Source organism: Pollicipes pollicipes, unplaced genomic scaffold (genome assembly GCF_011947565.3).
Source record: "Pollicipes pollicipes isolate AB1234 unplaced genomic scaffold, Ppol_2.1 Scaffold_7262;HRSCAF=8765_pilon_pilon_pilon, whole genome shotgun sequence".
NCBI lineage: Eukaryota > Metazoa > Arthropoda > Thecostraca > Pollicipedomorpha > Pollicipedidae > Pollicipes > Pollicipes pollicipes.
Genome location: NW_023597055.1, coordinates 931,140 through 995,653, shown reverse-complemented (window position 1 = coordinate 995,653; position 64,514 = coordinate 931,140). Strand labels below are relative to the sequence as shown.

The 64,514-nt window shown below is 54.8% G+C and overlaps 3 protein-coding genes across 5 annotated transcripts in view; 1 reads left to right on the top strand and 2 right to left on the bottom strand.

Annotated features, from left to right (window-relative positions):
* LOC119114020 (CCR4-NOT transcription complex subunit 3-like) overlaps positions 1-731 on the bottom strand; it is a 4,648-nt gene extending 3,917 nt beyond the window's left edge. The window contains exon 1 of the mRNA XM_037238251.1: positions 649-731. Coding sequence (XP_037094146.1) covers positions 649-731 — 83 coding nt within the window. The remainder of the gene's footprint in view (positions 1-648) is intronic.
* A 13,542-nt stretch (positions 732-14,273) lies between these two features.
* LOC119113924 (methionine-R-sulfoxide reductase B1-A-like) lies at positions 14,274-19,961 on the top strand. 3 transcript variants are annotated; one of them, XM_037238152.1, is made up of 5 exons: positions 14,274-14,337; positions 15,193-15,270; positions 16,314-16,477; positions 18,671-18,785; positions 19,300-19,961. In XM_037238152.1, exons 2-5 carry the CDS (start codon positions 15,216-15,218, stop codon positions 19,344-19,346), a joined length of 381 nt encoding a protein of 126 aa, XP_037094047.1. In that variant the 5' UTR covers positions 14,274-14,337; positions 15,193-15,215; the 3' UTR covers positions 19,347-19,961. The 3 variants fall into 3 exon arrangements, with proteins under 3 accessions (XP_037094047.1, XP_037094049.1, XP_037094048.1); XM_037238154.1 differs by lacking the exon at positions 14,274-14,337 and adding an exon at positions 14,597-14,624; XM_037238153.1 differs by lacking the exon at positions 14,274-14,337 and adding an exon at positions 14,778-14,889.
* Positions 19,962-23,126: 3,165 nt separating this feature from the next.
* On the bottom strand, positions 23,127-42,466 carry Not3 (CCR4-associated factor Not3). Its single transcript, XM_037238250.1, has 16 exons — positions 42,336-42,466; positions 36,255-36,487; positions 35,545-35,700; positions 34,459-34,632; positions 33,571-33,696; positions 31,849-32,006; positions 31,171-31,286; positions 29,643-29,795; positions 29,192-29,229; positions 28,868-28,939; positions 28,206-28,290; positions 27,285-27,388; positions 26,873-26,968; positions 25,352-25,436; positions 23,773-23,897; positions 23,127-23,361 (listed from the first exon to the last, which is right to left on the bottom strand). Exons 1-16 carry the CDS (start codon positions 42,358-42,360, stop codon positions 23,263-23,265), a joined length of 1,845 nt encoding a protein of 614 aa, XP_037094145.1. The 5' UTR covers positions 42,361-42,466; the 3' UTR covers positions 23,127-23,262.
* Positions 42,467-64,514: the final 22,048 nt, after the last annotated feature.

Below are 64,514 nucleotides of genomic sequence, written 5' to 3'. Positions count from 1 at the left end.
AGGACAGTCGTTGTGTCGGGAAGGCTCGCCCGAGCTATGGACTTTTTTGTGAAGCACCTGCGGCCGGCACTCCTCACGAAGGGGCAGAGTGAGGAGAGGCTTCTGCCGAGGCTAAATATGTACCGCTCGGCGTCTCTGCGCTTCCACATCCCGGCCATTGAGCACATCGCGTGCCATGAGCTGGCGCGTGGGAACCGTGGCCGCAGATCCCACGTTCAGCTCACCCATGAGCTTGAGGCGGCCGGCGCCCTGAAAGGGACAACAAGTAAGGAGGCCGCCAAGATGCGCTGTCATGGCTACGAAACGGCTGTGCGGTTTTATGATAAGACCGCAACGGCTACAACCGCGCACAAGACATACCGCGCGATCCACGAGTCAGCAAAAGCCTACCTTGACATCAGTGGCAGCACTGACTCCTCCGAAGAAGAACAGGACCAGCCAGAGCAGGGGCAGCCAGATGTGGCCGAAGTGCCAGGCGACGATGATGTCACGGCCATGACCTGCGACACTGCGTACAATCCAGCCTCGCCGCCTGCCACCGAGGCCACCCAGGAGTCCGCGCCAGGCACCGAGCAAGACGGCTCGGACAAGATCTTCGGTGTCGAGGAGGCAACGGGGCTCTTAATCGACCGATCAATCAAGCCCTACTGGATGGCGCGTAAAGCGCAGTACCGCGCCCATGCGCGCTCGGGCACGCAGTGGACGGTGGCGGAGCTGGCCAGCGTGGACATGGCCCTCGACGCTGGAATTGGCAAGCTCATCGCCGGCCAGTCCACCGTGCCCAGAGTGGCCGCCCTTCCTCAGAGGCCCACGCAGGGGTGGTGACGTGGACCGGACGTCGCGCCAATTACGGCGCCGGCTAAGCCACGAGCCATCCGCCCAGGCTGGACAGCCGCCCGCCGCCCCAGGCTGGCCAGCCCGCCGCCTCCAAGGCTGATCCAAAGCGACCGCCCCCGGCTGAGCCAAGCTGCTCCTGCGGGCCGCCAAAGAACCGACGGCGCGGTCGCGGACGAGAGAGGCGGCGCGCGGGCGCGGTGCCCGGGCGGTGAGGGCAAGGACGTGAGAAGACGGGCGTGGCGCTGCGGGACGCGAACGACCTGTCCGACGAAGTGTCCTCCGGCCATCTCACGGGTCGGTGAAGATGGAAGGAGCGGTTTTTATCGCCCCTCTGGAAAACGTGCCCAAGCCAGAGTTCCTGAAGGCCATCACGCTTTTCAACTAATATGACCCCTTACCGACGGCCAGATGGGGACGATCAAAAGAGCCACCAAAAAAGATCGCGGACACCCACCAAAATCTACCAAGCACCCATGGTAAATCGCCCCCCCCTACCCCAAATTATGCTGTGCTAAGATGTCCATTAACCCACGTATCCAACATCAGTGAAAACAGCTGAAGCACGAAGAATCGGACCTCTCTCACACGTTTATGGACATTCTCAACCCACCGGGCATTCAAACAAAACCGCGCGAAGCGGGAATTGACCAACGGCGTAGACAGTCTAATGTCTTGCTTATTTGGAACCGCCCACAGAAAAAGAAATCAAGGCATCTAACTGAAAATGTGCAAATTATCAGTGCAAGGAGATGGCAATGGCCCACACATTTAAGGGACCCTTCAAGTTATAAATTCCATTCGAGTCGCAACCAATCAGAATCGACGTGAGCTCTTTTCCCTCAAGACCGCTGTGAAAAGAATGCAGATCGCTTACCCGGGTCTGTTAAATACGTCCAGGAACACGAGCAAAATCTTCTCCCTCATATTACATATCAACTTCCTGGCAGAACACGTCCACCGGGTGACGCGAAGCGTCCACCGCCTACATACCGAACTAGAAACGTTAACAACCAAACTAGCCCTGGCCCAAGCCGGTATATGACATACAAGTATCATCCCTACCCAAGAATTTGGACGAATCCTGAAGAAAATAGTAAAAAAAGCTTGACACATAACTTTGCCCTGTCATTCTCACAAACAGACGTTAGTAACTATGTCAGAGCAGCCAAGACCAAACTAGTCAAAAACAGAGACACTTATGTCCTGTTTTACGTCCCACTTCTACACGCTCAACACGTCTTCGATGTGTATCGATTCTTCCCATCCAAGTACCCCATCAGACCCGCAACATATCTCTCGGGTACTACCCAAACGAACCTCATTTTCTGATCGTTTCATAAATCAGACAACATTATACGCAACCTTCAGAAAACGGACATGAAAAACTGTATTTTGGCTCGCCTCCCCTTTTTGCAAGCTGCGTGAGTCCGCACATTCCAGCTGCGTGAGTCCGCACATTCCAGCTGCGTGAGTCCGCACATTCCCTAGCATCCTCCACATCCTGAGTTGTTGCCCCGTTCCGCCAGGACCCGGCGTCAATCACAACTTAACGCGACCCAGTCGTCCAAGCCACAAACAATGCCCCTGAGGCCTATTATCTGACACACGGCCAATGGTTACTGGCGTCACGTCAACCAATCACCATCACAACTTCCTGCGCCTCCACCAAAAGAGGCAAAACTTTCGCCATTACAAAAGCCGTTGACAGCATTACTCTGGAGATGTGATGCTCAGCTTCGGAAGACTAGTTCTATCTGCCACCGTATTACGCGAGTGAAACCCACATAGATTTACCACAATTTCGGGCCGAAAAACTTCTGACGGACAGACCACTTCCCATCTAGCGTTCCACCTGGGCACACGCGCTTATTAATACGTCCCGCCTCAATGTCTCTGCGCTGTCTCCATTGCAGTTAACAGTCATGACAACAGATGCCTACTTCAACAAAATAGAAGCTCAGCCGCTTGCACGCGTCATGGACGACAGCCCTGTCACTTTTTCAGTCTCTTGGACATTCATTATCATTGCCGGCGTCCTCGCCATCGGGTGCCTCTGCTTCACCGTCAAGCGTTACTGCCCGCGCTCCAGAGGATTTTATATGCTGCCCCGTTTTGGTTCCGTTGCACGCGAGTCGACCGCCGAGCCAACCACTGAGCTACATGAGCCACTGTCCGCCCCTTCGCGGCATCCTGAATCACCCCAGGCACTCCATCAACGTTCTACAAGAAGCGAGTCTTAAGGTCTAGCTGCCCCTCCCGTCCAGGAATCGGTACCAAAGCGAGGCACCATTCCAAGCACACCGACGGACTCGACCATGTCGCCCGTATTCGGGGCTCGACCAGTCCCTCATTCTTTCCCTCGCAGCCTGGTTTCGTGGTGTGAGGCCACCAAGTGAACGGATGATGCCTTGGCCCGTCATCATCACTAGTCCGCTCCCGTGAACATGGGCATTGACTGGCACGGGTTTGCAGGGGTGGCCGATCGCACGGGACTTACTTATTTTTCGCCTTGCTCGGGTCGGCGCAGTGGTCGGCCCTTTCCTGGTCGGTGCCCTCTACAGTGACTTCCTTATCGGTCAGTCAACAATGCCCTCCTGATCGGTCAGTCATTTAGGAACCAGCATGAATCTTCACGAAAAGGTAGAATCAGAAGGGCTGACAGATCTGATACGTAACTGTCGTCGACGCCGCGCACAATTCTCAATGCAGTTCTGGAACAGCTAACATGCATTGCAGCTCATTTTACCTCAAAGGCTGTGCATAGTACGTTGCGTTGAGGTCACGACGCCCGTTCGAACCCGGCGAATCGTCTGAGGAGAACGAAATTGTTCATTTATTGGCTTACAAACTCGGCAGGTCTTCAGTGAGTCACACGAAACGGAAGTGTGGTAGGAGTCTGTGTCGTGTGTGGACTGTCAACCAGAGGTGGAGCACGGTGCTGGCGCGGCTGTAGGCGCGCCTGAGCCGGCAGACCGTGCGGTTGGGCCAGCCAGGGACGAGCTGGTGCCACTACGCCGGAGCACCCGCCTGCGGAGAGCGCCGCAGCGCTATTGTTGTAATGATCCGTAATGCGCTGTTGTGATCCATGAGAATCAGGGGGGGGGGGGGAGGTCGTGCGGCCGCGCGGGTGCGGCCTGGTCCGCGGTTAACCGGCGCGGCCGGCTGTGTTTCTGCCTCCGGGCCATTGTCCACGTGACCTGGCCGAGGTCGCGTGTGCGGACCGGAGCGGCCGCAGACTGGAGGGAGGGACGGCCGGTTGAGGTCGGGGGGTTAAATCTATCCTGCGCAAGTGCTGGCTGTTGTTGCGTATTTAGCATCCGAATCGTGATTTAAATACAGAGTCCGCAGGCCCTTGCAGCCGGGGAGTGGATTACTCTGATCCCTGATTTTTAAAATCTAGCTGATTTAGTTGGCAGTTCGGGCATACCGGGGTGATTGATTTGGACCGCAATTCTCAAAGCAAGAGTGGGCTTCCACGTCTACGCTGTGAGCATGTTTATTATTTGCCCAGGTTTAACTAGCAAGCATATGATAGGGCATCAACCACGGAACGAGTGCAACGACATAGATGTTGTGGCTCTTCGCTGGGTGGCTGATTCAGTAATGCCTCCCGAGTCAATGGTTCGGTTCTGCTTCGCATCGGCCAGAGCTAAGGAGCATCGACCAGAGCTAAGGAGCGACTACCGGAGCCCTCATTCGTGAATGGTACCTTATCTTAGGCCTCTGGGTTTGTTAATTACGACATGGCAACCTGAACAGGGGGGGGGGGGGGGGGCGGGGGGTATCTTCAAGGTTCGAGGTTGTTTTTTCTTCCTTCCAGAGAACGACGTTTGAAACATCCGTGACGTTCGGCGACTGTTTAGGAAGCAGTGCTCAGGACTACCGGGGCGGTTAATGAAATCGGAAAATACTGGTGAACTTAACTTGAGTGGGATTTTGTACGTAAAATAGCGACTGGACAAATAACAAAGTTCTTCCAAATTTCTTTGATTTGGGAAAGCGACGGCAGACCGGGTTTTCTTTGCAACGTATGCCGTGAATAAACCGTTTGCTTCGTATACCCGAGATGATTAACGAACGAAACAATTGCTGCTAACCAATGAGTACGTGTGGACTGGCGGAAGAAGTGACAACTCTGCGAAAATGACTTGGCTTTTCCTCTCCTTAAGCGAAAATTGACAGTCCGCGGTTAAATGCATTGAAATGATGTCAGGTGCCTTAAATGTCTTGGGGGAGTGCCAAATAGAACGTAACGATCAGCGGGGATTAAGACATCACAGAAAAACAACTTATGCCATCATTCTGAACTCTCTCAGCTGCGATCTCACTCCTGTTAGACTAACCGGATTTCTCGAGGCGTCAAATGCCGTAAAATGAAACAATGACTAAGCTCACGACCAGGATGGAGCCCGCGCATGACACTGTAAGCGAGTCTGAGCCTTACTTGTTCAGAAAGAGTCAGTGCCAACAGCCCTAATAAGTGTAACCAATAATCCCCCGACGAGAACTCGCCGCCGATAACACCACGTGACCTCAACAGGCCACCAAACATGGAAGCGGCGCGCGGGCGCCCCGCCGCGAGCGTCCACCCGAGGGATGAAGCACGGCGCGCGGCGCACCGCGGCACCAGGCGGTGACACGTCATACAGGACGTGGCTGGAGACCTACCTTCCTTCCTCCTGCCGTCCGGCCCCAGCTCCTCCTGGACCTCCTTCCACGCCTGCAACAACATTCACACTGAGGCGGCGATGCACAGCTGGACGTCGTAATTGTTGGCGTGAATCGTAAATTTTTGGCGTATAATTGTATAATCCCGCCCTGCAAAGCAAAACATTACAACTGGCAGCTACAATGTACGACACTAAAAAAAAAAACACCGAAAATATACAAACTTTAGACGTCTCGTCCTTCAGACGTCGTCAATGTACACATTTTGCAGGTATTTCGGTGACCGTTTTATAAGGTTTTCCTCAATACGAACCACGGACTGAAATCCGACAAAAACTAGGCCTTTCATGCTGCTGGTGGTATGCAACAGCCCGTCGCGAGAACGGGCGCGGTTTTATGTACGACACCGAGCAGCGCCCTCGTGTCTCCTGTTCGCAAGGGCATGACAAGAATCCGAGCCCCCCCCCCTCCTAATACACATTAATATGGCGATATTCGCGCGATCTCACCGGTACCGAAGACCGGCGTCCCGGTGACCGCCGACCGGGGCGGCAGGTCGGCCGCCCGCCGCCCCCGGCGGTCAGCCGCAGAGGCGCGCCCAGGTACGCCCAGGCGCGCGCACCCGTAACTCAACACACCACAATATCCCCTCTCCAGCTTGCGCGTCCATCGGTGTCACCTTTCTCCCCCCCCCTCCCCCCCCCACACACACGCTGTGCAGACTACACGGTCCATTCGCCGTATCACTCAGGAGGACGACCTCGCCTCTCGCTGCGGCGGCTGTGGAGGATTACTCGCGCTTCATTGGAGCGATCAACCACCTCAGTTTCATCAACGTGTCTCCCGGGCTTTTCAGACTCGTCATTTTCAGATTCCGAGTCATTTTCTGGGTCCCACATCCCTTGATTCCACGTCAACGCTGGCCATCTGTCCGCGTCATTTGTCCCCTCATCTGCCTCTGTCCCCTGGTTCCTGTCACCCTGGCTCGTCAGATGCGGCTGCCTTCTTCCCACAGGTTTCAACTGATCGAAATGACGTATGAAACGATGCCTAAAGTTGTCCTCTCTTTTGATGCGGTGTGTTTCCTTGTCGGCGGCTGATCACTACAAAGGGGCCATCCCAACGGGATCGAACTTTTCCTGGCGTTCCTGGTTTTTGTGGAATCTTCATAAACACCCGATCCCCCAAACGATAAGGGACCATATTTGCCGTTTTTCGACGAGCATCCACTCTTTCCTGTTTTGTCTTCAGCTCCCGTCTGACTACCTCCTCGTGAGCTCTCGCCAACGTTTTCACAAGGTTTCTGGCCCAAGACTGCTCTGTGGTGAAACGGCTTGAACTTTCCTCCGTTCGAGCTATCTCAGGAGTGCGTGGGTGGCGACCAAACTGGAGAAAAAAGGGCGACCTACCAGTGGCGTTGTGCGGAGCCAACATATGCTGAAATCTAACAACACCCAGACACTTGTCCCATTCGCATCCCGACTCCTGCACATTGCGACGGATCAGGGCACCGATTGTCTGGTTCGCCCTTTCCACGGCCCCATTCGACTGCGGATGGAATGCACTAACCCTTTTTTGTCCATGCCCATCGATTGTGTCACCACCGCCAGATGCTGGTTGTTAAATTCCAGACCACGATCTGTCAGTATGGATTCCGGGAGACCGTGACGGTACACGACACTCTCGATCGGCGAGCTGGCGACGGTTTCTGCCGATTTGTTTGGAATGGCGGCCAACTCGACACTTTTGGTCAGAAGGTCCAGTGCGACTAGAACGTACCGATTACCCTGTCCTGTGGTTTGTCGTCCGAACGGCCCCATCAGGTCAACAGCGACGTGCTGCCAAGGAGCTGTGGGCTGCCTCGTCCTTTCCAACGGCGCCGTGAAACGACGCCGCGTGTTGTTTGAGCGTGCACATACCAAACAGCTCCTACAGTAGTTCCTGACATCCTGCTCTATTTCCCACCAAATATATCCAGCCTGCTTCAGCAGACGACAGGTTCTTCCAGCACCACAATGTCCGAACTCGTCATGTTTGAGGCTCAAAACACGTGGAATGAGACCTTTCGGGACCAGCGTGTACTTCTTGCCTGCTTTGACGACGACTAACAAACCGCTCCCCTCATCAATGACCGGTTCAAGACCACGCTGTCGCCACCGACGGCTGTGTGGGCCCTGCACTCTGTTGAGACGTGCCTTCATGCGCAGTGCCCTAGACGCCTCGTCCTGCTCCTGAGCATCTCGCATGCCCTCCTCCACCAGGTGGATCAGATCGCGTGCCTGAGACTGTGGCGCTAGCTGCGCTGCGGAGATCATCACGCGAGACAGAGCATCAGCATGTTGGTTTTTCTCGGCGCGACGGAAATGTATTGCAAAATTGAACTCCTCGATCTCTTCAGCCCAGGGTGCGAACCGCCCTCTCGGATCTTTGGTGTTGCGTAACCATTGAAGCCCACAGTGGTCAGTGAACCACTTAAATCGCGCTCCAAGCAGGTACGGCCTGAATTTCCTCAAAGCGAAAACAAAAGCAAACACCTCCTTATCTCGAATGTGCCAACTCTTTTCATGATCTGAAAAGGCCTTCGAGGCAAAACTTACCGGCCTGTCGACCCCTGATTGGTCCCTCTGCGATAGAACACAGCCCAAACCAAAATCCGATGCATCCGTGCTAACCTCAAATTCTTGCTGCATGTCTGGTAAATGCAAGAGGGTGAACATCCTGAGAGCCTGTTTCATTTCTTGAAAAGCATTTTCTTTCCGTTCATCCCACTGGAACTTGGTCTTTCCAGAGATTTTATGCAGCGGAGCCGCTACAACCTGGAGATGTGGCACGAACTCATTGTAGTAATTGCAAAGCCCAAGATATTGTTTCAACTGTTTGGTTGTCTGTGGTCGCGGCCAATTCTTGATAACCTCGACCTTTTCCGCATCGGGCTCGAGACCTGAGGATGACACAACGAGCCCAAGAAACCTTATCCGCCGCCTGCAGGGCACCACTTTCTTGCTCTTTACAGTCAAACCAGCCCACCTCAGTCTTTCCAACACGGCTTGCAGCAGGTGCAGGTGCTCCTCTTCAGTTTTTCCACAGACAATGATGTCATCGAGGTATGCAGTAACCCCGTTTCCAATCAGGCCCCGCAATACCTCTGCTATCAGGCGAGAAAAGCAGCCAGGCGCACCCTTAGCCCCAAATGGCATCACCCGGAATTCCATTTCCCGTCCTCTGTTGTAAATGCCGTTTTTCTGATCTTCCGGGGCCACTGGGACCTACCAATAAGCCGAGTTCAGGTCCAGCGTGGTAAACAGCTGGGACCCGGCCAAGCTATCCAGGCATTCCTTGACAGATGGTACGTAGCAGACCTCATCCATCGTCTTGCTGTTTAACGCACGGAAGTCCACCGCGGAACGAAAAGAACCATCTGACTTCTTGACCATCAAAATAGGTGACGACCAAGGATAATTGGAACGCTGGATTAGCCCACGGGCCTCCATGTCAGCAATTTGCCTCCGCACTTCTGGTCTCAAATGATATGGGGTTCCTCTTGGCCTAACTGCAACAGGTGGCGACACGCCGGTGTTTATGCCGAAATGGGCACGATGTGTTCGACCCAGCTCAGCATCAGAATTTGCGAACACGTCCCGGTATCTGCCAAATAGACTTTTGAGATTCCTGCGACTGACCTCACTGACTTCCGCTTCCGCCAAATCAACGTTAACCGGTCCGACCCGCCTAGGCTTGTCACCCCCCAATGGAGCCGTCGTCATGTCTTCAACCTTGCCAAGAACGGAATGGATATAAAGACGAACAGAATCTGGTCCGGGGTTTTCCACGAGGATTGAAATGCGGTTATCTACCCCAGACCGAGCCAGGCAAGGACTAACAGAAATTCCATAACGCTCCATTTGTCGAGGATCCGGATCAAACATAACATCTTGAGAAGTCGACCCGAAGTCCTCAGCTTGTGCGTAAATGATCCTTCCAGAAAATGGTTCCACTGTGAAATCAGATGCAAGACGCACGGAAACTGGCTGCATCGGATGCCATCTAACCGCTCCTCCAGCGGTACGCGAAAACTCCCTTGATACAGCACCCGCTCGCTATAGTTTGCTTGGAAGGACTTAAACGACGCCAGAACATCATTTCAAAGGATGGCCGGAGCGGACAAATCTTCCACCACCAATACCTGAACGCCATTTATCGCTGCCGGGCCGATCAAAACGTTTGCCGAAACCATTCCAACACATTTCAATGTTGTGTAATTGGCTGCGATCGGTTGTACAACCGCTGGATTGAGTGGTAACGAGCTGATGCCCGGAAGAGATGCCGACACGCAGGTAACCATTGCTCCCGTATCAACCAACCACGTACAATCCACTTTCGCAATGCGACCATGCACATGAAGCGAACGGACCTGCGAATTGTGGGGACCTTTGACCTCTGATCCGGTTACCCCCGGCCCAGCGGTAGTAACCCTCCTCAGTTTAAAGCCTGATCATGCTGAGTGTGCCCAAACTCACGACAACGCCAGCAGACAACGGGGGCCGGTCGCCCCCGGCCGCGACCCAATGGAGCCCGAGTACACTCCACCTGCCGGTGGCCAGAAAAACCACATGTCCAGCATCGCATTTGTCTGCCCCGGAAACCAGTCCGGCCCGACCCGGGCGCCGGCCAGCCCGGCCCTGCCGAACCGCTGCCCTCCCTTGTGCATGCTCCTGTGGGCCGCCCGCCCAGCTGACCATGGGCGGGTCACGTGGCGGTCCCCCGCCCCGCTGAGGCGACCGCTGGCTGACCCGCCCGGCCCCGAATGACGTCTCGCCGCCCCCGGCGATAGCGCAAGCCGGCCGGCCTGCCGGCCCGGCCGCCGCGCGGATCTCGGACACGGCACGAGAGAGCTCGGCTACCTCGTCCCGGAGATGCTCAACCGCTCCCTTCTGTACTGAAGACCCCTCCACAATTTGACTGACTTTAGCCGGCGAGCGATGGACAGCCTCCTCAATTTGTTTTGCATGTATCGGCATCTTATCAACGTCAATGCTGGGATACAACAGACGTAACTGTGCCGCAACCTCCGACGAGATGCCATCCAAGAAACGACTCCTCAAGAGAGCGGCTCCAACAGACGTGTCAGGATCCGAGACAGGAAACGCACCCCGGAACAAAGAGACTAAATCGGAAAGAAACATACCGTATGTCTCGGAGGGCTGCTTACGTCGCTGACTGAGCCGGTCCTGATACCAGCTCTGGGACGGACCGAACTCCCGACGCAGTGCCGACTTCAGGCTCCGAACATCCCTTGTGTCCTCTTCTGACAGCGCATCCATCACCGCAATCCGCGAACCGAGGCCAAGAAGCGCCTTTCCCACTGCTTTCTTCTTATCCCCCACCGCCAGCCGACAGGCATCCAACCGTCGCAAGAAGTCTTCCAACTCTTCGCCATCACCCCACGCCAATTTCTCCCTCGACTCCATTTTGGCGCGCCCCCACTCGCTGCCACCAGTGTGATATTCGCGCGCTCTCACCGGTACCAGTCGACAGGCGTCCCGGTGACCGCCGACCGGGGCGGCAGGTCGGCCGCCGCCCCCGGCGGTCAGCCGCAGAGGCGCGCCCAGGTACGCCCAGGCGCGCGCACCCGTAACTCAACACACCACAATATAACGCACTGCACTTACATCACAACCCAGCAACTCCACTCCACGGTCAAGCGCGACACGGATCAGACCGGTGCATCAGGCTGCTCACGGCGGGCAGCCGGGCTGCTCACGGAAGGTAGCCGGGCTGCTCACGGCAGGTAGCCGGGCTGCTCACGACAGGTAGCCGGGCTGCTCACGGCAGGTAGCCGGGATGCTCACGGCAGGTAGCTGGGCTGCTCACGGCAGGTAGCCGGGCTGCTCACGGCAGGTAGCTGGGCTGCTCACGGCAGGTAGCCGGGCTGCTCACGGCAGGTAGCCGGGCTGCTCACGGCAGGTAGCTGGGCTGCTCACGGCAGGCAGCCGGGCTGCTCACGGCAGGTAGCGGGGCTGCTCACGGCAGGTAGCCGGGCTGCTCAAGGCAGGTAGCCGGGATGCTCATGGCACGTAGCCGCTAGGCGATTAGATAACAGCCCAGATAAGACACTGAATGATGGAAACTGGCGGAATGCCCTTTCGCCTTCAGGCCGCCTTCCCCTCACAAGTTATGGGAGGCTCGCAAACGTTGGTTGCTTCCGCCAGTGCCATGGCCTTAATGCTTATGATGTTGACAACTGAGCTTAGCAAAATGTCAAGGTATAAAATGCAAGCATGCCCAGGGCCCAGTTCTTCATAGACTTATGGCAGCACCTGCACCCATTGAGGTGGCATCACTGGTGTGCGCCAACTAAGCATGCTCTGGTTAACAGTGACAACTTGCTTGTGAACAAATGCACTTAAGTCAGTTCTTCATTGGCTTACCACCCAGGCTCCACCAGCCAGGAAAGCATCATAGATGCATGCTAGTAACAAAGACGCTTGATTCCAAATATGGGCACAAGTAGAATCAGATGATCCAACCTCGCAGAGACATATATCACACCCAGGAATGGCATACTTGGGTACTATTTGAATGAATCATGATTATCAAGTCATGTGGCTAAAGACATCATTATCATTTATACAATCCACATGAGATCAAACCAGACATGGTCAACACTGATGCCCTTCTGGCACTCACCAATGCCAAATCTTTCAGGTTCTCTTCTGGGCAGACTGGGCTCAAATCTCTGTTGACAAACTATCACCATGCCTGAATGGGGCTTCAACAGTAGACTGCCAGGTAGGAGCCACATGCATTGCTGAAGTCTACCACTGTGCTTCTCCTCCATGCCTTTACTTGTTGATGACACCAGCAGCCAGTTTCCCAAAATGGAAAGTTGATGATTTCCCACATGCATTGCTGAAGTCTACCACTGTGCTTCTCGTGCATGCTTTTACTTGTTGATGACACCAGCAGCCAGTTTCCCAAAATGGAAAGTTGATGATTTCCCACACTGCACACTCCCAAACCAAATTAACTAATAACAGGATAACATCAGAACAAAACTTTCCAGGAAAAGAAATGCCAACCAATCTCAAAATGCTGTAATTTTTATTTGAGTGGTGATGATGAAACTTGGGTAAAGTGTGGAAGATAAACTGAGGAAAAACAGTCTGAAGAAATACAAAATACAAAAGTAACAGCAGTTTACTGAGTGTGCAAATATATAGCTTGTACACTATATAGTGAATATTTACTGTGCAAACCTTTACAAGCATTTCAGATGGCATTCAAAATATATCACCATTTGCAAAACCAATGGGTCACATTTTGTAGGCCTATTTTATCACCTAAAGCTACTTGGCTAAACCAGCAAGTCACCCAGACACAAACACTGTCCAGACAGGCCAGGCAGGGGGCAGACAGCACAGCCTCCGAATTGGCCAGTAATTGACCCAACTGTCCCCAACTTTCTGCTTCTGCCACCAACACCTGTGGGATGTGCATATTGACATGTTGCATACAGTGGCATGACCAAAATGAGGAATCAAAACAAAACACTCACCTCAGCGTCGGTGTGCTGACCATCGGACCGGCCAAAGTCACGCATGATAAGTCGCAAACGACGGTTGGCTTGAGACTCCACATTTTTTCCGACAGAATCTCTTTTCAATACCACACGCGCGACTTCATCTTCTTCGTTTGTCTCCGAAGGATCGCCCCCCGATAGCTGCAGCACCATAAGCGGCTTTTTTCGATCCGTCCGTTCATCTGCACCACCATCCTCGCTCATGTCACAACCGGTTCGGGAATGCGTGGCCCCGACACCTCAACCAATAGGTCGCGGGGCCCGATCCCAACCCCTCTAGCGCCGTTCCACTTCTCACTTTGCAAACGCGTGCAATAGTTTAGCCAAGGTGCAGCGATTATCGCGTGGTAAGAAGTCATGGTTAAAATACTGTCAAGTTTCAGCGGCCTTTCGCCATGCTCTTTTGGCCAAATGCCAAGAAACGGGTAAGTTTTTGCGCCACGAAGCTAACGTCTCATGCAGCAATTCTAAGTATGCTTGCGTCTACCACTAGTGATAGCCGCAAGCTCAAGAAAGCTTATAGTGCTGCATAGTGAGAAGCGTTTTAGTACTTCCAGGGTAAGGGATGAAACGGTCTTTTCTGGAGGAGCGACTAAACGGCCGACATAACCTGTTAACATCCGTATGCTTTGGGCCTATGGGACCGCTAGACATACAAATTTTACTGTTTGATACCGCTTGGATGATTACTTTTCTTCGACGGATGTGGCTTTCAACTCCTCGAGGGTGGCCTCCAGGCTCCAGCCCCATAGAGATGGTGAGCTTTGCTCACGTAAGAACCCGTCTGTTGTGTGTGTTGATGGTTGGCTCAGGCATTTTTCCTCATCCACACCAAGGTTATTATTGGAAAGCACACCTGTGTATACTTCATTTGACATATCGAAGAAATCCTACGAGACTTGCAAAGGTCAAGGTCTTCATAGATAAGTGTTGGAATACCTTTTTCCTGTTTTTTTATTGGGCCCGCGGATGTAACCATACTAAAGCTGTGGGTCAATACTTGGCCAGTACTGTTAACGATTTTGTCCTTTCAAGTCACGGTGCTAATATTGTTAGGCTCGTCTTTCAAAAATCAGTGATGTGATGTTTTCCGACAAAGTTCTGACATCAGCAGACAGCAAATATGACGCAAATTAGGCAAACAGCTGGCGAACGCTTCAGGAATGCGAGCACGGTACCCCGCTGTCATGGGCATTGCGCTGCCATACGGCGCCGGGCGTTGTGGGTGGTGGGGCGTTGTGGTTTGGTGTGACGTGAGTGCAGTGCGCCGTATTATTGTGTATTGTTTGTTGGATGGTTAGTTTGGTGCGGAACGCCTGCAGTGAGGGCATGAACAGTTCGACTGCGGTTGACTCGGGAACAGTTCTGCAGCGGGATGTTGTGGTCAAAGTCTGTAAATTTTTATGTGGAGTATTTGTGCTTGATTAATGAAGGAGTTGTATTGCTCTTGTGGCCATGCCCTGGCATTCCGGTTCATGCCTGCAGCTTAGACGTAATCAAAATTTTCCTGGAAGATCAAACACAAATTTTCCAGAATCCTGTGAGTTTTGCCTGCAATTTTGTAAAAACACAGCATCTAGTGTGAAACTCCATCAGTTTTTTTAAAACTAGAAGTGAGCTGTGTAAAACTACTTTGTTCTGGTAAAGGTATCAGTCAGAATGCAGTGGTATGCAATAATATGCTTATTCCAAGCATCAGAAGATGCCGCCCGCAGTGCTTATGCAACACAAGTCTTATATAATCAACACAGGAAGGCAGCCAAGCCAAGCCAAGCAGCCAAGTGGTTAGCTCCCCCATCTCCCATGTGGGTCTCAGGTCCAAACCCCAGCCATATCATGGCCACTGGGCATTAACATGGTGCCTGCAATTACTGGTGCTCTATAAATATGTGTGATATGCATGTTGAGTTCCCTTCTCAAAATATAGTGAGAAGGAAGAGTAGGTCAGCAGTCTTGTATCCTCTGGGTATAGAAGTAGTCAAAGGCATGGTCAGATTTAAGCATTAAAATCGGTACACTTTATCAAGGTATGGTGTATTGGTGTTTACCAGAAACCTTGAGTTCACTGAGTGCAACTCCTGAATACCACATGTATTTGTTCTTTGCAGAAAGGAACATTACTGGAAGCAAGATGTCATTCTGCTCATGGTTTGGTGGTGAAAAATATAGGGATCATTTTGAGCATGGTAAGTTGGTTATCCTCTTGAGTCATGAATCTTGATAAGCCAGACATGTCCCATGGTCATTATGATTTGCATTAAGTTGTACCCAGTTACATTGTCATCAATTGGCATTATATTGCTGTTGACATCTTGATAAACTGTTAAATTCTTGACAGTTACCTACCATCCACATAAGGGGACTGAAAGATGTAATTGTTCTAAAGTGTACAACATTTTCACTGCTGCCCATCCCACACTGCTTTTTTCCTCATGGCCTAGCCCCATAATTATTGTGGAGACTCCCAGTGTCCCAGCAGTGTGCCACTCATCCATCAGTAGGTGGTGGGTGGTCAATGAAGGAGTGCCCCAAGTGCTGCACCCCCTGCCTGGCAGGAGTGTATGCCTGCTCGGAGTGCAGGCACCCATTGTTCGCCAGCAGTGCCAAGTACGCACACAGCACACCATGGCCTGCCTTCTCTACCACCGTCGGTGCTGACGCGCTGAAACGGCGCAAGGAGTCGGCCACCGCCTACAAGGTCGTGTTGTGGTCTTGTGGGTTGTGTTTGCATGTAGCTGTGACCTGCTTGCAGTCTGTGCAGTGCTGACCTGTCTGCTGCCCGCACCTCACCAGGCCCCAAGATGGGTCACCTGTCAGCCTGGTAAGATAGGGCCCCAGCGGACTCTGAGACAGGTCCCCGTCGGGCCCCCAGACAGGCGCCCTCCGGTCCCCTGGGGCAGGTCTCCAGTGTCTCCTTTCCCCTGACTCCTGTATCCTGTCACAGGGGTGGGCCCATCCATACCCCCAGACAGGCTCCGGCGAGGCTCGGGAGGAGCTGCGCGGGCTACCTGCCGGGGATCGCTTTGGGAGCTGGCCCCGCCCGCCCATGACGCGTCGGCAGGCGGAGTCGCCGCCGCGTGGCGCCGGCCCCGCCCCGCCCCGACCCCGGCCGCCCCGGCGGCTCGCTGGGTAGCCGCCAGCGAGCCTCCGGCGGGCCGCTGGCCAGCCCGCCCCCTCCGTGCGCGCTTGACGGGTGCGGTGACGCTGGCCGGCCTGCTCCGCACGCCAGGGGTATACGCGTGCGGCGAGTGCGGCCACCCGCTGTTCCCGAGCTCGGCCAAGTACGAGCACCACACGCCCTGGCCCGCCTTCAGCCAGCCGGCCGGCGAGGGTGCGCTGCGCAAGCTGCCCGAAGCCGAGGGCGCTACCGAGACCAAGTGCCCGGCGCTGAAGGTACGCCCGGCGGGCCGCGCGCTCAGGCTCGGGACACAGTGGTGTCCGGGCGCCAAATCAGGCAAATCATTGGAGAGATTATTTAAGATGGTTTTTCAAGTTTATTGTGTACTTCCACGCAGCTTTTAGAGTCCTGGTCGCTACGCTGTTTTGTTTGCGCGCCGTCCGGGCTCCATGTTGCAAGAGCATGTCCACGTCGCCAGGCTGAGTTGATATTTGGCGATGAATGTCCCATACACTTCTTCTCGAACTATCCGATGTTTTCTGTTGCCCCCAGCCCAGGCAGCACGATGCAAGACCGTGGCCTTGCATGGTTGCGGTCAGGTCACACGCAGTGCCGAATGCGCCGACAATCTCTTCGCTGACTATATACTATAATCTCTCTGCTCTTGAGATGTGGGCTTTCAAGTTTTGCTGGCTTCCTACCGCTGTGCTGCCGCCGGTCAGGGGTGGACTAAGGTGGGCTGGATTGTGGACGTGGACCGCCTGGGGGTGATGCTGTACTGAGGGGTGTCGCCCTGGCGTTAGGTTCTCCTCGTCTGGATCCCGTCAGGCGACCTGTTCCTAGCCATGCATCCTACGCTGCTTCTATGCAACATCCTGAGCAATACGCATGTTGCACACGACTGCACGTCCCTCAGCCCCCATGCTTCTGGACGCATGCCTCCGCCTGCTGCGCCCGCCTCTGCACGTGTTTTGCGTGCCGCGCGTTATCGTTTTGGTGTGTAGAAGCGTGTGTGTGTGTCGCAATGCATGAACCCCACTTCTCGTTGCGTTTGCGGTGGCACGGACGCAGCGCGACGAAGGACACACCGCCGGCCGTACAGCACATTCCGATAAAGCGCACCCAACGTTCTGGCCGGCAGCTGGCAGCCTGTAGCTTGGCTGCAGTCTGATGGTGTCGGCCTGCAGTTGGCAGTCTGTAGCCTGTCTGCAGTCTGACGGTGGCGGCCGGCGGCAGTCTGTAGCCTGGCTGCCGTCTGACGGTGACGGCCTGCAGTTGGCAGTCTGTAGCCTGTCTGCAGTCTGACGGTGGCGGCCGGCGACAGTCTGTAGCCTGACTGCAGTCTGACGGCGGCGGCTGGCAGTTGGCAGTCTGTAGCCTGGCTGCAGTCTGAGGGTGGCGGCCGGCGGCAGTCTGTAGCCTGGCTGCAGTCTGACGGTGGCGGCCTGCAGCCGGAAGTCTGTAGCCTGACTGCAGTCTGACGGTGGCGGCCGGCGGCAGTCTGTAGCCTGACTGCAGTCTGACGGCGGCGGCCGGCAGTTGGCAGTCTGTAGCCTGGCTGCAGTCTGACGGTGGCGGCCGACGGCAGTCTGTAGCCTGACTGCAGTCTGACGGTGGCGGCAGTTGCAGTCTGTAGCCTGGCTGCAGTCTGACGGTGGCGGCCTGCAGGTAGCAGTCTGTAGCCTGGCTGCAGTCTGACCTTGGCGGCCGGCAGTTGGCAGTCTGAAGCCTGGCTGCAGTCTGACGGTCCGGCGGGCCGGCAGTTAGCACTGTGTGGCCTGGCTGCAGTCTGACGGTGGCGGCCTGCAGCCGGCAGTCTGTAGCCTGACTGCAGTCTGACGGTGGCGGCCGGCAGTTGGCGTGCCGGTTATCTGGGCGCGGCGCGACTTCCTGTGGCGCGGCGCCCGGACGGGCCCAACATCCGCATGTCGGGACCGCAGGACCGGCTGTCAGTCCCGGTGCGGCGCAGGCCGGCTGTGGTGGCCGGGCCTGCCTGCATGCTGGACGAAACGGCGAAACGAAACGGACGCTGGCGTTGGCCTCCGTAATGCATGGTTTTTCCAGTGGTTGGTGAAGGTTTTTGAAACGTTTCGGTCGCTGGGAAGAAACCGCCCTCTTCAAGGTTTGCGGCTGTGTGTGTGTTGTAGCAAACTGGCCAACTAGCACTTCTGTGAGGTCTATTGGGCTTTTCTGTCATATATAGTACAAATGCTATGTTTCTAAGTTTTTGGGAGACTATCGGTTAAGACGTTACTACCATCGAACCCGATGGCTCACAAACCTTAAACCTTCTATAAGGATGACTCGCGACTTCTGGTTCTAGACATCATCCAAAAACTAACCACCTTACACTTGCCTCGCGTCTCTCGCATTGTCCACGTAATGAGCAGGCGCGCCATAATCGTGAGCATGTCGCTCCAATGCTACACAGCCAGCCTGCGAACCGGCCCTCCCCCCGTGCCGCGCAGGTGATGTGCGGTAAATGCGGCAATGGGCTAGGGCATGAGTTCCTCGGGGACGGCCCGGACGGCGGCTCGCGCTTCTGAATATTCTCACACGCCCTCAAGTTTGTGCCTCACAAAGGTCAGTGGTCGCGACGATTGTCAGATTGATGATGATGGTGTCGATGGTGATGATGATGGTGGTGATGATTGATGACGGTGACGATGATTGATGATGACGATGATGATCGATGACGGTGATGATGATTGATGGTTATGATAACGAGGATGAGGATGGTGACGATGACGATGATGATGATAGTCATGTATGACAACTCACAGGAAATAGAATTAATCAAGGTGTTATTGTTAAGTTGCAAATGCACATGCCTTCATAGTCCGTATGCTATGTGGATGTGGCGGTGCAATGGCGTCTGTTCCACTCACGGTGGTCCCCTCGGGGCTCGGCGCCGCCTGATGTGGCGTCTTTCCCACAATCGGCGTTGTCTGACCACGACGCCAGCGACCACAGCCATCGGAGCGCGTGTGGCATGGCACTGCTGGAGCGAACCCATGCGACGCACCCGAAACCCAACAGCCAGTCAGTTGACACCGTTTGAGCGCCTGAACGTCACGACCCGCCGTTTGTTTTCCAGAGGTGATCAAGCGTGAGGGCGCTACCAATGGCACGAAGGCTGAGTAGCGCTGCCCCGCCGGCAGCGCCGCCGGTGGGCGGCGACCCTGCTGGGGTGGCGACCCCGGCTGGAAGGCCGGACGACCCGCAGGCCGGGCCGTCCGGCTCCGGTCCACAGATCCCGGACCGGGGGCGGCGAGGAGCGCGGCGATGGCGCGGGACGCGGCCTCCGCGGAGAGGGACCGGCCGGCAGGAAGCGGCTCAGGGTGTTGTTACGTTTGGGATCGGGCTGTGGTCCTCGCTCCTCACCCCCGGGACTGAGCTGCGGTCTTCACCAGGACTGGGCGCCGGTCCTGATCTCTCTGGTTCTGGCCTCCGGGACCTGATTGGTCCGTTGCCCTGATCTCGAGTACTGGTCACTAGTCCTGACCTCTGGTGCTGGCCTCTAGTCTTGGCGGTAATGGTTTTAAATCCTAACTTATGTCTGTCTCTAGCCGGGACGTTTGGCCTCCGTATCGGCGTTTATGTCTATGTCTACCTAGTTGATACTCGTCTATGCTACCAACCCTCGTTATCGGTCCGTGACCCTGACCGTTGGTGCCGGCGCCTGGTCCTGAACGCTGTCGCCGCCGCCGGTGCCGGCCTCGGGACGCGCCGGCTCCTTGCCGGGACGGAGCCGGCGGCGGCGCGACGGCCACGGGCGGCTCTGGGCCCCATGAGGCACTGCCGGGAGTCCGCCGTCGGCGGGCCGGCCGCGCCGAGACTCGCCCGGACGCCGCCCGGCCGCCGCGCCGCCGCCCGCCCGCGACGTCAGAGTCGTCTGACGTCACAGGCGAGAGGTGTGACGTGTGGGACGCCGTCGCTGGCGGACATGGACTCGATCAGGAACGGTGCGGGTCTGTTACGGCGACAGAGTGCGACGCGCAGAGCGCCGACACCGTGCTTGTCGGCCGTGTGGCGTTAAAGCTTGCGGAAGTGATGGAGACGATACGGGTGGGGATGCGCCTGGCGATGGAGATGCTCGAATGCCGGGTGCGGTGTCGTGGCGGCATGCGCGATTGAGGAGCGCGTGCGATTGGTCGGGTTCGCCTCGTCTCTGTGTCGCTTACGCGTGCCATGTAGTTCTGCCGTGGCCGTCGCCGTGTCCGGCGCGGCCTTTACCGTTCACCGCTCGGAAAGCGGATGGCTTCGCTTGATAAGCTGTTGTAAGCACGCGACACGTTTGCGATGATGCGTCCAAGACTCGGATTGTTGTTTTGCCCATGACGCCTCGGGCCGCTGCCGGCAGCAGCGTCGCAGCGAGCGTGTTCAGGGTCACCGCGCAGTCTCGCGCAGACGCCTCGCCACGCTCCGCGCAGCAGCACGCCGTGGTGCTCCTGTCTGCCCTCTAGCGGCTGTGGCACCCGACGCTCTCTGTTTGAGGGCCGCTGTGCTTTCTATCTAAGGGACGCAGTGCTCTCTGTTTAAGGGACGCAGTGATTTCTGTTTAAGTGGTGCGGGTTTATCAAACTGGGGGGGGGGGGGGGGGAGGTGCTGCACTCGTGCTGTCGCACGAGACGCTCTGACTGGTGCGTGGTGTGCGGTCAGTGCCGGCTGTCGCCATGCTCACGTCTCCGGTTCACATCACGTTCACGTCTCCGGTTCACATCACATTCACGTCTCTGGTTCACATCACGTTCACGTTTCGTTCACGTCTCCAGCGACGATAAAATGCCTTTAGCTCCAAGTTGGATACGTCTGTGGAATTAATACAATCTGGGGAGATGTGTTGTTGACTTCGAGGAACAGCACAACGGCACGGTTGCACGAAGATAAGGGGCCTCAGCGTTCGCTGGAACCGCTCGACGGACCTAGCGCAGTAGCGCTGCCGGCGTTAGGTGCGGTAGTATTCGGAGCTCTGCCCGGCACTAGCCCCGCGCCACCGTCTGCTAGCCCGCCAATTGCAAAATCGCCGCAGACGTAGACATGTCAGTGCACACCTGAAGCCCATTCTTGTTGCCGGTTGTGATTTTATTCTTTTGGGATGTGAATGCCCCTATTGGTCATTAGTGGCCATTTCGGGGATGTGGGTTGGAGGAGGGTGAAAAGTGGCGGACAAGACTGCGTGCACTTGGGAGTGACCCGTCGGGGCCAAACCCGCGCAGGGACTCCATATTTGGGGTATGTGCAGGCGGGTGGATGTTGGGTCTCCGGTCAGGGAAACATGTCCACTCATGGCTGGTGCTGCTAATGCTGGTGCGTGCAGTTTTCCCCGGATAGACGGGAAGCCGCAGCACGCTGGACGAAGCGCGAATAGGAAAAGGAGCGCGGCGGGCGAAAACCGCGCAAGGAAATTTATTGGTACCGATCGAGGTCAGGTTTGTGGCACGCTTGGGCGTTGTGGAGAGATGCAAAGTCGACCTGGCGTGGATACACGGGGTGACCGCCGCCCACCGCCTGGGTACCCACGTGTAGCTCCGCCGACCTGCCATTGCAAACGGAGAGCACCTCGCCCTTGCAGACGATTCTCTGCGGTGTATCGAGTCGTGGCACGGAACGGGATCTGCCTGCGGGCGCCGGCGCACCGAAAATGTCAAAAGGAGCCCCTGCAGCCTGACGTGCAAGAATCAACAAGGCAGTTTTGAAGAGGTTATGAGGTCCAAGGCCTCAGCCACAGCGACACGAGCTGGGCGACCGAGTGCTGGAGGGATGGGTGATGTGGAGCTTACCGTTCTCGTCACGGGGTAATGTTACAAGCGCGTGGCGCGGAAGCGTGCCGGCGCCGCCACCTGCACTCAGTGATATGTAAACGCGGAATGTTTGCCGCGAGTCTCTGTACGTCTCCGCAGGGCGTAATTGGAAATTAACAATTACTACAACGCATCGTGGTCACCGGCCGGAAACCTGACACTGCTAATCGCTTCACCATGACCCGTGGTAGACTGACTCGACGCGCCCGGTCAGAGCTCCGTACGGCTCCTCGCTGGGCCAGTAGCGGCTGCTCCCGGCAAAAGCGTCCCGCACATGGACAAAGTTTTATTTATAAATCAGCCCCATTGGACCGCAGCCGTCGGGCGACGCCTCGGCGCGCGCCCCGCCATCCCCGTACGACCCTGGCGCCCACGGCCACCGCTGCGCAAATGCTAAAATATCACAGGTGCTGGCTGGGGGGCCGCCGGACGGCCGAGGCGCCGCCTCCTGCCGCCGCCGCGGCCGGGCGCCGGCCGGCGCTGCCGATGGTCCGGACAACCACGTCCGCCGACGTGCCGCCGGCGGCGGGCGTGGCGGCGGCTCGCGTCGGGGCAGTCGGCGGGGCGTCGCTGTCCGCTCGATTGTCGGGCGGCGCGCGCCGGTCCAGCCGCGGTGCCGCCGGCGACCTGAGGTTGTCTGGCGGTGTCGACGTCGGTGCGCTGGTCGGGCCGCGCCAGGGAGCCGGTGCCGGCGCCGGCGGGGGCGCCTTGCCGGCCCCGAGCGCGTCCCAGCGCCGCAACCCGGCGGAACTTCGCCTCGCTCCGGCGGCGCGGCGATGGCAAGAGATCAGCTCTGCGGCGTTCGCTGGCGGCGTCTTCCGCGGCTGGCGCGCCGGCCGCCTCCGCCGGCCTCCCCTGACCTGACCCGGGCGGCGCTGGCGGCGGCGCAGCCCCACGCCCCGGCGGCCCCTCTCACCACCGGAGGCCACTCGCAATGTAAAGCTTCCAAACGGCGTGCGCCACACGGCGCGACCCCACGCGCCGGATAATATTAACAACATAATAGTGATCACCACCCTGGAAGGCGCGCAGCCGCCAGCGGCAAGGCGCGGGCGGCGGCCAGCTTCTGCGGGCGGCGGGCGCGGGCGGGGCGGGGTGGCGGCGGCGGACGGCGGGGCGGGCCGCGGCGCCGCGCCGGCCGGCGGCGGGCCCGCAGCGGCGGGGGACGACCCCCTGAGAATCACCGCCGGCCGGACGAGCCGGCCAGCGCGCCACCACACTGAGAGACACAAATACAGCGCGTCGCTTTGTATGCGTCAGTTCAGGTCCCGGTCCTCCAGAAATTTGTATTCGAACTTGAAGCCCTCCTTCTTCCGCTGGCTCCACTTTTCGAAGTCGAAGTACACGTACGTGCCCTGCCGGCGCGGGAGGGCGCGTGTCAGCTGCGATGTCTCTGCCCGTGGGGACCACCGGCGCGGCCACGAAAACCACGTGCCACACACCGGGGAACGGAACAGAATAGTTCACCGGTAGCAACATCTCGCGAAAGAAAGTCGTGTTTTGTCCTTCGCATTGTCCGATTCGACTATCGACATTACACGACGCGGTCCCCATGCTTGCGTCCACGAGCAAACCTCAAACGTCCGCGCTTCGACGCAAAACCATGATCAATATCGACGCGACAACTGCGTGTAGTTCGCCGAACCATGCGGAATTAGCCACGGCAAGATCCATGCCACCTCGGATGGCAACGATGCACATGGTCCACACAACCACTCGCTCGACAAGGTGCGAGGCCCTCTTAGCTACACCCGTCGCGGCCGTACCTGCTCATATTCGTCGGTGATGACCTTGGGCTCCTCGTGCCGCTGAAACCACATCATGTACTTGGTGTGGAACCTCCAGGACTGCTTCTTCAGCGCCTTCGCCGCCAGATACTGGGCCTTTGTACCTGCGGGCGGGCACGTCGGCCTTCAGTGCCGCCACTCGCACACCTCCCGTGCCCAAGACAGGCGGACGCGCACAGCGTGCCGGCGCGCGGCGCCCGGCCTGCCGCCGCCGCCAGTCTGCTGGCACGCCGCCGCGCCGCAGCCGTCAGCGCTGCGTGATGACGTGCCCGCGTCATCATGCTTGTTCGGACGACCAGTGCGCACTGCTGGACTGGCATGCGTAGACCGGCGTTCACTGGCGAACGGCACTAGCGGTGCTGTCTGTCTGTGTGTTACGTCCTGGTCTGTTCTGTTCTGTCCTGTTGTTTTGCTCTGTCTGTCTGTTCGGGTGCTGAGAGGCGGTCGTCGGTGAGCTACATGTGGTGAGTGGAGCAAGATCGTTTGGTGCGGCGTGTGGCTGATATGTCAGTAGTGACCATCCGCACTACCACTTCAAGCGAATTTCGAATTTTCGAATTTCCCACCTTTGGGGCAAATTTCAAAAACACACTGCAAATTACGCTGTCAACGCTTTGTGACAGCACTACACTCATTCCCTTTGTGGCAGCCCCAGAGTGTATCCATAGTCCGCGACAATCGCAGTTGTCGCGACCGCCGTCGTCATGACAACCGTCGTCATGACGGCAGAACCTGCCGTGGGCCGTCGTCAGCTCTTACGGGTTAAGAGTGGTGCCTCTACTGGTATGGATGACGACAGTACAGATGACTGTTTGCGACTGGTACAGCGGCCGGCAAGGGCCAGTTAGTGAGAAGCGCATTTGTTGAAGTTTGAACCAGCGCGTCAATGTAGACCACGTGATATTCCGCTTCCCAAAGCCAAAGTGCGCTTCGAAACGAGCCACTTTGGTGAACGCAGTAGGGGAAAAATCAAAAGCTTTGGTAAAACGTATCGTTGAATTCGCGGGATAATAGCCTAGTGTCTGCGTATCGTTTTAAGCATTTGTTTTCAGATTAGTGTGTTGCAAACATTGCAGGACTCAAACGTTGGAAAAAGCAGGGCAAATGACAAGCATTGCTTTCATAGTGGGGAGCATGGAGTTCATGAGAATTCTCCCGGGGGAGTGGGTACTTCAAATCAAAATTCGGAGCTTTCAGACATATTTCGAGAAAATGTTTTCTCATCGATCAAATGGAACTCTTCTGATCCAACAATGGGTGAACAGAAAAAAGTGTCATACACCCTTTAATCGGGATTTGTGAAGGATAGCCAGTTTGAGAGTGACAACACTGGGGAAGAGAAAGGTTCAGCAGCAGCTGCGCGCGCCAAGGCCGCATGGCCTAGCTTTTTCGCAGCAAGTGCGAGTAAGTCAGCGCGTTACAAACAACATCATGCAGACAAGCTACACTTCATTAAAGTTTCTCGGACCACAAAGCCACACGTCGGCAACATAAATACAAACTACGTGCCTGCTTTGAAATTACAGCAAACGTACCAATTCTCGGAGCGCTTCCTTACCTTCCATATAATAGAAGATGAAGAAGAGGGTTTCAACAGACAACTTGAGAAAAAAATCGATGGAATCACTGCCAGGTGGGGGTACCTGCGGACACAAATGACGCGTTACGTCACAGCTCTCATCTGTTACCAGTGCGGAGACGCCATCTGTTACGAGTGCAGTTGCCAGCCGTCCAAATGCATTCCTGGGGTGCTAAGACAACTGTTTCTCCCCCACCCCACCTACCCTTCAAGACGCGGGGAGTGGGAGAAGTGGAGCGGGTTTCGGGAACCTTTCCACACCGTGACGCAAGAACCGCCGACGGAGCCCTTAACCCGGGCCAAACCATGCAGGCTACCATCATCCTCCATCCGACACACAGCACGCGAGACCACAGGCCGATCAGCCCGCAAGCAGGTCTCCCACAACGCCACCAGTCCCCACACCACAGCTGGGCGTACAACAGCCCCCGGTAGTCAGTCGCGCTGACGCGCCTTGAGCGCCACTCCCGACGCGGACAGGTCCCCGCGCGCGCCGCGTCCCGCGTGGCGCGGCAGGCGGCGCCAGGCACGGTCGGCGCGTTGGCCTTATCGTCGCGAAACAGTGAGGCGGGCTGCCCGCTTAGAGGCTATAGGCTGGTCAGCTGGTGAGCCTCTGCGGCCTGATTGGTTGACTGGTCTGGTCAGCTGGTGAGTCTCTGCGGCCTGATTGGTTGATTGGTTACCGACGGTGCCCAATCATACCAAACTACGAGCACTGGGAAGACAAAGAGCCCGGCTAACCCGGTGGCAAGGTCGTGTCGGGTACGCACACGACAAACGATAAACAGGAAATAGGGAATCGGGCGATTGGAACACCTGACGTTGGGTTACCGGACCTGGGGCCATGGTGACCACGGCCTTAGGTCCGGTATGGGCGCTGATCCAACCGTGGAATAGGTGGAGACGGCGCTGACTTACGGAACACGCCCCAAGATGCTAACGATAGCAAAGCTGCCGTTTGAGCCAGCCGGCCGTTTAACCACGCAGGCGTCTTATTAGTTTCATTAAATAGTGCGCATTTGCGTTTCCAAGACTGGAATAGGCTCTACAAACAAGACATGTTGTAAATCAGTACCTATTTTCGTCTGACACTGCATTAAGCGTCACTTTATCGCAAAGGGTGAAATACAACACTGACACCCACTCTTTCCTCTGTTAGAAGGCCTACCCAAGAAACTCTCCCGACACGCAGGTTTTCAAATTTGGACCGTTGGTAGGCCGGGCCAAGTTTTCAGGAACCCGAATACCCGAGCATAGGTACGGACACGGGTACGAGTGCGGGTACGGGTACGGGTACGGGTATGAGTACGGTTCGGGATGCTGACCTATAACCAGCAGTTTGTCGTGACGGTGCTGGCCTACAACACATTGACCGGCGGGAGGGCACCGACCTACGCATGTGCGGACAACGGCGCGGCCTACCATCCTGGGGGAAGTAAAGCAGCATGGTATACAGTACTGACCTGGGGGCAGTTGGGCGACGTGCGGCCCGGTACTGACCTGGGGGTAGTAGGGCGGCGTGGGGTACGGGTTTCGCGGCAAATACGCCCTCAGCCGCTCCGAGTCGGATGGGTGTGGCATGTGGTAGAAGGCGGCCTGCCGGCACACAACACAGGTCAGGTCATGGCACGTCACGTCACGTCACGTCACGTCACGTCACGTCACGCACGCCGGCTCCATCACAACGCACGAGCACACGTGTGTAACAAACCACCCGGCAACGCGCTGCGCGTCACGACGCCAGCGACCACGAGAGCGCCACCGGTCGGCGGCGCGTCTCGCACGACAGCCAATCAGGCGCGAGTTCAGGGCGGGTCGGTGCCCCACGCCGCCGGTGGCGATCACCACTCCATCGGCGCCGCGCCGGGCCCGCCTGGCAGCGCCGCCGCCGGCCCGCCCCCATCCCACGCACCTGCAGCATCTGGTACTGGTAGTCGTGCTCCTTGGTCATGGGCACGGGCCCCAGCGGCGCCACGCTGTACAGCACCGGAATGGTGGCCTCGTTCGTCGGCGGCGCTGCGGCAGACGGCGGTGGTCAGCGTCGCGACCGCCGCGGGTTGCGGGGTCGGCCAGCCCTGACGCGTGCGTCGTCGCCACGTCCCGACGGACCCGGCGGGTCCCACGGTCCCCTCGGGGTCCCCGGCACCCGCCGCACGCGTCAGGGCGAAGGGTGCCGGCCCCCAACAGGCGCGGACAGTCCGCCGTGAGCACGTCTGAGGTCACCGCTGTCGCTTGTTGGGACACAGTTGCCTGACCTGCCTCCAGCGACGGGCCCGAGCGGCACCGCTGAAAGCCTTCCGAAAGCGTCGTCCTCATCAGCACAGGACGTGGCGCAAACAGACGGCCACAGATGAGACATTGCGTGCGGCGGCAACAGACCCAGCGGCAATGATAAGCAGCTGTTCCACCGCCTCCGACACTGTCGACACACGCAGGCTGACAGGCCCCGCCTGTTCCGCGCCGTCCCCTTTATGCGGACTCTCACCTCGCTCAGTGCGTTAACCTTCCATACGCGTACGTGCTGAGGGGTCCCTCAAAAGCGGCCGTGTGTCGGCAGAGAGACACTCGAACTCCATCATCGGGGACGTGGCCTCATCCACTCAACGACCCGGTGCAGGGCGGCGACCCCAAAACGGTCACGGAGCATCAAAGTGCGGAGCTCCGCACCACTCGCCATGCCTCCCGAGTGGCACGCGCCGGCCCGCTAGCTGCCGGGGCTCTCGGTCCCGCCCGGCTCCGCACCACTCGCCATGCCTCCCGAGTGACACGCGCCGGCCCGCCAGCTGCCGGGCCTCTCGGGCCCGCCCGGCTCCGGACGGCTCGGCGCTCTCACTTTTATTGACGTCGGCTGGCGAGGCGTTGAGCGTTGTCCGCTCCAGGTGCTGTGCCAGCGACTTCATCGAGCTCGGGTCGGCCGGCTGCCGGCGTAGACGGGCGTCAGTCGCCGGCCGGACTGAGACATGGGGCACGCCGGGGACAGCGACAGGGACGTCACACGTCGCAGGGACGTGGGATGCGCCGGAGATAGGGACAGGGACGTCACACGTCGCAGGGACGTGGGATGTGCCGGAGATAGGGACAGGGGCGTCACACGTCACAGGGACGTGGGATGTGCCGGAGATAGGGACAGGGACGTCACACGTCACAGGGACGTGGGATGCGCCAGAGATAGGGACAGGGACGTCACACGTCACAGGGACGTGGGATGCGCCAGAGATAGGGACAGGGACGTCACACGTCACAGGGACGTGGGATGCGCCAAAGATAGGGACAGGGACGTCAAACGTCACAGGGACGCGGGGTGCGCCAGAGATAGGGACAGGGACGTCATACGTGATAGGGACACGGGGTGCGCCAGAGTCAGGGACAGGGACGGGGACGTCCCTGTCTCCAGCAGAAGTCTAACACTAAATGGCCGAGTGGCCGAACACAGATAAAAACATCAGCCCACCTAACAGCGGGCGAAGCTCGAGCCGCACCAGCCGCCCTTCTCACCTTCTCCCCGTTCACTTGCTGGCCCTGCTGCTGTTGTTGCTGCTGTTGTTGTTGTTGCTGCTGTTGCTGCTGCTGCTGTTGTTGCTGCTGCTGTTGTTGTTGCTGCTGTTGCTGCTGCTGTTGCTGGAGCTGCTGCTGCTGCGCCGCCTGCGCCGCCTGTTGCGCCGCCTGCTGCACCTGCTGCTGCGCCTGCTGCTGCCGAGGACCGGTGGCGGGACTTGGCGCGGCAGGCGGCGGCAGCGAGGCGGAGGCGGGCGCCGTCGGCTGCGCCGCGCCGCCCGGCGCCGAAGACGGCACGGCCGCCGGCGCCGGCGTCACCGTCACCGACGACGACGACGGCGTCGTCGTGGTGAGGATGTGTACTGCCGGCGCGGAGGTCGCTGGTCAGTGCCACGACGCGCGCCAACCGTCGCCACGCGTCAGCGCTCCGCGCTCGAAGTTAAGGGCGTTCATAGCGGGCAGTACATGCTGATGGCAGAGCGAAGAGGACTGCAGAACATTCCTCCGTGGAAAACGTGTCTTTCGTTACACTGTTGACGTCGCGAATGCAGCCGCATCGGGCCCACACGCACGCACAGAACACAAGCAACGCCATTATCTCCGACAACGCCAGCCGCAGACATCAGCTGACGCGAGCAACGAGACGCCTCCCACCGCCACAGCTCGCCTAGGGTGCACACAGGTTGCCTGATCCGGCTCCAAGAAGCAAACCTCACTCGGCGTAAGCCCATGCCGCCGGGCCGGGGGCAGGAGCGGCGCGTGCTCTCTCTCTCACCTGAGGCGGCGGCGGGCGGCTGGGAGGCTGCCGCCACCGAGGCGAAGTTGGGACTGGGCGCGGCCACCAAGCCGCTGCCGGCCGCCGCCGACGCCAGCGGCGTCGACTGGGACCGCGAAGTGCCGGCCGGCGGACTCGGCTGGCTCGCCGACACTGCCGGCGGCGGGACGCCGTCAGCGCCCAGCGGCGCACACCGAAACAGAGCAGACGGGTGACCATCCTCGACACAGCGGTCTGGTCACCACCCTCCATACAGCAGTCTGGTCACCACTCCCCACACAGCAGTCTGGTCACCACCCTCCATACAGCAGTCTGGTCGCCACTCTCCACACAGCAGTCTAGTCACAACTCTTCACACAGCCCCAGGATGCATCTCCAAACAGCGGCCCAATACACCACTCCGTACAAAGGCCCACTAATGCCCGCCACAAAGCGGTCTGACGCATCCATCCACAGACAGTTCAGCCCCGACATACAACATGCGAGTGCTATGGTCAGACAGTCAGACCACAACACTCGTCAGGGACTACACACCACTCAGCGCAGCAACCCTCCCGCACAGGAGCGGCGCCCCTCGTCGCAACGTCCGCGCCCTCAACCCTCTCCACACAGCAGCCGACACGACATATCTGATCCCGGAGCAGCTGGGTCCTCATACTTCGCCACTGAGCATCAATTAATGCGGCGCGGAACAGAGCACGAGCGCAAAAGCAGCACGCACCCCTACCGCGGCGCCACGGCGGGGAGCGCATGTTCCCCCCAAGTACGTGTCCTAGCGCGTGAACAAATGACAAGGAGGGCAGCCAACAGACTATGCAATGACTAGTGACGAGCAATGAGATAAATGGAAGCCAGCCTCTGGAGATGCTTCCAGGCATCACTGATCGCTGACGAAACGGGACGGTCTCCGCGGCGACGCTAACAACCAGACGCAGGCAACAGGCAGAGGAGGTCGGGCCACCCGCTGTCTGCGGGGCGTGTTAAGCAGACGTCTCTGTTATCCATGGGCTCTGTTACTGCTGACCAGCACCGAGAGACCGTGCTTAACCTCATCTCTTTCGCGTCTCCGGACCACGCTGACGCGCGTCATATCTCGCGCCGCTTCGTTGTTTATTGTTGCTCATTAGTGTTTTCGGGCGCGTCGACTGCACTGGTCATTCTGCGCCTAATATATCCCGCGCCGTGTTCCCGGACATTCCATCTGCCCTTTACGGTGGCATCGGCCACAGCTCCGGTGCAAGCGCAGATGCTCACACCTGACGACGCCGCGGCTGATAGGAACTACTCATTTCCAATCGTCGTGCTGCATCATTCCGGTATCGCCGGGGGGGGGGGGGCTGCAGCTAGCACGGTCACACTGCGGCTATAAGCCCGAAAAAATCGATACTCAGCGTTGCGCGACACAGCAAACGCAAACACACGCACATATTGACCAAAGCAGACCATCACCACATCTCCCATTCGCACCGGTGGCGGCCGCCGGCTGCGGGGCCGCCGGCGAGCGCCTCGTCCGGCGAGCGAGCGTTACCTGCGGTGGCCTTTGAGCTGGCGGTCAGCGAGCCGGCGCTGGGTGGCGCCGCCTTGTTCGACGAGCCCGACGCGTGTTTCGTCTTCTGCGTCATCGACGAGTCTTCGGACACGGACCTGCGGCCGGCCGTCGGGTCAGTGGCCGCGGACGGGAGCGCCGCAGAGGAGGGAGGGGGATGGGGGGGGGGAGGGACGCTCACATTCCGATAAAGCATGGCGCAAGGCATATTTATTTGTCGACAGCAAGCTGTATAATCAGCCAACTAACTGGCCTTCAGCTACTTCTTATTCAGCTCACATAGAACGAAAAAATGAATATAAGCCAATCGGATCATAGAGACCTCACAGCATCCACCTTACAGGATGGGTCGCGTAAAATGGTTGACGGTAATCTCTGGTTGCTTATTGAAACATCGCGATGAACAATCCTTCGTTTTTTTTTCTTTAATTTTTTCCTCAATTTCATAGAGCTAGATCTCCAATATCTACGCCGCAGGTTAACAAAACCCATTTTTTCAGATTCCAGTGGACCTTCCTGCGGCCGCGTCGGACACAAACACTGCAGCACTCTGAACCGCGCCTCATGCTCTTCTCCCAGCACTAGGAGGGGGGGGGGGGGGGGGGGGGGGTCGAGCCAGACCGCTGCTCCGCGCGCCGGCCGCGCCGAGCCCTGACCGACCTCCGCGTCCGCTTGTTGTCGTCGGCGGCGTGGTTGACTTCGGCGGCGGCGGCGGAATGGCTGTTGTTGAGCGGCGACGGCGACGAGCCTGAGTGCAGCGAGTTGGTCGGCGTCTCGCTCGACTCCTCGCCCCGCGTCACGCCGTCCGTCACGCCCACCTGCCGGGCATCACACGCGCGCCCACCGGCGTCACGCGGCGGCACGCGGCAGCGCCAGAGCGTCGCACCATGTCGACTGTCGTCACAGCGGTACGCAGCGCCACGCAACCTTCAACGATGATGATTTTGGCTTCAGTACGGGCCGACTACACCGGTCACACGGCGCCCAATTCACACATTCGAAGAGTACAGCGCCGGCGTTTACTGTTGGACACTCGGCAGCGCACCGAGCCGACGTCCGTATCGCGGAGGGTCGCACAGCGGCCGCGGCGGCCACACTCCGGCAATGCCGCGCCGCACGCGCGGTGCCCGGCTGGCGGGCACGACCAGCGGTGCCCAGACAGCGAGCCGTCGCGTGTGCCCGCGGGAAGGAGGCGACTCCCCAGGGGAAGAGAAAGGCAGACGCCCAGACAGCTGCCTTTTCCTGCCTGGGGCTGACGATGGCAGCTTGTTTGTGCGAGCATGGTACGGGACCAGGTGAAACGGCCACGACAGGTCGTCACGCTGCACAGGGCGAATGTCGCAGCATAATTTTGCACACAAAAAAATCATGCGATGCCAGCGGGCTGAGAAAACAGTCCCACAAAATGCAGCTACATCGACTTTGTTCCACGGTTGTGCGACCGCCAGACACATAAACTACGCTAAAGTCATTGGCTCGCTGCAATCTAATGGTCGCCACTGGACGTACTGTAGCTTGATACGACCCTTCCCCACGCAAATTTTAATGTTCCACGCGATGACACCATGCCTTCATGGCGGTACACAGACCGTGTCGGCCTGCTAGGGAGGTACTCCGCATGCCTAGTTCTACCATCCATCACTGGGAACTCCTGCACCTGAGCATGAAGGGCGATCAGGCAGCGAGTGGTGCCCAGCTGGTGCCATATGTAGCCATGTGCGCAGCGCCAATGAAACCCATTTCCGCGGTCGCCTTAAGCCCAGCTGACATTTACTGGCCAGGACCAGCCCACGGGAACACAACGACGCTGCAAACATGTCAGCAGCAGAAACCCGCTCTGCAGCCAACAGCCGTGAGCCATGCGGCACCGGCCGGCCGTGCTTACCACGGGGAGCCCGCCGAGCCCCTCTGAACAGGGGCCGGGCGGTCGGATGTCGCGTCTCTCCCCACCAGCCGTGATTACCACGGGGAGCCCGCCGAGCCCCTCTGAACAGGGGTCGGGCGGTCGAGTGTCGGATCCCGCCATACCAGCCATGATTACTACGGGGAGCCCGCAGAGCGCCTCTGAACAGGGGTCGGGCGGTCGAGTGTCGCGTCTCTCCCCACCAGCTGTGATTACCACGGGGGGCCCGCCGAGCCCCTCTGAACAGGGCCCGGGCGGTCGGGTGTCGCGTCTCTCTCCACCAGCCGTGCTTACCACGGGGGGCCCGCCGAGCCCTTCTGAACAGGGGCCGGGCGGTCGGGTGTCGCGTCTCTCCCCACCAGCCGTGATTACCACGGGAAGCCCGCCGAGCCCCTCTGAACAGGGGCCGGGCGGTCGGGTGCCGGGCCCCGCTCACTCCCCACCAGCCGCGCGGCACGCCGCCGACGCCGACCACTCACGTCAGCGATGAACATCTCCTCCATGTTGTCCATGTTGATGTCGTCGTAGATGTACTCGTTCTCGTCGAACTCGGGCTCCTGGTTCGACTCGGTGTAGTACTCCACGTCCTCGCGGATCTTTTTCACCTGGTCAGGGCGGCGGCAGTGGCTCCGTTACACAGCCGCCGAGCCGGCAGCGGCGAGGAGGTGGCGCAGGCTCCAGACACGGCGAAGGGGACAAATACAAATACGCAAACGGCAACATGAACGCCGGCTCACGATGTTCATGCGCTTCCATCACAAGGGGGGGGGGGGGGGCGCTCGCCAAGCGGTGCTGCGAATTTCGAGCAGGGGCAGTTGGCTAGCCTGACTGACAGCTGACGGTCGCTGGTCAAGGTCAGCCGAATGAATTTGGCCCACTCGGCCAGCAATACCGACATCCTTCTATCGATCTAACATCAACTCCTAATTGGTCCCAATGATAGCCTGCCGGGACAGCATGACAAGCCGCGACTGCCGTACGCCCCATCGACCCCCTGATACGCTATCAGAACAAAGGCCTTTCTCACCCATCTGATCTCTACCCTCTTCACGCGATGACGACAACAACCACAGCTCGCGACACGATGACGAAAACAACCACACTTCCGCCGCCGCGCGCGGCAGCTCACGCCGGCTCAAATCTCACAGCTCGCCTCTCGGTTGACAACAAGCGACACCCGCCCCCGATCGACGCCAAGTCCAGGCCGCGCCGCACTATGTTATATCTCACTGACCGAGGCATGCAACTGCCGCGTCACAAACGCTGCGCCGACCAGGAGAAACGGAAGCGGCCAACGCTTCCCGCGGCGGGATTCCAACCAGGATCGCCGGCTTGCCAACCGGTCGCACCAAAGCCACGCCGCTCACCGAGTCCATGTCGACGGCGTTGTTGTCGAGCATTCGCAGCAGCGTTTCTAGCTTCTTGATGTGGAAGCGGTGCCGCTCGATCCAGTGCTTCAGCTGGTCGAGCCGCTCCGACTTGTCTTTGTCGCGCTTCCTCTTCGCAGTGAGGCCGTCCATCTCAGCCTCGAACTGGTCAATCTGCCGCCAGACCGGACGCCGGTCAGACACCGGAACATCGCAGGCACAGATGCTGCATGCCACCAGTCTGTACTTAATCATGACTATATTATACTAGGATGTATGTTACTTTGTAGCCCATCTGTCGGCACAGACCCATTCGTGCATAATTACGCGTGGTGCGAACACATTGGCGCAGATATAACGCGAGGCACGGCAATAGGCGGGTATGAAGCTACGACAACCGATCACTTTCGGACATCCAGCAGCTATGGCCACATAAAATTATCCAAATAGATACTGAATTATACCTAAAATAGAAAAAAACAAAAGGAAATCAATTTTGCAGGAAGCTGATAAAATCACGCAATACCTGGCACTCCAAGATCCCTACCAACATTCACCAGCCAGTTGCCAGCCCTACGACTAGCCTGCTCGACCAGGAACTGTCCATATACAGCAGAAGACGCGGATGGACACGAGCACATCATAATCACCTGGACCATAGAAAACTTAACAAATGGAGCAAATATAGCAGAATAACAAACAGGCCAGGGCACATACGAATCGCATCGCAACACAAAGGAAGGCAACTGGAAAGCGAAGCAATATCCACAGCCATCTTACATACACACAGAAGGCAGTGGTGGGTCGTAAAAAGGTATAAGGAACCAACCCCACAAAAATGTTCGCCTCCACCTTAAGCTTCCGTGAATCGCCTCGAATTGAGCAGGCTGAAGAGACTTCCGCCAGAACACCTGCAATCTGCCTGGATCTGAGCTGACTGGGGAGGGGTGGTGGGCGGTGGGAGAGAGAGCTGAGCCTCTCTAACACGGCCCTGTCAGCGGCGTGAGCAGCAGCCGACCGCCCGCTGGCCGGGAGCTGCTCAGCGCCGGGAGTGAGTGGCCGCGCCGGCGCCGCCGCCCCCCTCACCTGCACATTCAGCTGCTCTATACTGTTGGAAAGCCAGCGCGTGCACTCGTCGCGTTCCTTCTGTACCGGGTCCAGCTTGGTGGCCGCGCCCAGACCCTCCTTGGAGTAGGCCTTGGTCTTGGTCTCCCGCTCCAGACCCTTGAACCGCTCCATTTGCTGAAAGGGCGCGGCTGGACGTCAGCTGACCAGCGTCTCAGCCGACTGAGGCAGGGCACAGCACCTCTCCTGTTCTGCGGTGCGGCCCCGACAGCTGAACAATCGTGTCAATCCCCGTCCAAAGCGCTCCGCCATCTTCTCACGCAGTGCTGAAGCTGGATCGCGACGCTGAACGTTTTCGTGGTCACGGCTACGATCATGTGATGATCAAATCATCACATGATCATCAAAAGATCAAATGATCACGACCATTTTAAACGTCAAAACCACGACACCCCTCCTCTCAGGCCCATGACAGTTCTCATCATGCGTCGGGTCTCGGATATGCGCCGAACGTACACACACCACGGCTGAAATTTGTCAGTGCGCCTCGGCAACAGATAAGCACTCCCCCTCCCCCAGGAGATCATAAGCTATGCTGGATGCACTGAGCGGTTTGACGTTTGGACGTCTAACCTTTTCGTTTAAAACACCAGAGCGCGTGCGTGAGGCACACTGCAAGTTATACAGGGTCATAGCCTGTATGATGGTCCCAGCCAACGAGCTATCCGTACCGTTTCAATGAGCTTTCGATGTTCGACAAGACTGCTCTTGTCCTTGACCTCAGCAGACGCCTGCCAGGTCTTGATTTGGTCCCGCAGCCGCTGCAGCTTCTTGATCTCCTTCTTGAGGTCAGCCTCATACTTCTCCTTCTGATTGCTGTTTGTGGCATGGGTCACCTTGGACCAGATGTCCTCGAACGTCTCGACGCCCTCTGTCACCTTCTTTAGGCACCTGTCTATTTCACCTGGGGGCAGACAACGGACGGGGCGTCAGCCTCAGTCCCAGCCTGTATAGCCGCCAGACCACTTTCAGCCATGTGGCGACCTTTGAGAGCGTCACTTACGACCAAGCTGAGCCTGACCTTACCTGACCTGACCTGACATGACCTTAGCGCCGATCACCCGTCACCTGCAGAGATGGTGATGATTTGGGGCTTTAGGGCGCATCGACTGCTGTAGTTCGTGCAGCGCCCATAACTATGAATTCATGCAAAGCCACCCACCAGGCAAGTGCATTAATCGAGTCATCCCATAAAGCCCTGATGGTCAAGCCTAGTATCATGATGAAAAGATAACTGAGAAATCTATAGCGCGAAGAAACTGGAGCACTTTACCAAACTCGACAGCGTGCAAAGAATCCCCTAAAAAGTCACATAGCATGCGATTCTGGACGTAGTGTCCGAAACACTGCGCTCTCGTTGCAGTAAGGTGACGGCAAGCGACCAGTACGTGACGCACGGTCAGCGGGTCAGAACATCGACTGCGGCATGGTCTGTCGCCAGCCAATAGCACGTGACAGTGCGAAGCATATGTGTGGCCTATGCGTAACCGGCAAAGGGCAGCTTCTTCCCTCCGATTGTCCCGAAAACACGACTGCCATAGTCCAATACGGGGTTTCAAGGACTGCAGCTCGTTGGCGCTCAGCGAGTTCCAGTGAAACTGCCATCGCTCCTGCATAAACGACGACACTGCGGGGTACATGTCTTGAGCTGGTAGTGGTGTTATAGGAATGCGTGTACATAAAACAGAGAGCTTTGCTGATGGCTATAAGCTCGGAAGTGTAGACAGACGCAGGTGAAGGCAGGGTGAATGACCGGGTTGTGGATCCGCACACAAAAGTGCACCCTACACCTGCATCCGTCTTCGAGCGATCTGTATAAGTAATCATGCCCCGTCCAAGGAGGCTATGTGCTCTAAGGCTGCGCCTTTAAGTTCTGTCATGAGAACTCGTTGCTTTTGCATGTTTGATAGCGAAACATCCACTCTTGGCGATGCTAGCTCCCAAGGAGCAGTCTTCATGGGTTTAGGTCTGATGACACGTCCTAAGTTGAGGCCGCTCGCGCCTAAGGGTTCTCTCATTCGTACACAAAAGGGGAAGTTTGTGGGGACCGTTGACGTAGAAAAAGCATTCGTAAGCTACGCGAAAACACTGCTTTGTAAGTGGGATGATGTGGGAACTGCGCCAGCTTGCACATGTAGCGCAGTTCCCAGATCAGCATCTGCCTTCGCAATGCTAGTGGGTGCTCGTGAGCCTCCACCAGAAGACTATCTATGGACGATGTTCGAAAAGCCCCTGTGGCGATATGTAGTGCGGCGTGATGCATCGTGTTCAAAGTACGTTTGATCAAGTCTCAAGAACCGTCATAGATAAAACAACCGTAGACAAGTTTTGAACGAATCAAGGAGCGATATAGGAGTAAGAGTGTTTCCATTCACCATTTTTTCCATGAGCTTACAAAGCGAAGATGTGAGGGCGATCGGGCGATAGTCAAGGACGTTCGTTCCACTTTTCCCGGGCTTTAAAATACACACTACTATGGCCTATCGCCAGGTTGGCGGGAAGTTACCTGACTCCCATATAGTTGAAAAGTGCCAGCAGTGCTCGTAGAACACGGGGAGGAAAATACCGTACCATATCACTGCGGATGAAGTCGGACCCCTCCGCTACACTACGCAGCGAGCAAATGGCCGCTTGAGGTTCCATCGAAGTGAAACGCTTGTTGAAGGTCAGGATGTCCCCTGTATACAAATTAACTTACGAAGTTTCACATCGCGCCCGGTGCCGCAAAAACCGTGGATCGCAGGTGTCATTTCGGCAACGGTCTGACAAGGCTTCCCCAATGGCTTCTGCGACATCACTTGGGTGAGTGATGTCTTGACTTCCCGCCCGCAGTACGGGAAGGGAAACTGGTGGATGCGGTCCATCGATTCCTTTAATGCGGCCCCCTACATGTGACGTCGTTGTGTGGCGATTCAGTGAGTTGACGTAGCTGCGTCATGATGCATGTTTCGCCTCTCGTATAGTGCGGCGTGCGGCCGCTCATGCTTGCCTGAAAGCCACGAGGTTTAATGTGCTGCTGTGCTGGTCAAAAGCCCTAAAAGCTCTCCGACGTGCACGAATAGCATCGCGACGCCACCTGCAGAGAGACACATCGACCCCAGAAACACCTCGCACTGCCCCTGGTCGTGTCCGATCGATATCCACACAACAACCTCAACACACACACATACGCCGCCTCTCCAACATTCATAACAGGCTAGACGCCAGCGCTGCCCCCTGCGCCTCCCCCCCCCCCCCCCCCCCCCCCGCCACGCACAAAACATCTCCGACAGTGCCGGCGAGCGAGGCCGACAGCTCGCGACGCCGGTCGAGTCTGCTGCGGCTGGCTAGCGCCGGCTCATCGCTCTCCCGCCCACGCCGGCCACCGTGCTGGTGCGCGACGGAGGACCACTATACATCGTCAAAAAGAACCGCACGGGGTGTGGTCGCGTGGTGGCGCCGCCGACATGCTGGCATGGTTCCGGACCGCCATGCCGCTCGTGTCACCATGGCAACGGCAACGTGACGGCCCACCCGACCACGCGTCATAGCAGAGTCACCCAGCGAGCAGCGCCTCAGTGTGCAGATGTGGGTGTGAGCGTCTGCACTAAGAGCACCTGTGCTGAATACTTAACTGGTATTAATGTGGCAGTCACACGACAGTGCAATGTGCTTGACAATTAAACCAACTGATATGATATCTGGCCATCATGGTGCAGCATACAATAAGCTGTCTAAGATAGTCATGGCATGACCATATTGTGCATAAAAAAGGATGCAAAACTACTGCCAGACTCAAGTACAAAAGACAAAGACATAGACAACATATGACATTGGGAATTAAAGGGAAGGCTGCTTCAAACAAACATGTCTAGCACAACATATGTGATTTAATGGGAGAGGGCCATTGGCTGTGAACATCACCACAAATAGTTCCAAATGTTGTCAGGCCCTCTGCCAGCATCTCACAGCCAATAAGTCTGAACTGCCGAAACAAGTTTGCTGTGCGGATGGTGGCAATACTCTGGCACTGTTGCCAAGTGAATGGAATTGCCTCACAAGCTGCAGTCTAGATTGCCACGTTTTCTGTTCAACTAGAATGTTTCGGTAGTTTTTTCAAAAATGAGTAATGTAAGCTGTCACACAATATATAACACCAAAATTAAGGCACAAAGTTAGAAATCAAAATATATCTTGATGGGGGACAATGGTTTTTAAAAGTGGTAAAAACAGCATCCCCATAGAATAATTCCAAGAATGCAGTTATCTTAGAGAATCATGTGAAATCAGAATCATGAATCTGGGACCAGAATCAGAATCTGGCATGACTTGTCTAGTCATACACATACAATTTCATTACAGTGCATAAGTTGAATCCATATATGTGATGCAGTACTAAACAAATGTGATCTTAAGATTATGCACTTATATTTATTTTTGGCTCCTTTTAATTGCTGCCCACATTTTATACCAAAAAATTATGTCGCTGATTTATGCGTGACTATTCACATCAGGTCCACCGACATAATGGGTTTAAACAACATAAAGTACCACTCTACAATCCCATACTCTCTCTCCACCCTCCACCAACACAAATACACTTAAAATCAAAAATGCTTCAACAAAATCTGCACTTGCAGGAAGTCACTGACATTGACGACTTGCTACAAAAAGCAAATCTGTTCATTTATCTCTGCATTTCAAAAACAAATTAGCTTTCCTAACATAGATGTCAGCATAAAGCATGCCAATACACTACTTATATATCAGAATTTCATGAACTGGCATAACTGTGCTTCACTGACATTCAGCAACAACACCTTCAGACAGCCAAACTGTGGTTGTTGTTACTGAGACTTAATGGCACACCCATCTGTTGAGGCTGTATGCCAATGCCTGCCTCTCACCCTAGCAAGCAGTGCTAGCATCACAGGGAATCAAACCATGCGCATCTGATTCCTGGATGTACAGTTTTACCACCACACTATCCTTACTAGCTGCAGAACATTTCATCAAACATTTTCCTATTCTCTGTTCAACTTCTCAAATGTTTTCAGTGTGCACACCTCCAGCAGCAGAGAGCTTAAGCCAGCATGCCACTTCACAGCTGATGTTAAAAGCTTGTTGGGACAATTAGATGACACTGTGTGAGGGATGTCAGGACGCAGGTGTCAGGGATCCATTTCATTCCCCGTGAGTCTAGGGGTCTCAGGTCTGAACCCCCACAAGAACCTGAGCAATAATCCAGGATGCAGAACTGCAATTCCAGAATGTATGTAATCCTACCAGCCATTTGCATTCACTTCCAATTTTGGCCCCACAAAATATCTGAATTTTATGCCTGGGTATATCTTGCAATATTTCAAGTAACCTATGTGCAAGTGACATGTGTGGGTACAGTAATTCATGGACCTGGTAACTCAAGGGCCTCACTGGCATCATATCTTCCATCACACAGATCTGTGCATATCACTGCCAGTAAATGGATTGCATCTTGACACCAGTTGCTTGTTGAGACAATTGTGATACTGGTTTTGGTGCACATGCATGATTTCAGAATAGGAGATTGTCTTAAGCCACTTAGACCAAATGCAGTGCTAATGTGCCATGCTATCCACCTCTTATCAATGTAACACTGGAATGTACTTCTTTTGACACCCAAAAATGTTTGTCCAGGACTGACATGAAAAGCCCTTTGGTGGCATATTCTAGTGATACCTACTCAATGACAAAACAGCTAAAAGATAATTGTCTGGCTAAAGGCATAAGATATCTCAGGTATTGGGACATGAGTTTTAACAAATTAGACCCATATAAAGCAAATGCTGTGCACCTTGTATTACCTACAAGAGGTTGCTGTAAACACATATTCCAAACCTCTCACTTGCAATATCTAAGGTTAAAATGTCTTATCATAATATTACAACTAAATGACAAGATACACTATGCATTACTTTGACCCATGCTTTAATATCAGCAAACAGAAACTGGGAGATGTATCAGCAGATATGACACAGCAGTGTCACAACCCAAACATGCATGTGTTTCAAATTAATGTAATGTGTAATAATAATTCAATGTCATCTTTTGATATACCATTACTATGCCTATCACTCACTACAATGGACATGGACAAATGCCTCCCAGACTTACAAAAAGTTATCTGATATAGGTGCACTGCACAACTAAGGTTTTCTATGTAACAAAACAACATATAGGCTTTTATTTGGCAACATAGGCATGCATGCAGACATCTTCATATATCTTTCATATAATACATTCATTTTCACCTGCCTGATGCTTATGAGGGCCAAATCATCTAATAACCTGGGATAATAAGGCAGCACCCACTGATATGCCTACACAGTACTCAGATAAGTAACAGGCACAGACCAATCAGATACTCATGATAATAGACAAAGCCAAAGCACACCACAGGTTCTAATTTGACTAAAAAGTCTTAAATATTTGTGCATACATACTTTCAAAAGGTATACCTAAAATGACAACTTCCAACAAACCACATTATCATTTAGCTTACAACATTCCTTGCTGTTGTAAATTGAATCATCAAATGTCATATAATGATTGCAGACATTCATCTACAAGTCCACAAATTTGGCTTTGTTAAAAGGACACCAGCATACTTCGAATTACAGGGTTGCAGCTTTCACTGAGATACGTAGGCTCAAAGCGTCCTCAGAGGCGCAGCAATTGTCTACAAAAATCACCCCAATATTTGACCGGATTTCAGGCAACAACAGCGCTCTCACCTTGTAGTTTTCTGGACGCTGCCATGTTTCATCACCTGCTTTTCCTTACACTTTTATACATAACATAAAACAATGAGTATCAGCTATGATGCGGTCGGTTCGACCTCTGCAGCGGCGCAAAACATGAAAGATGGCCTCCAATTTGAAGCTGAACATCTACCGAACGTATATGCATACGCGTAAGAATATAGTATCTAGTTTTATCACAATTCACCTTTAAAATATGTCTGGATGAGAAAACAGTTCACGTTTTTCAGTATGCATAAGATATAAAACCACAAATAGTAACATAACTTTCAAGAAGCTCCCTTGCGCGGAAGATTACTATATCGATGCATCAGCTGACAAACGTAAACAAAAGGCATCGGGCACTTCGCGTAGCGCCGCTCGACGCGCACAAAATGAAACATGTGGAGTTCCGGGATGTTTGCTCGTTGTAAATATAGCTAAGTGGATCCACGGCCAAATGATTTTAAAGCGGACAAAAGTGAATTACTGCGGAATTACAATTTGTATTACCTGAATAGAAGCGTCGACGCCGTGGGGACTTGGGGGACGCGTCCCCACAATTTTCAGAACGTGGGGGACCGTCCGCCACAATTTTCAGAACGTGGGGGACCGTCCGCCACAAGCCCAGAGATCCGAAGTTGCAACTGCTGGTACATGCGCTCTGGCGGAGCGGGTAAAAGCGTAGAATCTCGCGCAAAAATGGCACGATGCAGCAAAATGCGGAGATGTAAAAGCAAACAGGTAAATTTGGCTCGGGCCGACGTTGAAACGGCTTCCGTGTTGAGCATAAATTATTATCAGTATTCTGAGCTATCGTCCCAGTACTGCAGTTCAACAAACTCGTTTTGCTTCGGGACTTTTCAGGTAGCACCACAGGGCCTTTATCGTGCCGTAAAACTCCACGATTTCCGGCTGCCCTGTAACCAGTCTAACTCAACCAAGGCAACATCCAAATGCTCTTAATGATCAGCCAAACGCAAACACAAACATTGGAAGGCCAGCCCACCACCTCGCATTAAGCCACATCACGCGTGTGGTCAGCAATACCTTCAGCACTGCAACGGAGTTGGGCTTCGGCAACGACAGTATGTGTATCTGTGTATATATATATATATATATATATATATATATATATATATATATATACAGAACTTTGTAAGCTTTTTACCGCGTTGCAATCAACGGCTTGATGTTATGTATTAAGATATTGCTTAAGCTTAAGCTTGATATTATACATTAAGGCAACACGGCATAACGCCACTTTATTAACCATCTGCTCAGGAGTTATTGCTTACATCTGAAATATAATATACCTGTCTGCCTACGCAGATCTGGAATGCCTTTAGGCTGTGAATGTTCCATGCATTCAAAAAACTGGAGCCGTTCGCAAGCCGCTTGCGAAAATTGGGTTCAACCGTTATCCATTTCAGCTCCCATCGCCCCAGGCGGGTGCTGGTTTATTCGTATTTTTGAGCGTTCAGAGTGAACGGAAAACATGAATGGTTAAGGCCAACACTAAGGGCGCTATTATCGAGAGTATAATTTTACATTCATTTCGTTGGAGTGTGTAACCAAACCGCAGAAAGGGTGCCGTATAGATCTGATTTAGGTGTTCGGTGTAGTTAAGACATTGTAGCTGCGGAACTGTAAATTGCGGACAAATACCGAAGTGGACTGGACGTCACCATGCATTCCAGGACAGACTAACCGGCGTATCACACTATCAGGATGTGGACTAACTTGGCAAAGCAAGAAGTCTAGAGCGTTCAGTACGCCTGTGGTGTTATTAGGTATTTTATTAAAGCGGTTTCTGGTTTAAAACCCCCGCCAAGTTCGTGTTGTGTTGCTGTAAAGATCTTCTGACGGTCAGTGATCTACTTTGAGGAAAAGAAACCAGGCAAATGTTGTCAATATATGTGTGGTAGCCGCCACATTATAACAAATAACAAAGTCATAGAATATAATTTAACTATGCAAAGATGTTGGTAAATGGTTCCAAGGGCCCAGGGATCTTGATATTTACGCTGTTGCGTGTGAAAGATCATGTATTGAGCTACTTAAGAAGAAAAAAAGCAAGAAAAATGTGCCCGTCATGGGTTACTTCTCAACGTATAGCACGATCACCAAATCATCAAATGGTCATAACGTGCATGTACTTTTGCAAGCTATTTCGGCGAGGCTATTTCAAGGTCGCCCAGGCGTCCATGACGTCATAATAACTTTATTCAAATCCCGTCATTACTTGCCCACGCAGCGATCAGGACTGATGAAGATATAACTGTCGAGTCGTTCATATCCGGCGTCCGTAAACACGACTCCCAGACATAACGACCGTCAACTGGCTCTCGATCAGTGTTGTGCAGGGCGCAATGACGCAGTCAAACAATGACGCATTTAGGAACATATTTACAAAATAGAGAAATGATCTGGCCTAGATAAGTCTTTTCCACTTAAAAGCATACCAACAGTTTTAAGTTCGATTTTTCCATGACACCTGATACCTGCTCCAGTATCTTCAAAAGTGGAACATTTGCTTTAACTCCTCTAGCGCATGGGAGCCCGAGTCACAGGTCGCTCACCACGCAGCCGACACGCCGCGGACCAATCACTGCCCGGGTCACAACGCCCCGGGCACCGCGACCTCCGACCGCCGAGCGGGCAGGACACACAGGACAGACACGCCGCGCAGCCGGGGACGGGGTGGCCAACACAAGCAGCACTGCTGCAGTTTTGCATCCTACGACAAGGACAAAGTGACGTTAGATTACGAACATTAAGCACGCGGGTTTACATAGCGAGTTGCCCTGAGCAGTAAAGCAAAAAATAGGCAACCATGTCACCCAGCATTTCATATAGGTGTGGCCAATCCCACACTAGCGTCTCTTAGGCAGAAAACGGTTCCAAGCGCATCGTCAATGCAAATACCAAACGCCCGTCAGACAAGCCCGCATCAGCACCCAACGCTCGCCAGCCAGGCTTCTCTTGGCGCCCCGACATACAAGAGCGCGCTGCGACCCGTCAGGCTGGTGCACCCGCGCTCTCTGGTCGGGGTATGAGTCATCACCTGGAAGTACATGGGACGGATCAGGTTTGAACGGCTCCATCGGGCGAGCCGAACGGCGCACGTCAATTGGTCTGATACCGCACTCACAAAACCTGAAATGAAAGCCCTGCGTAGCTCGCAGCCAGACCCGACAAACAAAGCAACAAGATCACCGCGACGTCACAGGCTCCACGACAGACATGTGGCTGAAGTTCAGTTACTAGCAGCCCAGGCCAGCCACAGCCAACACCGACATGGTACGCCCTTTGTCCTAACTACTTAATCTAAAACTACGCTATAATGACCCGCCATGACAGGAGAGGTAACTTTTTATAAATTTGATCCGATCCCTTTGAATGGATGGATTTCTGGGATCAGCGCTCACGGTAAGAAGTGCTTATGTGAGCCCTGACCCTCACCATCCGATCGCGCAATTCCGGGCAACGGCAGAATTTAGTGGCGAAAGCTTAACGTTCCGTAATGCTCGGCACGGTCCGTCCTGCCCTCTGACGTCAACTGACCTTTAGCGCGGCCGTTGCCTCCGGTCGCAGGCCATACCTGACAAGGGCGGATAGCGAGCGCCCTAAAGCGACTCGAATCCCCCCTGCCACGGGTGGGTGGATTGGAAGGTAGGCGCTCTAGCCAACTGAGCTACCGGGACGAACTGACGGGATGGACGAACTGACCGACAACAGCGTCAAACAGAATATAAACCAGTTAAGGGGACGTCTGAGCCGAGTAGAACACCGGAGAATGGCCCGATCCCCTGAACCATCCTGAGAAGACAGTCTACGGCCACCCGAATCGTCCGAGACCACTGAAGCGTCAGGTGCGGCAGCACATTCGCCCGGAGCAGCTCGCCTCGGACCGGCGTCAGTGACGGCCAGGCCAGTTAGGGCGTCCGGTTCCCGCGGAGCCGAGACGGGAGCCGCCACCGGGGCCTCCTCAGTCAGCGGCTGCCGCGCCAGTTAGGACGTCCGGCTCCTGCGGAGCCGAGATGGGAGCCGCCACAGGAGCCTCCTCAGTCAGTGGCTGCCGCACCAGTTAGGACGTCCGGCTCCCGCGGAGCCGAGATGGGAACCGCCACCGGAGCCTCCTCAGTCAGCGGCTGCCGCGCCAGTTAGGACGGCCGGCTCCCGCGGAGCCGAGACGGGAGCCGCCACCAGAGCCTCCTCACCAGGAGGCCGAGCGGCAGTGAGATAGCGTGCAGCCCGACCAATCCACCGATCCACGCCGTCTACAGCGTGACGATTCAAGCTTGACTCTGTCCTCCCCAGACGGAGAGCCGCCCCTGCTCTTCTCCTCATCCACACTGCTGTACGACGCCAGACGCGACCCTTGAACTGGACAGTGTAGCGACTTCAGCCTGTAATGGGGAACCCGCAATGTTTTGCCACTGTCTTCAAAGTGTACACACGGCTCCAATCCCCGTGGACAAACTCAACAATGTCCAGGTTCCCGCGACGGACGCATTTTTCTATTCGCTAAAACGCTATTGAAAAGTGGCACTTTGTCCCTAGTTTGTTAGGAAAAGTGTTAGGTTTTCGCTCCTATATGCGCTTGCTCATCCCGTTGCTTGTGTCGGACACACAAATAGAAGTGCACTCCCAGTAAGTGCTACGCAGATCCTCACAGAGTTTGTCCATATAAGCTGCGACGGAGGTGGATTTTTTTAGCGCACGAGTTGCACCGATCTCCACATCAACCTGCAAGCGACGCTCTAGACCCAGCATTAAGAAGAACGGACTGTAGCTCAGAGATCTGTGCACTCGTTATCTGTATCCAAGCATAATCAGGTCTCACCGCGGAGGTTTCCATTGAAATGCTCTGATAACATGCTCAACACAGCTCTCCTTATCAGCGCACACTGGGTATTTCGCTGCGGAAGAAAACTAGTCGTGCCCGTTTTGCGGACACGCAGAAGCCCACATACCTTGGCAGTCAGTTCACCCTTCAAATTTGCTGCACAGAGTGCAAGGGCTTTTTCGGTGCTCGAACAGAGAAAACAGCTCATGAGTTAGGACGTACGCCACCGTACCAGCAGACATGTCTGGAAGAGGAAATACCTGCACCCACAGAGTGAAGCGATCGTATCACACCAACAGGTGTTTGTTGTAATGCACCTGGAGGGTCAGATTTCACATCGGGCGACGGGTTCAAAAGTTCGCTGCCACCGCTTGTCAGCTCGGTAACCGCAACAAACTTCCATGGCTCTATTTACAGCTGTAACTGCACACCTGCACACCCGCACCGGGCCGACATCCGCCCCTAACTCCCCTTGCGCGCGGTGGCCCGGACCGCAGACCGCCGTCGCATGTCAAGTGACCGGAACGCCGCGAACCAATCACCGGCTGGGTCACAGCGCCCCGGGCACCGCGAACTTCGACCGCCTAGCGGGTGGGGCACGCCGCGCCGCCAGCTACGGGCGGCCAACACAAGTAGCACTGTTACACATTTGTTATATCCCTTGACAATTTGTTATATCCCTTGCCTCTGCCCAAGACAATGGGTGCCCCTAGGGCAAGTGCCAGAAAACATTTGGTGGTTTGTTCTGCACACCGCAGACAAGTAACATGAAATCGATTGACGAGGGATCACATTTGAAAGTGGGCGTAGCATATGACTGGACATCCCCACTTTGATCTGAACCTGGACTTTTGACATTTCCAAGCCACCGTCAGGTCCAAAATAAACTATGCTCAAATCGTTTCATTATTCTATCACATTTTCCCCAATTTTCACTCTCGACTTGATTTCACTACTTGCAGTCCTGTACCCGATGATGTTACTGCAGTGTTAACTACATACTACTACAAAAACTTTATAAACTACATAAACTTTACATACTACTACATAAACGTCATACGACTGCATAAACTTTATAAACTACAGAAACTAATTAACCTTACACACTGCTACATAAACTACGTAAGATTGCACAAACTTTTGGAATCCTTCCGAATCATCCGAATGCTCCTTTTTCATTCCTTTTCTGTCGCAACTGTCCGCTGACGGGTCAGGGGGGGGGGGGGGGGGGGGGGAGGGGGGCATTCCGGTCGCGATGCCTTAATGAGCCCTGTGTCTCGGCCCCGCAATAAACCGATCCTGTGCCACCGATATCGGAAAAGGGGTTTGAAAGTGTTCAAACATGAACATTTTATGAGGCTGAAGGTGCAAATTTGTTTTCATTCAACCGTTCTGAATTTCTTGTCAGAATTACATCAATAGCGAATCCATTTTGTATATAGTTGTACGTCCTGCGCATATGCGGTACTTAGCACGATAACATTCTTAATATTGGTCTAAAATGAAGTGGAACAGCCGAAACATCAAGCTGTGAAATCAACCGTAGTCGAATGCACTAAAACTGATGGGCTTTGCATTTTGTTAAGTCACAAAAGATCAAACGTGCGATTCAGAGCATGGCATGATTACAAATTATCTAACCGTTTTATGAGGCCCATCAGACCTGATTTGGAAAGACAGGTGTTCAGTTAATGGGAGAAGCATAGAAAAAAATGTTATGTTCTGTTTATCTGATTGAGCGCCAAGCTTAGGCTTCAAATCATCATTACAAGATGGCCAATAACCAGAGGCATCATGGTAAATATCAAAATGGACAAAAAAGAATAAGAAACGGCAAACATGTCACCGTTACGGCTTCTGCAGTGCCGCTGGCACTGACAAAACCGTAGCGGTGAAATTTTTGTCCTATTTGAAGACCCATCTTAATGTATATCATGACCCTGATAGCCACTGCTCCTTCCTTCATCAGATCCTGTTATTTGATCTTAATTCTTTCCGAGAATGGTTGTTTGAGAAAAAACAGCGTTAGGCATAATGGGTCATAATGGGTCACGCAGCGGCGTTACCGGGGTATGTTACATATATTATAAATGAGCATATATGCTTTTTGATTTTCGTAGCCGCGATTCTAGGGCGATTACAATAGACGAATTGGTAAAAATTACATTCAAAATCCATTTCAGCAAAAATATTTGTTTTCCCTTTATCTTTCTCATTTCGAAAGTCGAAGTGGACACGTGCTCTGAACGAACGATGCTGCGCGCCGAAAAGATCGTGGCTGGGAACATTTCTGTGCAATGCCATTATTTGTCCCACGATTGCATAACGCCTTGCCATGCAGAAATTCTGGCTGCAAACAAAGCAATGCCAGTTTGATGATGATTTGGGGATTTAGGGCGCATCGACTGCTAAAGATCATGCAGCGCCCATAACTATCAATTCATGCAGAGCCGTCAATCAGAGAAGTGCATCAATCAGGTCACCCTATAGAGCCATGATGATCGGCCCTAGCATCATGATGAGAAGATTACAGGAAAATCTATAGCGCGAAGGAACTGGAGCACTTTACCAAACCCGACGATGTTCGAAGAATCCCCTAAAAAGTCGCATAGCGTTCGATTCTGGACGTGGCGTCCGAAAAACTGCGGCAAGCGACCAGTACGTGATGCACGGTCAGTGGATCAGAGCATCGACCGCAGCATGGTCTGTCGCCAGCCAATAGCAGGTGACGGTGCGTAGCATATGTGTGACCTATGCGTAACCGGCAAAGGGCAACTTCTTCCACCCTATTGTCCCGAAAGCATGACTGCCATAATCCAATGCGGGGTTTCACCGACTGCAGCTTGTTGGCGCTCAGCGAGTTCCAGTAGAACTGCCATCGCTTCTGCATAAACAGCGACACTGCGGGGTACATGTCTTGAGCAGGTAGTGGTGTTATAGGAATTCTAGTCCCTGTCGTAGCGCGCTTTGCTGCCGCGTCAGCAAGATCATTTCCGCATATCCCCACGTGACTTGGGATCCAGCATAGAACGACCGTTTTTCCTGCTCGATCCAGTGAGCTAAGACGAGATTGAATGTCCTGAACAAGTGGATTCGACGGGGAGAAGCCGCTAACAGCCAGCGGGCTGCTCAAGGAGTCGGAAAGAATTAAATGCAGATTGCTATCGTCCACTTCAATAAAACAGAGAAAAAAAAAGAAACAGAGAGCTTTGCTAATGGCTATAAGCTCGGAAGTGTAGACCGACGCGTGTGAAGGCAGTGTGAATGACCGTGTGGTCGATCCGCACACAAAAGCGCACCCTACACCTGCATCCGTCTTCGAACCATCTGTATAAGTCATCTTGTACCCGTCAAAGGAGGCCATGTGCTCTAAAGCTGCGCCTTTGAGTTCCGCCATGAGGACATGTTGCTTTTGCATATTTGATAGAGAGACATCCACTCTTGGCGATGCTAGCTCCCAAGGAGCAGTCTCCATGGGTTTAGGTCTGATGACACGCCGTAGGTTCAGGCCGCTCGCATCTAAAAGCTCTCTCATTCGTACACAGAAGGGAGAAGTTTTAGGTGACCGTTGACGTAGGAAAAGCCTTCGTAAGCTACGCGAAAACACTGCTTTGTAGGTGGGATGATCTGGGAACTGCGCCAGCTTGCACGTGTAGCGCAGTCCCAGCATCTGCCTTCGCAATGCTAGTGGGTGCTCGTGAGCCTCCACCAGAAGACTGTCTATGGGCGATGTCCGAAAAGCCCCTGTGGCGATACGGAGTGCGGCGTGATGCACCGTGTTCAGAGTACGTTTGATCAGGTCTGATGAGCTGTCGTAGATAAAACAGCCGTAGTCAAGTTTTGAACGAATCAGGGAGCGGTATAGGAGTAAGAGTGTCCTATCAGCACCGTATGACGTACGTCCCACGCACCTTAGGATGTTAAGAGATTTTAAACATTTGTCACGGAGATTTCTGATGTGCTCACGGTATGTTAGGCGTCGGTCAAAGCGTATACCGAGAAATTTCGCAGTATTCTCATTGGCGACGCGTTGCCCATACAGCCTGATTTCCATATCAGGACAGTGACGGCGACGACGACAGAAATGGACTGCAGTTGTCTTCGATGTAGAAAACCGGAAACCGTTGAGCACACTCCACTTCTCCAGACGTGTGACAGCCAGCTGCAGCTGTCGCTCCATCGTGCGAGTGGTCGATGAGCTACACCAAATAGCAAAGTCGTCTACAAACAGAGAACGGCTGATCCCATGTGGAAGCGTGTCCCCTATGTCGTTTATCATCACTGCGAAAAGAATGACACTTAATACGCTGCCCTGAGGCACACCATTGTCCTGTGGATACCTGTCGGATTGATAAGAACCAACACGCACCCGAAAGAATCTGTCAGTCAGAAAGTTTTGTAAAAACTTTCCCATGTGACCACGGATGCCACAATCGAGTAACTTCATCATAATTCCATGTCTCCATGTGGTGTCATAAGCTTTTTCTATGTCAAAGAAGATGGCGCCGGTATGACGCTTGCTACTAAATCCGGCTCGCACTGCGGTATCAAGAGTTAAGATATGGTCAATCGTGCTCCTGTTCTTACGGAATCCACACTGAGCATTCGTGAAAAAGTTCTGGCGTTCTAAAGTCCACGAGAGCCGCACATTCACCATTCTTTCCATGAGCTTGCAAAGCGAAGATGTGAGGGCGATCGGGCGGTAGTCAAGAGCGTTCGTCCCACTTTTCCCGGGCTTTAAAATAGGCACTACTATTGCCTCTCGCCAGATTGGCGGGAAGTTACCTGACACCCATATGCAGTTGAAAACTGCCAGCAACGCTCGTAGTACACGGGGAGGAAAATGCCGTATCATATCATTGTGGATGAGGTCGGGCCCCTCCGCTACACTACGCAACGAGCGAATGGCCGCTTGAAGCTCCATCATAGTGAAATGTTTGTTGTACGTCAGGACGTCATCTGTACAAAAATTAACCTGCGAAGTTTCACATCGTGCCCTGTGCCGCAAAAACCGCGGATCGCAGGTGCCATTTCGGCAACGGTCTGACAGGGCTTCCCCAATGGCTTCTGCCACATCACTTGGGTGGGTGATGTCTTGACTTCCCACTCGCAGTACGGGAAGAGAAACTGCTGGATGCAGTCCAGCGATTCGCTTAATGCGGCCCCATACCTGTGACGTCGGCGTGTGGCGATTTAGTAAATTGACGTAGCTGCGCCATGATGCACGTTTCGCCTCTCGTATAGTGTGGCGTGCGGCCGCGCGTGCTTGCCTGAAAGCCAAGAGGTTTAATGTGCTGCTGTGCCGGTCAAAAGCCCTAAAAGCTCTCCGACGTGCACGAATAGCGTCGCGACACTCGTCGCTCCACCAAGGTACAGGGGTACGACGAGGGCATCCGGAGGTGCGCGGAATGCATCCTTTCGCCGCATCCAACACGAGAGACGTAAATTCCTCCGTAGTCGGAGTTGCAGAGTCGAAATCGTTGGAAAACGTTTCGTCCAGGCGAGTCTCAAATCCCCTCCAGTCCGCCTTCTTGAAATTCCAACGCTGAGGTCGAGCACCAAGAACAGTACCACCACGGTACCGAACCCAGACCGGAAAGTGGTCACTTCCAAGGGGGTCCTCTGAAGCATCCCAGGTGAAGTGTGGTACCAACTGCGGACTACAAATGCTCAGGTCTAGCACCGACGATTGTCCGGCTGGCAATGTAAAATGCGTTCTTGATCCTGTATTTAAAACGCACAGACCTTCGTCACGCACGAGAGCCTCACATAGCCTCCCGCGAGTGTTCGTGGAAGCACACCCCCACACAGTGTGATGTGCATTAAAATCGCCTAAAACGAGTAGAGGGGGAGGAAGTTGAGAGACTAACTCTCGTAGTCCTCCAGATGGAAATGAAACCCCAGGTGGCAAGTAGAGAGAGCAGACAGTTATGGTGCGGCGGTTGAAATTCACCGTTGCTGCGACAGCCTGCAAGTCTGTTCTCAACACCAGACGCCGCGTAGGTACGCTTTGGTGTACAGCCAAAAGAACGCCACCGTAAGCAACGGTATCTGTTGGCATGTCAGTGCGGAAGGTAGTGTACCCTTTCAGGCTGAAGGCCGCATCAGGCGCCAACTTGGTCTCCTGGAGACATACGGCTACCGGGCAGTGCGCGCTTAAAACTGTCTGCAAGTCCTGGGTGCTTGACCTTACACCTCTACAGTTCCACTGTAAAACTGACTGAATGAGGAGGCTTTAAAAGCACTGTAAGGTTTTAAAAGAACTCAGCAGCGCTTGAGCCTGGCCCATGGTTGTGGGGTTTGTCGTCAGAACCCGAAGAGATCGGGCGGATCCTGGGTCGGATCCGGGGACTACCGCCATCTGTTGGCGAAATCGGCCCCGGTGGTCCACGCTTTTCCGGACGCCCCGTCCTAAACTGAGCCGGCGCCGGCGACGCCGTGGTCCTAGGCGGCGGTGGTGGTGGAGTGCCCGTAGACGGGCCTCTCCGCGAGTCGGAGGGGCCTGAGGGAGCCTCCACACGCTTTCGGGGAGGTGGGACAACCTCCCCCGAGGGAGCATGCCCGGGGCCCGCACCCGACAGCCGACTGGCTGCCTTTGCGCTCTCCTGCTCCTGAAGGCGTGCACGCTTTGCCTCGCGCGCCCGTCTCTCCGCCTCTTGGCGCTCAAGGTTGTCCAGTTTCCGTCCCATCGTCTCACTCAGGGTTGTAGGACGTGATGCTCCTGGGGAGGACGGCTGTGAAGCCGGTGATCGCGCGCTTACTGGCAAAGACCGAGAGGTTCGGCCCCGGCGGGCCACGGTCCACTCATTGCTTTCGGCTGGTGTGGGGTGGGGCGGCGAGGTAACAACTGGCGCGCTGGCCTGTGCCTCAGAGGGGGCACAAGGTGCCAACGAGACGGGGGACGACGGTGCTGCCGATGCTGTGGCATGCACCTGAGACGCCGGTACAACCGACAGCCCGAACGATGTAAGCAGTTTAATGAACTGCGTTCCAGACATCTGGTCTAAGGAGACCTCAGGTGGAACATGGGCCTTGGCCGCCGTGGCATATGATGTCTTAGGGTGGCTCAGTTCATATAAGTCCCTTGCTTCCCGAAATGAGATGTTCTTCGTGGTTTTTAGTGCGATGATCTCCTTCTCTCTGGCGCACGCCGGGCATGCGCGATCAAAAGTGGAGTGAGGTTTCTGTTTTTTTCCCACAGTTCACACACCACGAGTTCGCTGCAGTGCACTGATCGCTCGGGTGCTCCGGAGAAGCACACTTGCCACATGCTGGCTGGTTACGGCAGAAATCCCTCGTATGTCCAAACATCTGGCACTTAAAACATCTCATGGGGTTCGGAATAAAAAGGCGCACCTTCACCTTCACATAGCCTACCCTTACTTCAGATGGTATGTCAGGACGATTAAAAGTCAGTACGATATTGTTGGTGGGGACCAACTCCGCACCCCTGCGCACCTTGATGCGGCGAGCATCTGTCACTCCGAACTCGGCAAGGCCGTCGGCTATCTCCTCCTCGCTGACATCTTTCAAGTCAAAGCAGTTGATGATACCCTTTGAAGAGTTCTTTGTCCTGTGAACCTCAACGGTCATCGCCACTGACACGTCCTTTTTCCCTTCCGCATCCCGCACGCAGTACACAAACCTATCCCAAGTCAATGCCCGTTTCGCGTCCTCTCCATTCTGAAACTCGACCTCGATCCCACCGTCCTTCAGCTTATCACATCGGAGCACCTTTCCAAAACGATCACACCCATTTCGCCTTTGAAAGGGCGAAAGGGAAGACAGCGCCTTCTCGGCGCCTCGAAAAATCAAGATTCGAGGGGTAGGCGCTGACGCGCTACTTCCTGTACTCTCTGTCCGCCCCCCTTTCGGGGTGCGGGTGTTTTTTTTATTTGAAGTTGCCATGGGTGTACGGTTTAAGTATTCGGCACCGAGGCTCCCCACCCACCTCGGAGCCCAACTGGGGGACGGCCCACTCACCCAGGGGGTGGTGGTACCGCCAGGGCTACCCCGGTGCTATACGGGGCGAACGACGCCTCCCGCACGGCCAGGTGTAACCGGGGAGACCCCTCCCCGTCCTGACCGTGGTTCAGCGCCGCCACCCCTTGACCCCTTAAGCCGCTGCGCGCGGTCAGGTGCCCCAAGCGGAGACCCGCAAAGAGCACCCAATCGCAACGCGAGCGACAAGCCGCTAGACCCGTATGGGGCCCCACGGACCCCCCACGCCCCCGGATATTCTGGCCAAAGTGGCGTGTTGGGACGTGCCGTGACTGACCCGCACGACGCGCCCCTCAGCCACCAGGATCCGATCAACCCGGGGACGTGGGCGAGGGGGCACGGCGACCCCGATAAAACGAGGATGAGGAATGGTGATAGGGCCGGATGTGGGAGTGCGGGTGAAGTGGAAGGAGCGGGTAGGACAAGGAGCAGGAGCTCACGCACCGGCAGGGTCGCTACGCCCTGAGAGGACCAGCTTGCGCTGTCCATCCGTTACCGGAGCTGGGACCCGAGGGGGCGCTAGTCCCCTACACCGGCCAAAGCCGGTGCCCCTGCGGCGGCAATGCCAGTTTGCAGCCCACGGTTGACGGTAGACAAAATGTCGCATGCTTATTTTGCGAAGAAAAATTGTCTGGTCTAACGTTTGAGGGACGAAACCAGATGGCACACACAACATGCATAGATTCCTTTCGTTTCTGAGCATTTCCCTAATTTAGAGCACTGGTCTTCAGATGGGGGCGAGGGGGGGGGGAGAACTTATCCTCCTGCCTCTTTCCGGTGACGTCACTGCGAGAAGGCCCACCATGCCAAGCGTTACTATTTCTCAAAGAAATAATTTTGATCAATTAAGACAACCTAGGATTTTGTACTATGTGCTATTTTCGTTATTCGAACACCCGTCTTTACAAATCAAGTCCGGTGGGCCCAATAAACTGATGAAATTACTCGCAATCACGCTATGTTCAGAATTACTCCTTTTATCTTTGAGATAATTGCATACATAGATAAATAAAAATAGAAGTAAGTGCACGGTGGGCGACGCGGACGGCTTTAGTCCCGTCCAGTGTCTATCCGTCCGATGGCATCCGGGGTGGTCTGACCCCGTCCGGTGTCTATCCGTCCGACGGTAGACGGGGTGGTCTGATCCCGTCCGATGTCTATCCGTCCGACGGTAGACTGGGGTGGTCTGACCCCGTCCGGTGTCTATCCGTCCGATGGTATCCGGGGTGGTCTGATCCCGTCCGGTGTCTATCCGTCCGATGGTATCCGGGGTGGTCTGATCCCGTCCGGTGTCTATCCGTCCGATGGCATCCGGGGTGGCCTGATCCCGTCCGGTGTCTATCCGTCCGATGGCATCCGGGGTGGCCTGATCCCGTCCGGTGTCTCTCCGTCCGATGGCATCCGGGGTGGCCTGATCCCGTCCGGTGTCTCTCCATCCGATGGCATCCGGGGTGGCCTGATCCCGTCCGGTGTCTCTCCGTCCGATGGCATCCGGGGTGGCCTGATCCCGTCCGGTGTCTATCCGTCCAATGGTATCCGGGGTGGTTTGATCCCGTCCGGTTTGGCTCGATCACGTCCAATGCCGTTCGCATAGGCTCTGATCAGCTACGTCCCATTCCGTCAAGTTCTGGCCCGTACCGCCCGGTGCCGTGCGCAAATGTTACCGGGCAGGCAGGGATTTTTGGTTTCGTTACGTCACAATCAGCTGAAAATGTTTGTGACTTGTGTTTGTGATTTAGCGACTGACAGGGTGACACATGTGAAATTAAGTGGTTTCTATGTCATTATATTGTGAATACACCTAAACGAAGGTGCCGAAAGTGTTAACAGTGTGGGCCCCTGCTCAACATGCTAGGTCCCTCCTTGACCCAGAGGCACTGGGCAATGTAAATCGCGGCCATGATCTTGTTCATGCTTAGGAGATGGGCCTTCAGAGCCAGACCGACGCAGATCAGACTGTTCGGTACTGGTGTGGCCTGACCGATGTGGTATCGTGTCCGAGTCTTATTTATCAGTAATTGGTCTTAGACGCCATGTACTATGCTCAAGTTCTTCATCTATATTTTAGACCCCCTCGTCATGCGGCAATATACAAGCGTTGTGCGCCACCGACCGCCAACGATATAAAAGGGAAGCCGTCACTAAACTATAGGACGGTTACCGTACATGGTAGTACATCGCATCCCCCTTTTCAACATATGTACACCATACACTAAATGTCCAGGCGGTCGGGTTTCTTCAGAACTCGACCGCAACGGGAAGTTGGGATGTTTGGCGGTTCGTGGTCTGGTACCGCTACTGCTCTGGGGCTCGTCTGAGCGCAGGCAGCTCGTGGAGGTGGGCTACTTTGCGCTGGCACCGTCCTGGCTGGGGTGGTGTTGTCCAAGGGAGTTGGAGACGGGCTGAGGCTGCGCAGGTGTCGCCGGTTCCTCCGATAGACGGCGTCGTTGGCCGCTCTGATGGTGTACGACCTTGGTTCAGGCCGCTGGTCCACGACGGTCGCTGGTTCCCATCGGCCGCTCTGAGCGTGCTGTACGCGGATGGGTTGTCCGGGACTGAGTGTTGACAGCTCAGTCGCATGTCGGTCGTGGTATGCCTTTTGGGTGGTCTGGCGTTCCACCAGGCGTGGCAGGACGTCGGCCTGCTCTCTTCCCGGTCAGGTCTTCATGGACAGATTTCCTCGGACTTTCCGACCTTGGAGGATTTCGGCTGGGCTTGGCAGGTGACTGTCGATGGGCGTCGTCCGCAGGGTGAGCAGCGCCATGAGCACGTCACTGTCGCTCTCTAGAGGCTTCTTCATGGTCTGCTTTAGCGTTTGGATGGTCCGCTCTATGAAGCCGTTGCTCTCTGGGAAGTGGGGTGAGCTCGTGATGTGCTCGATGCTCCACTCCCTCGTGAAGCAGGCGAACGACTCACAGTCGTACTGTAGCCCGTTGTCACTCCTGATGGTGTCTAGGATGCCGTACTCCGCGAAGATTCCTTCAGAGCGTTGATGACTGCTTTGCTGGTGCAGTGATCCGGCATCCTCCCTACGATCGGGAACTTCGAGAAGTAGTCTGCGACGGCCAGGTACGTTTGGGAGTTCCGATGGAAGAGGTCTGTGCCGATGATCTGCCATGGGCGCGTTGGCAGCTCCATTTGTGTCATCGGCTCCTTTTGCTGACTCCTCATGTGGTTTTGGCAGGTTTCGCACTTTGCCGTCTCCCTCTCGATGTATCTGTTAATGTCTGGCCAGTACACACATTCTCTTGCTCGCAGCTTGCACTTGACCTGTCCTTGGTGGCCTTCATGTATTTTTTGCAGGATTTCTTCCCTCATCTCTTGGGGGATGACGACTCTCTCCACCTTCAGGACGAGTCCATCTTCCACCGCCAGTTCATCCCGGCAAGACCAGTACGGTCGGAGGGACGGAGGCAGGCCTTTTCGAGATCCTGGCCAGCCTGCGACGATGACGTCACGGAGCTCCGTCAGCGTTTTGTCGCGCGACGTTTCTTCCTTCAGCTTTTGGAGCTTTCCGGCACCGAAGCGCACGAGATGGATCTGCAGGTCGAGCTCAATGTGGCTGTTTTCTGCCAGCGGGAGGCGCGACAGTCCATCTGCGAGCAGCATCTGCTTGCCAGGTTTGCAGGTGATATGCACGTCATAGTTTTGCAGACGCATCAGCATCCTCTGAAGTCTTGGTGGTGAGGCTCGGAGGTTCTTCAGTTGGATCATCTCCAGTGGCTTGTGGTCGCTCTCGACGATGAAGTCGCGACCGAAGAGGTACGTGTGGAAGCGTTCGCACCCAAACACGGCCGCCAGGAGCTCTCTTTCGATGTTCGCGTAGCGCTGCTCGATTTCTGACAGCGAATTTGAGGCGAACGCGATGGGCTTCCCGTCTTGCACGAGGGCGGCTCCCAGGCCTTTCTGCGAGCCGTCGACTTCCACTCGTGTCGGCTTCCTTGGATCGAAGTATGCCAGGGTCGTCTCCTTGTAGATTCGGTTTTTCGCCTTTTGGAAGGCTACTTCGTGGACTGATGTCCAGCAGAACTCGGCTTCTTTCTTCAGAAGCCCTCGGAGTGGTTCTGTTGTATCTGACAGCTTTGGCATGAACGGCGATATGTATGTGATGACGCCCAGGAACTCTTGAAGCTCCTTCTGGCTGGAGGGCGTTGCCATCGTTTTGATGTCCGTGACCTTGTCAGGGTCGGGGTGCGCTCCGTCTCGGTCATACGTGATGCCGTAGAACTTGATGGACTGCTGCTTGATGGCGCACTTCCTGCTGTTGAACATCAGTCCATGTTTCTTGGCGACGGTGAACAGGCGGTGGAGGTTTGCATCGTGGTCGGCTTCGTTCTTGCCGAAGACAGCCACGTCGTCTGCGATTCCCATTGTTCCGGGACATTCCTTCAGGATCTGGTCCATCTTGCGCTGGAACACGTCCTGGGACATGACCACGCCGAACGGCATCCGGAGGTACCTGTACCTTCCGAACGGAGTGTTGAAGGTGGTGAGGAACGAGCTCCGCTCATCCAACGTCACCGACCAGCAGCCGTTCTTGGCGTCCAGCTTGCTGAAGACGGTGGCGCCTGTCAGCTTGTGCGTCAGCTCCTCCAGCGTTGGTGTCTGGTGGTTACACTTTTTGATGGCCTTGTTGAGGTCCTTCGGGTCGAGGCACATTCTGGGAGTTCCATCGCTCTTCTTGGTGCAGACCATGCTGTTGACCCAGTCTGTGGGCTCTTGGACCTTCTTGATGACACCCGTGGTTTCCATCTCGTCCAGCTGCGCCTTGAGTTGCTCTCTGAGGTGGATGGAGAACTTCCTCTGTGCATGTATCACAGGTTGGACGTCTTCCTTCAGCTCGATGTGATGCTTAGCTGGGAACTTGCCGATCTTGTCGAACTGGTCCGGGTAGGTTTTCACGAGGTCCTCAACCGTGTTCACCTTGCTGTCTGTGGCTGTGATCACACAGCGCAGCGTCACCAGATTCAGCTGGCGGGAGCTTGGCAGTCCGACAAGGGCTGGTCCTTCAGTATCCACCACGAAGAACTTGGTTGGGGTCCAGCTGTTGTTGTCGAACCTGCAGGGCAGTTTCATGCATCCATGCTATTTGATGGTGGTGCCGTTGTAGGCTGTGAGGATCACATCTGATTTCACAACATCAGCAGCCCGTGGCATACCTTGAGCAGTCAGGGAGTGAGGGAACATCTGCTGGCACATTCTCACAGGCAGGGTAAACCTGACCACCAACTAAGGGAGAACTCTGCAATTCTTGCTGTTTTCAATGCGTGACCATGACTAGCCCTTGTATGTAGCCGTCACAGACATTGTTCGCTACGCGGATGACACCTAGGTTCCCGTGACTGGGAGGCCCAGCGACGTGAGCTCCCTTGTTAACTACATTAAACAACATATGTCTGGTCTTTCTCGGTGGCTTAGCAACAACGATATGTAATCAACGCATAGAAAACTCAGCTTCTAATCCATGCGTTTCATCAAAACACTCGGGGCCTCCCACCATCAGCACTCAATTTACGGGAGCCACTGTCGCGGTCCTCCCACTGTTCCGAGCCTGAGTGTCGTATTTGATTAGCGCATGACATTCTCAGCACCCAATTTACGGGAGCCACTGTCGCCGGTCCTCCCACTGTACCGAGCCTGAGCGTCGTATTTGATTAGCGCATAACATTCTCAGCACTCAATTTACTGGAGCCACTGTCGCCGGTCCTCCCACTGTACCGAGCTGAGTGTCGTATTTGATTAGTGCATGCCATTCTCAGCACACAATTTACGGGAGTCAGTGTCGCCGGTTCTTCCACTGTACCGAGCCTGAGTGTCGTACTTGATTAGCGCATGCCATTCTCAGCACTCAATTTACGGGAGTCACTGTCGCCGGTCCTCCCACTGTACCGAGCCTGAGTGTCGTATTTGATTAGTGCATGCCATTCTCAGCACACAATTTACGGGAGCCACTGTCGCCGGTTCTTCCACTGTACCGAGCCTGAGTGTCGTATTTGATTAGCGCATGCCATTCTCAGCACTCAATTTACGGGAGTCAGTGTCGCCGGTTCTTCCACTGTACCGAGCCTGAGTGTCGTATTTGATTAGCGCATGCCATTCTCAGCACACAATTTACGGGAGTCACTGTCGCCGGTTCTTCCACTGTACCGAGCCTGAGTGTCGTATTTGATTAGCGCATGCCATTCTCAGCACACAATTTACGGGAGTCAGTGTCGCCGGTTCTTCCACTGTACCGAGCCTGAGTGTCGTATTTGATTAGCTCATGCCATTCTCAGCACTCAATTTACGGGAGTCACTGTCGCCGGTTTTTCCACTGTACCGAGCCTGAGTGTCATATTTGATTAGCGCATGCCAGTCTCAGCACTCAATTTACGGAGTCACTGTCGCCGGTTCTTCCACTGTACCGAGCCTGAGTGTCGTATTTGATTGGCGCATGACCTTCTCAGCATTCAATTTACGGGAGCCACTGTCGCCAGTTCTCCCACTGTACCGAGCCTGAGTGTCGTATTTGATTAGCGCATGCCATTCTCAGCACACAATTTACGGGAGTCAGTGTCGCCGGTTCTTCCACTGTACCGAGCCTGAGTGTCGTATTTGATTAGCTCATGCCATTCTCAGCACTCAATTTACGGGAGTCACTGTCGCCGGTTTTTCCACTGTACCGAGCCTGAGTGTCATATTTGATTAGCGCATGCCAGTCTCAGCACTCAATTTACGGGAGTCACTGTCGCCGGTTCTTCCACTGTACCGAGCCTGAGTGTCGTATTTGATTGGCGCATGACCTTCTCAGCATTCAATTTACGGGAGCCACTGTCGCCAGTTCTCCCACTGTACCGAGCATGAGTGTCGTATTTGATTAGCGCATGACCTTCTCAGCACTCAATTTACGGGAGCCACTGTCGCCGGTTCTTCCACTGTACCGAGCCTGAGTACCGTATTTGATCAGCGCATGACATTCTCAGCACACACTGACAACGATGTGCGGTGATGTACAGGCACGGTCTGTGGCCTCAGCCATAGCAGGCATGGCCTAACGCAGTCTGCTGTGGTCACTACCACAGTCGCTACCACAGTCTTCCGTGGTCACGCTGGTGAAGGGACTCGTGGTATCACTAATCCGCTACTGTGTCACCGTGAACGGAGCGAGCAGCGGTACTCAACTAGCCCAACTGCAGAGGCTTTCAAACTTCGCAGGCAGTGATTTGTCCGGACGAAGGGAACATGACCAGATCAAATCTATTTTTAGCGATTTAGATGACTTTCAACAAGAAACATGTACTTGCACCACGTCCCCATCCTCCTTTTGCAATTTTTGACCACATCACAGTCCGGGTCACTCGCTAGTGGTCATGTAATCGGCCATAACATTCACCATCTTACCACTAGACATTGTAATCGGCTCGTGACTGCCCTGATACGCTCCGAGTCTGGAAGGCGCAGGTCTGGGAGGCGGAAGTCTAATTAGTCGGTGGTGACTGCTGTATTTAATGATCTGCCGGCAAGTATCCGCGCGATGGATTCATCGCGTCTGAAGATCGAGGTTCAGAACCACATGATACAAGGACAGCGAGGTAATGATTATGTTTCCTGACTATCCTGTTTACATCACGATGTATGACCGCCTCGTGAATTCTTTGTGTTGTTCGTGAGCGCAATCCATCTGATCCACCATTTCATGAATTGTCTGACAGAAGGTTCAGAAAAGGCATACTGTCTGGAGTTGCCTCACAGCGCGTACACGTACAAATACACATACAAACCTCGCTGGATGCTTTTATCCTGTACCTTTAGTATATATATATATATGATCACTCAGATCGACGTAATAATTTATGTCTATTGAATTCTAGGTGCTATGAGTATAACATATCGCAGGCAGTGTCACGCACATCTGCACCGCCAGCGACGTGTTTCATGAGCTTGCCAACTCGAATGTTGCAGTCTCCGTTTTATGTGAACTTGCTGTGTAGTTTCATAGGCTTTAAATAGGTTGTTTATTGTTTGTTCATTGCTAATTTTGTTTAGCACTGAGTATGCTTCTGTGCCTGTGAGTGTGGGTGTGTGATGTTTATGCCGGTGCGTGTGCTCGTTGCATGTAAGCGAGCTGTTCGATCATGAGCCCCTGTAGCTCTTTGTTCAGAAAAAATGCGTTTGATATTTAATGACAGGATAAGATGGCTGGGGTCTTCAAGAAAGCCGACACTAGCCGTGCCCCACACAATCAAAAAGGATCTCATGAGGCGAGAAGCTTTCGTCCTCCCTTTGATTGTTTGGATGTTGACCCGGGGCTTGGGGATGCGGATCAGGGCGGCTTCCGTGATCTGTAGTTATCGACGGTCGATGTCGTAAGCGAGAATGGTTCGACCTGGCCTGTCAGATCAGGTCGAATAAGTTTACGATTATGGGCTTAATTTGTGTTGCTGTCGAGGGGACCCGGACTGTGGGAGACAGGTGAGGCGACGAGAGAAGTCGTTTTGTGCCCTACATATATTGCGTCTTGTTAGCGCTCTCCATCGCCCCACATCCATTTTGCAGGCGTACATAGCATTAGCAGCTTTTAACTTCCTTTCTCTCTATGGTCATTATTCGTGATGACTACAATCACAACGTTGGATATAGTTGATTGTTGTAATAAATCAATACAAATTTGAGCTTTGTCATATTCGCTCAAGAGCGTCACGATTCTTATGTTTTTTTATAACCTCTCGTCGACTTGGTACTTGGCACTCGTTCGGTTCGTGCAGCATAGTTTGTGCCTTCACCTTTGTTTGCTTTCCCCTCATTCTTTGAAGCCCGCCCTACTTAGAAACTTGCGAAGTACATTTCCAATATCAGTGTCATCTTCTTTCTTTGTTGACCAGAATCCGTTTCACCGTCTGCCGTTCATTGCGCACAACCTGCGACGAGATGCAGGTGACCAGACTGACGATATTTTCATTGGCGAGGCGAGAGCAGGTGAGGAGATTCTAGCGTACGCAGCCTCGGATAACTCCAGCCTTACCCTGTTGAGAACATTCACTGCGAACCTCTAAACGTTTTCTCAGGTTAGTTGCTTTGTTTCTTCTTTTGTGGAATCCCAGTTGGTGCCGTCCGTGCAGAATTTCTACCTCTGTGTTCAGGAAAGATCCCTTGTTCTGGATTTCGACTTTGCCCGTAAAATATTGGACTGATTTACTTCCCAGCCTCAGTCACCGCTGCTGCAAGGCGTCTTTGTCACGAAGGAAAACAAACAGGTCATCGACGAACCTTCTGTAGATGTGGGTGGTGGGGTCGCTTCCACGTGGCTCATATACACGTTGGTGTGAAGAGCACCCCAAGGT

Coding starts and splice junctions, on each gene's coding strand:
- Not3 (XM_037238250.1), bottom strand. CDS start 42,360: ATGGCAGCGTCCAGAAAACTACAAG. Junction 36,488..42,335: donor AGCGTCCAGAAAACTACAAG/GTGAGAGCGCTG, acceptor GTCTGCCCCCAG/GTGAAATAGACAGGTGCCTA. Junction 32,007..33,570: donor AGGAGATGTTCATCGCTGAC/GTGAGTGGTCGG, acceptor GATGCCCGGCAG/GTGGGCGTGACGGACGGCGT.